Genomic DNA, 72,089 nt, shown 5'->3' on the forward strand with positions numbered 1-72,089 from the left:
CAGTTGTAAGGAGTCACACAGTCACAGCGCACTTCAGCAGCGCTGGCAAAGCACCAAAGGCGAAGCGGGACCCGCGGAGCGGGTACCGCGAGTAGTTAAGAAAGGAGATTACGGGAAGAGCAGCTCCAGCGTGCTCACAGTCCGAAGCTCCCACTGCTGCCAAACGAAACCAAGTCACAATACCATTCACAAGCAGTGGGGCACTCAGTGCAAGGGTGCACCCCCTAACCATGCACTGGACAATCCAATACCAACAATTTGACATTTTCATGATATGTACTTTACTCTTGCCCACTAGTCCTCAAAACTGATTTGAAAGCATTTAGCATTTGATCTTGTCCTTTTCTCCTGGAAAACGTTACCCCGGTAGATAGATACATGTTATCTTGCTACTTGGTCTGGCTCGAAATGTTCCAGTGAAACTCTAAAGGCAGGGTCTGATATGGAACAGAGAACCTCAACATATTATATATAGATATCATTTGAGAAAGGTAGATCAAAGTTCATATGTAAGGAAGTGTTTAGTCAGTGAAATGCACAATACAAGACCATACCCAAATAAATACCACTTACATATTCATTTTAGTTGTTCGCCTGTCTTTTTTTTAATATGTACCTTTATCTCAGCAAAAAATAGAAAATGTTGCATTAGTCAAATAATAGCGCAGAGCAGCAAATTGTGGCACACCAACATCCAGTCAGTCAGCTCATACACACAGTGGGTTTTGCGGTTTCCTTCACCGAGTGGAATATTTGTGTATACTGAGCGTTTTTTGCCCTCTGTGATTTGGGAATAATGAAGAAGTCATCACAAACCCAGCTGCTGTCCTCTGTAATCCCCCTGGCTTTGGAGATTTTGCTTACGCTTCCGTCTCGTTTCTTGTGCCTCCGGTGTTTGTCTGGAGACCTTGAGCTGTTACTGCACCGCTGGTGATTGCAAAAGATAGTACAGGGATTTGGCGGCTGCTAACGAATGTATTCCTTGAGCTGCCAAGCCGCTTAATGTCGCTGCCAGTGCAGGCGTCAGCACATCCTCGCGGGGCTGCTACCCAGGGCCGCCGCCTTAGCCAACGCGCCCGGGGCCCCACACAAACAAGGCGATTTCCGCTTTACTAATGTTTGTTTCAAAGCTCTTTTCAGCTTTGCGATTATATAACGCTGGATGTGAAAAGGGCTGGCGCCGCAAAGCACGCTCATTTTTTTCTGAAAAACATCATACTTGTTTCCCTACTCACATGTTGCCCGGACAAAAATGTGACGATATTATCTCCAGGTATTTATCAAATAATGGAGATACTTGCGGGCCTGCTACAGTTGTCTTCACAAATGTGAACAACACATACTTTTCATGTATTCAGAATAATGGATCGAGGCAATAAGTTTAATAATATGTATGTTTTTTAATTTGATTAATTATATTTAAATACTAAAGAGGGCGCATTGCACTTCTGAATATATTTCTTTTACTAAACTGTAATCTCCTAGTGGAAGCTGCAGAAAGTAAGCTGCTCATCAGAACACTGTCTACCTTCTGCTTTTGGCAGTGTGTTTGCAACCGCTAAGGCCAGGGGACAGTGCCACGGTTCACAAGGGACAAGACTGGGGTCGCAGTTGCGACCCCTGACAGCCCCTAAATGACATCCATGGACGCACATAAGACATTCTGCTCATCAGATTTGTAGGTTTTGAAATAAATGTAGCAGTGAGCAGACTATAGGCTCTTAGGTACTTTTTCTGGTCCTTCACTGGATCTGCAATGGTGCTAGTAATCACTTAACTCTTAGTGCTGGAGGCATTTCCTGAATTATGAGGTTGTTTACATGCTTGTGGATACTTGTGGGCATATTATCAAGAACGGCGTTAAAATTATCGCTGCTTTAGCGGCAGTTTCCTGCCGCTAAAGCGGCGACAATGGGCTTGATAATATGCCCTTGTGAATTCCCATAGAAGCCCAGGTTCTGGTGTGAACCTGGGCTTTTATGGAAATTCTACAGGGCATGTTATCGAGCCCATTATTGCCGCTTTAGCGGCAGTCTTGGCGGCAGTTTCCTGCCGCTAAAGAGGTGATAATTTGAACGCCGTTCTTCATAATATGCCCCCTAGATAGAGTGAAAAATGCAGCTGCATCTCGACTTGTGTGCAAAAATTAAGTTACTTCTATAATTTATTCCTTCAAACATTGGGTGCTATTCACAAAGATAACCTTACACTTTTCTCTAAGTTTACTACTTTTAGGGGTTCACAAACTATGTGAGGAGTTTAATGGCTCCACACTCGCTATACTTATGTGTGCGGGACAGAGAGCTTCACACACATAAGAATATGGAATGCAGACTTGCAAAACTCTGCACATAGAGCCCGATTCACAAATGTAAACTGAGATGAAAGTCTAACTTTAAGACTTTCAGTATTCACAAACGCATTTATGAGTAGTAAAGTTAGACTTTTGTCTCAGTTTAACTTAAGTTTTGTCTCGGACTTAAGACCAACACTTAAGTTAAACTGAGACAAAAGTCCAACTTTACTTCTCATAATTGCCCTTTCTGAATACAGAAAGTCGTAAAGTTAGACTTTCGTCTCAGTTTACCTTCTTGAATCGGGCCCATAGTTTGTGAATACCTAAAATAAGTAAACTTACAGAAAAGTGTACGTTTACCTTTGTAACTCATGCCCATTGTTTATAAAGCAAGGTTTTCTCCTGGTACTGGATCCACATCATTTCGAAGTCCAGACAACGGTGAGATGCACTATGATAGGTGACTTGGTCAGCGAACAGGGAATTAAAGATTTTGACCAAATTAAGAGAGAGCACAGGTTGCAGGAAAGCAAGAGATTTCATTACTAGTGAGCCAGGCACTGAGTCATAACCAGACATACAAACAAATTCAAGCCGCTGCCTGACTAGGTTAGAGAGGTGGCTGATTCTGAAACAAGATGGAGAGGAGATGATCTCAGTCTACAAATTCCAACTAGACTCCAAAGTTGTATGAAAAACCCTGATATAAATTGAATGAGAGGGGTAATTGGCCATAAGCCGTTTGCACGAAGAGTGGGTCTGATCCACTCTAGAATTCACCAAACCTTTAGGGATAACCCCAACAAGAGAATATGTGCCTAAAGTTGTCAGCTATTGGTACATAGACCAAGTTCAAGTTGGGATGCAAACAATAGTGACAGACACTGGAGCGATTGCAGGGAAGACGGGATGCTGCTACATTTGCTCTGGGGTTCACTGCGATTTAAGGGATACTAGCAACAGGTATCCTAGATGTGGTGGACTAGATCTAGCATACAAATATACCCAGATTCCTGGTGTGCACATTATTGTGGCATCCAATCATGTTAACATTCGCACTGTAATCAAGGAGAGGCAAACAGACGCCATTGGGTCTAAGTGGAAAAAAGCAGGCTATTCCAGTGAGGTAAGGTTAGCCAGAACCCCACCGTCCTCGAATTGCTTCACCACCTTGAGATGCACTTCGACAATTACATATGGGAAACAGGAATGTGATACAATTTGGACTCTTTTCCTAAAAAATCTTTCCATGGGGCTAAGAACCTCACATATTAGCGATAATAATAATAATCGTAATAATAATAATAATAATAATAATAATAATACCAATGCTCAAATCACAGCTAGAGAGACAGCGGGAGGCAGAAGTAATCAAAAGAGACAAACCAGGAATAACAGCTAAAATTATAGCAGTGGAGTATAATGAACATCCCTACACCTTCAAATGGCAAGGTGGGTGTGGGAAGGGTACTAAAAAATAGAGGAGGGGGATAAGTAGAAGAAGTCACAGGTTTGTTACACCTCATTAGGTTAGATTTAAATAATATCCTGAGAGAGCTACAAATGGAGACCCAAGAGCAAAATGGTAGATGTAAGATACAGGAGCATGTCACCAGCACATTGATGTACCTCATTGTCTCTACGTGAATGTTGAATTTGCCTGCACTCTTGCTAAAAAATACTCCATGACTATGGCAGTATGTGGACGTGGCCTGCGTTAATTATGCTGATGGACATTTTGCTGCATGCACTGCAGCAGTTACTTAAACCGCGCTGCAGCTGAAGGCGGCAAAATGCCTGTAGGCAGGGGGGAAATGCAGCGGGGGCATCTAACCCTATGGCAAAAAATAGAAAAAGGCAATAACTGAGGTGCAAACACCGGCGTCCAGAGTGTGTTGGTATTTCTTCACCTGTGAAATGTCCAGAAATCAACAGTGGAATAGGAAAGGTAAGATTAGGAGCAAAATTGCCTGGTGTCCTGTGCTCGAGGGAACCTTGATAGTCACAAGTTACTCACCAGACCTGTAGCCTCAAATGTGGATGAATGAGGCTTCATCCCACTGGATTAATTAAGGTCCTAAAAGAGGGCCTGTTAGATCTGGGGGTCTCTAGTTGGCAGAGGTAGGTACCACTGTCCAAATAGGGACCCTTGCTTCTAGTCAGGGCAAGGAGATAACCCTCTGAGATAACCCCTGCTCACCCTCTAGGTAGCTTGGCACGAGCAGTCTAGGCTAACCAGAGGCAATGCGTAAAGTATTTGTACCAACACTCACAGTAACACAGTGAAAACACCACAAACTGACTCCACAACAGTTTAGAAAAATAAAGGTATTTTTAATCTAAACTACACAAGACCAAAACGACAAAAATCCAACATACACAGTTCAAGAATATGGTTTCAAAAATAGTTCTTAAGGTTGCGTTAAAATTCTTCAAGTTGCGGTAAAATAAACCGCAGTTGCGTGAAAAGTTCACAGTTGCGTCACGTTTACTCACAGTACCTTTAGTTGCAACAAAGTTCCAAAAGCAGAAGCTGGTGCGGTGGAAAACAAGCGATGCGTTGCTCCTGAGACCCTGGGGAGGCGATGCGACAGCCCCGCTGCAGCAGCGGGCGTGTTGCGACGAATCCGGTCTGTATGGGGAGGAAGGCCACTTGTATGGATTCCGGTGCGAAGGTTCCGTAGGAAGTCTGTTCTCGCAAAGGCACGATGCGATGATCTCGTAGGTGCTGCGGGGCGACGATGCGCGGTCCAGCAGCGATCCTTTCTCTCGCAGCTCCTCGATGCGATGATTCTGCGACGACACTCGCAGCGACGTGATGCGGTCCGCAAGCAAGCGGTGCGGCGTTTTCACCCAGCGACGACAGGCTCTCCGACGATACTCGCAGCGATGTTCGATTCTCCCGCACCGGTCTGGTGCGTCCCGCAAACGAAGGATGCGACGTCTCTGGCAGCGGCGTGAGGCGCTGCGACGATCTCAACCTTCGTAGCGGCGGGAAACTTCTCGCACTGTCGGGGATGCGCTCCGCAAGCGAGCGATGCAACACTTTTCAGTTTCAAAAGTCACTCAAGCTTAGTTTCAAGCTTCCCAGCACAGGTACAACTTCCAGAGGCCCCACAACTGGATCAAGCACTCTAGGAAGGACAGAACTCTCTCAGCAGAGTTCAGGGAAGCTGGGGGTGAAGCCCTTTTGTTCCTGGGACTTCAAAACAGGGAGCCAGCTCTTCTCAGGCCCTTGGAGATTCCTTCAAGACAGGGGACACAGCACACAGCAAAGTCCTTCCCCTCTCCTTGGCAGCAAAGCAACAGCAGGTCAGTCCAGCAGAGCAACAGCAGGACAATCTTCCTTCTTCAAAGTCAGCTTTCTCCTTGGCAGAGGTTCCTTCTTGATTTCCAGGATGATCTAATTTTCTGTTGTCAGGGGTCCTGTACTTATACCCCTAAAGTCTTTGTTCTCTTGGTGCATGTGGGCCCTGAGCCCGGTCTGAACCAGTTCTGGGTGGATCCTGAGCACTTTGTTTTGCTGGCTGCATCTTTCCTTTCAGAGTGAGGGGCAGGGTCCTCAGCCGCCCAGCAGGGGGGTGGAGCCAGCATTGTGGAAGGCAGGCACAGCCCTATTCAGCCCAGGTGCTAACTCCTCCCACCACTCCAATTGCAACTGCAGTCATTCAGCCTAGTGCTGACTCATCCATCCTGCGGGGGAATTCCCCAGCCCCTGTCACTCACAAACCAGACAGTCAATACACAAACAGGCCCAGGCACACAGAAGGGTTAGACAAGAGAACAGCAACTTTCTAAAAGTGCTGTTCTCAAACCCAGGATTTAAAAACAACCTTTCCTAAAAGATGTGTTATTAAATTCTGAGTTCAGGGATACTAGATACTTATGTCCTATCTTGTTCCTATGGGAAGAAATGCTGTTAACCACTGTAGCCAGCATCCCCCATGTTAATCTATGGAGCAAGATAGCCTTACAATAGTGAAAAACGAAAATGGATGTAATTCACTACCAGAACATGTTACCTGCACCAGTACATGCTCTACCTGTCACATACACTGCACCCTGCCCAGGGGGGTACCTTGGGCCTTCCATAGGGGTGGCTGATGTGCACAAAAAGGGAAGGGTTAGGCCCGGTCAGTGGGGACACTGGCCAGGAGGACATGGCAGTTCTAAACTGCCCATAGGCACTGCAGTGGCAGACCTGAGACACCATTTTAGAGCTACTCCTGTGGGTGGCACAATCAGTGCTGCAGGCCCACTAGTAGCATTTGTCATCACCAGCCCTGGCACACCCAGTGCACTTTACTAGGGACTTCATGGCGATACAAACATGCCAAACATGTATATCCAATCAGAATAACAATTTACACAGGGAGCACTTACACTCCGGCACTGATCATCAGTGGCAGAGTGTCCAAAGCATCTAAACCAGCAAAACGAAATCCAGCACAGCATCAAAAATACAGGAGGTAGAGGCAAAAAGATAGGGGGAAACCACGCCAAAGATGCCAGGTCTAACACGTGTCCCCTCCAGCTGAAAGTGGGGAGAACTACCCACCCTCTTGGGAGTTCTCTCCACTAAGGCGGAAAAACCTTGACAGACCATCAGCGTTGGCGTGTACTGTACCAGGGCGGTGTTCCACCGTAAAGTCCATTCCCTGTAGGGAGATGGACCACCTCAACAGCTTTGGATTCTCACCCCTCATCTGCATTAACCATCTGAGGGGCCTGTGGTCGGTCTGAACACGGAAGTGAGTCCCAAACAGGTAGGGCCTCAACTTTTTCAGAGCCCAGACCACAGCAAATGCTTCTCTCTCAATCGCACTCCACCTCTGTTCCCTGGGGAGTAGTCTCCTGCTAATGAAGGCTACCGGCTGGTCTCCTCCCTCCTCAGTGATTTGTGAGAGTACTGCTCCCACACCATGCTCTGAAGCATCTGTCTGAACTATGAACTCACTGGAAAAGTCAGGTGCCTTGAGCATCGGCGCTGTGCACATAGCAGTTTTCAGGGTTTCAAAAGCAGTTTGGCAGGCGTCAGTCCAGTCAACTCTTTTGGGCAACTTCTTGGAAGTGAGTTCTGTCAAGGGGGCGACAATGGTGCCATATCCCTTGACAAACCGTCTGTAATACCCGGTGAGTCCTAAAAAGGCCCTCACCTCCGTCTGGGTCTTGGGGGCTCCCAAGCCAGAATGGTATCAATCTTTGCCTGTAGGGGCGCCACCTGGCCGCTCCCCACCTGGTGTCCCAAATACACCACAGATCCCTGCCCTATCTGGCACTTGCTGGCCTTGATAGTGAGGCCTGCCCTTTGCAGAGCCTTCCACACTTCGCAGAGGTGTTGCAGGTGTTCCTCCCACGTGGAGCTGAACACAGCAATGTCATCCAGGTATGCGGCGCTGAATTCCTCCAGCCCGGTCAGTACCTGTTTAACCAGTCTCTGGAATGTGACAGGGGCATTCTTCAACCCAAAGGGCATGACACGGAACTGGAAGTGCCCCTCTGGCGTTGAAAATGCAGACCTCTCTTTGGCCCCATCAGTTAAGGCAATCTGCCAGTACCCCGAAGTCAAATCAAATGTACTGAGGTACTGGGCAGCTCCCAACCGATCCACGAGCTCATCAGCTCTGGGGATGGGGTGTGCGTCAGTCTTCGTGACCGCATTGAGCCCACGGTAGTCCACGCAAAACCGGAGTTCTGGAGGGCCACCGGGGGTAGCAGCTTTCTTGGGTACCAAGACCACTGGGCTAGCCCAGGGGCTGCTGGAGGGCTCAATCACCCCTAGTGCCAACATCTTGGAAACCTCTTCCTTGATGCTGGCCCTGACCTTGTCAGCTACCCTGTAAAATTTCTGTTTCACAGGCAGACTGTCTCCAGTGTCCACATCATGGACGCACCAGTTGGTGACTCCTGGGGTCAGGGAGAACAGGGAGGAGAACTGACCCAACACTTGGCGACAGTCACTCTGCTGTTCTGGGGTCAGGGTGGGCGAGAGGACCACACCATCCACTGACCCATCTTGCTCCTTAACTGCCAGGAGGTCAGGGAGAGGATCGCTATCCTCTTCCATTCCTGCATCTGTAGCCAGGAGCATGGTTAAAGTGTGGTTTGAGGCGGTTCACATGCAAGACTCTCAGGGGCTGCCTGGGGGGCCTCATGTTAACCAGGTAGGTTACCTCACTCTTCCTTTCCACCACCTCAAATGGCCAGTCCACTTGTCTTGGAGCGCACAAGGCTCCACTGGCGCCATCACCCACACTTCCTGCCCAGGTTGAAATTCGACCAGAGTGGTATTCTGGTCGTACCATCAATTCATTTCTTCCTGGCTTGCATCCAGGTTCGCCTGAGCGAGCTTCCTGAAGTCTGGTTGCGGATGGACAGCACATAGCTGAACACATCCTGGGGGGTTTTCCCACGGGACTTTTCCCAACCCTCCTTCACCAGTGAGAGAGGTCCTCTGACAGGGTGGCCATACAGGAGTTCAAAGGGACTGAACCCTAAGGACTTCTGAGGCACCTCCCTGTAGGCAAACAACAGGCATGGTAACAAGACGTCCCACTTACGTCTCATGGGCTCCGCTAGGCCCATAATCATACCTTTCAGGGTCCGGTTGAACCTTTCAACCAACCCATTTCCTTGAGGGTGGTAAGGAGTGGTGAACTTATAAGTTACCCCACACTCCTCCCACAGAGACTTCATGTACTTAGAGATGAAGTTGGTACCCCGGTCGGAGACCACCTCTCGGGGGAACCCCACACGGGAAAAGATCCCCATCAATGCACGGCCCACCACGGGTGCTGTGATTGTCCTGAGAGGGACCGCTTCCAGGTACCGGGTGGCATGGTCCACCAAGACCAGGATGAACCTGTTGCCTAAGGCTGTCTTGGGGTCCAGGGGCCCTACAATGTCTATGCCCACCCGCTCGAAAGGGGTGCTCACTACTGGGAAGGGTTGAAGGGGTGCCTTCAACTTTGTTCCAGTCTTGCCACTGGCTTGACAAGTTTGGCAAGATCTGCAAAAGGAACCAACGTGCTTTCTCATCTGGGGCCAGTGGAAGTGGGTGACAAGCCGGTTTAGGGTCTTGTCTTGCCCCAGATGTCCTGCAAGAGGCACGTCATGAGCCAGACCCATTAGGAAGTTTCTGAAGCGCTCGGGTACCACCAGCACACGGGCTGCACCGGGCTCAGCAAACTTAGGCTCACTATATAACAAGTCATCTTCCCAGTAGATAAAGTGATCTCTGGCTGCTCCACCTGCTGCCTGATCTACAGCCTGTTGCCGCAGACCAATGAGGGAAGGGCATTCTTTCTGCGCTTGGCAGAATTCCTCCCTGGAGGGACCACCTTCCTGCTGCCAATGGGTCAGCTCAGGCAAGTCTCCCAGTTCGGCTACCTGTTCCCCTGTAGGTTCCAGGGCATCCCCCTCAGGTTCTGCTTCCTCCTGGACCGTGGGAACGGCTGGGGCTGGTTTCCCGCGTCCTCTGCCTCTTCCTCTCCTGGCAGGTCTCTGGGCCACTGTTTCAGGCTCCAGTTCTGCTGACTCCCCCCTACTGGCTGTCATAGCACGTGTGGACACACAGATCCACGCAGGCAAACCCAACATCTCCAAGTGAGTTCTGTGTTCTACATCCTTCCATGGAGAACTCTCCAGGTCGTTACCTAACAGACAGTCTACAGGCAAGGCATCACTGACAACTACCTCCAAAAGACCAGAGACTCCCCCCATGCAAAGGGAACCTTCGCCAGCTTGCAGAGGCGCACTGAGCTGTCAGCTGCCACCACAGGGCGGAGTACACCAGGGATGATTTGGTCTTCAGACACCCACTGACACCTCACGGATGTCACGCTGGCTCCTGTGTCTCTCAGAGCCTCAATCTCCCTCCCATTGATGGTCACCTTCTGCCCATATTTCTTAGTGTTAGAGGGCAGCAAGGTTTCCTGGACCATCTCTTGGTCTCCTAGAGAGACAAGGGTCATAACTGCTAGCTCCCCCCAATCACTAGAAACCAAATTCCCTCCCAAAGCTACACTAGCTAACGCTGGGGCGGGGGCACCAGTGGGTGCTTGCTTCTTCTTGGGACATTTTGGAGCTATGTGGCCCACCTCATTGCAGTGATAGCAGGTAGGGGGGCCCCTGTTGTCTTTATTGTCCCACCTGCCCTTAGAGGGCCATGGCTGTTTAGGTTTGGGGGGGTTGGGATTCCTTTCCCTGGGAACTATTTTGGGGCCCTTCTGAGAACTCATTTTGATTACCCTTGTCCCCCCCACTCTTCTGCTGGGGACCCTGCCCACCTTTGGCTGTGGTACCCACAATTCCTCTGTGGACCCTGGTACTGGTCCAGCGGTCCGCCTCCTTAGCAAGCTCAATGGGGTCTGTCAGCTTGCTGTCTAAAAGATGCTGGCGCAGCTCTGGTACACAAAGACTACTCAAGTGCTCCCAACTGATTAAATGCAACAACCCCTTAAAATCAGTTACTTTACTGCCCTTCATCCAACCTTCCAGTGCACGCGAGTACAAATTCACACACTCCATCCAAGTCTCAGACTCTCTCTTCTTGGAGTTCCTAAACTGCAGTCTGTACTGCTCTGGGGTAAGGCCATACCTGAGACATAAGGCCTCCTTCATATTGGGGTAGGTCATGGCACCTGCTAATTCTAAGGGCTCTAGAGCACTCCTCCCAGAAGCCTCAAAATGTTTCCACAGGCCCGCCCCCCAATGCTGATCAGGCACACCATTCATCTTCAATGCAATTTCATACGAAGTGAACCAGGCATAAATATCCTCACCCCTATGGTAATTCTGTACCAGGTCCTTGGGAATATATACTTTACCCCCATGCACTGGCTGCGCGCTGCCACCATTTGAACTGGCTTCCACCTCCTTGGCTTTAAGATCCAGTTCCCTCATGCTCATTTCAATGAGCCAAAAGCAATTTCTTTTCCTCCAAGGCGAGGGCACTTTTGCTCTCCTCCGCCGCCTTCTCTCTCTCTTTATCCATTTCAAATTGCTTCATTTGCATTCTCATTTTCATGACTTCCAACTCATACTCTCTTACTCTCTGATTTTCTTGTAACTCATCTGGGGTGAGGCCCCTACCGGAGTGGTTGCTGCCAGCTCCTGAGCCTACTCTGCCCACTGGCAGATCTTTGACTTGAAAACCATTTTCTACATCCACATCATCCTCTCCCTCTTGTGCCTCCCAATGGGCCTTCAAGATTTTCTGCAGCTCCTCCTTTCTGTAGGCGCTCTTTATGGGGCACTCAAACTCAAGGCAGAATTTCCTAAGTTGCTCAACTTTGTATGAATACAAATCTCCAATGGCAAACTCCATCTCTACTTCTGCCTCTTTACTGGGTGCCTTCCCATGCACAGACATGAAGTATTGAAGAGTTACTCAAAAATAGAAAAATCAAAACCAAAAAATCAGTAGTATGCGGTGGCGTAGTGGTCTGCACTCACTAGTGATGTACACCAATTACTGTGGGTCAAGTACAAATACAAGTTCAAATCCCACCGCCTGACCACCAATGTTAGATCTGGGGGTCTCTAGTTGGCAGAGGTAGGTACCACTGGCCATATAGGGACCCTTGCTTCTAGTCAGGGCAAGGAGATAACCCTCTGAGATAACCCCTGCTCACCCTCTAGGTAGCTTGGCACGAGCAGTCTAGGCTAACCAGAGGCAATGCGTAAAGTATTTGTACCAACACTCACAGTAACACAGTGAAAACACCACAAACTGACTCCACAACAGTTTAGAAAAATAAAGGTATTTTTAATCTAAACTACACAAGACCAAAACGACAAAAATCCAACATACACAGTTCAAGAATATGGTTTCAAAAAGAGTTCTTAAGGTTGCGTTAAAATTCTTCAAGTTGCGGTAAAATAAACCACAGTTGCGTGAAAAGTTCACAGTTGCGTCACGTTTACTCACAGTACCTTTAGTTGCAACAAAGTTCCAAAAGCAGAAGCTGGTGCGGTGGAAAACAAGCGATGCGTTGCTCCTGAGACCCTGGGGAGGCGATGCGACAGCCCCGCTGCAGCAGCGGACGTGTTGCGACGAATCCGGTCTGTATGGGGAGGAAGGCCACTTGTATGGATTCCGGTGCGAAGGTTCCGTAGGAAGTCTGTTCTCGCAAAGGCACGATGCGACGATCTCGTAGGTGCTGCGACGATCTCCAGGGCGACGATGCGCGGTCCAGCGGCGATCCTTTCTCTCGCAGCTCCTCGATGCGATGATTCTGCGACGACACTCGCAGCGACGTGATGAGGTCCGCAAGCAAGCGGGGCGGCGTTCTCACCCAGCGACGACAGGCTCTGCGACGATACTCGCAGCGATGTTCGATTCTCCCGCACCGGTCTGGTGCGTCCCGCAAACGAAGGATGCGACGTCTCTGGCAGCGGCGTGAGGCGCTGCGACGATCTCAACCTTCGTAGCGGCGGGAAACTTCTCGCACTGTCGGGGATGCGCTCCGCAAGCGAGCGATGCGACACTTTTCAGTTTCAAAAGTCACTCAAGCTTAGTTTCAAGCTTCCCAGCACAGGTACAACTTCCAGAGGCCCCACAACTGGATCAAGCACTCTAGGAAGGACAGAACTCTCTCAGCAGAGTTCAGGGAAGCTGGGGGTGAAGCCCTTTTGTTCCTGGGACTTCAAAACAGGGAGCCAGTTCTTCTCAGGCCCTTGGAGATTCCTTCAAGACAGGGGACACAGCACACAGCAAAGTCCTTCCCCTCTCCTTGGCAGCAAAGCAACAGCAGGTCAGTCCAGCAGAGCAACAGCAGGACAATCTTCCTTCTTCAGAGTCAGCTTTCTCCTTGGCAGAGGTTCCTTCTTGATTTCCAGGATGATCTAATTTTCTGTTGTCAGGGGTCCTGTACTTATACCCCTAAAGTCTTTGTTCTCTTGGTGCATGTGGGCCCTGAGCCCGGTCTGAACCAGTTCTGGGTGGATCCTGAGCACTTTGTTTTGCTGGCTGCATCTTTCCTTTCAGAGTGAGGGGCAGGGTCCTCAGCCGCCCAGCAGGGGGGTGGAGCCAGCATTGTGGAAGGCAGGCACAGCCCTATTCAGCCCAGGTGCTAACTCCTCCCACCACTCCAATTGCAACTGCAGTCATTCAGCCTAGTGCTGACTCATCCATCCTGCTGGGGAATTCCCCAGCCCCTGTCACTCACAAACCAGACAGTCAATACACAAACAGGCCCAGGCACACAGAAGGGTTAGACAAGAGAACAGCAACTTTCTAAAAGTGCTGTTCTCAAACCCAGGATTTAAAAACAACCTTTCCTAAAAGATGTGTTATTAAATTCTGAGTTCAGGGATACTAGATACTTATGTCCTATCTTGTTCCTATGGGAAGAAATGCTGTTAACCACTGTAGCCAGCATCCCCCATGTTAATCTATGGAGCAAGATAGCCTTACAATAGTGAAAAATGAAAATGGCTGTAATTCACTACCAGAACATGTTACCTGCACCAGTACATGCTCTACCTTTCACATACACTGCACCCTGCCCAGGGGGGTACCTTGGGCCTTCCATAGGGGTGGCTGATGTGCACAAAAAGGGAAGGGTTAGGCCTGGTCAGTGGGGACACTGGCCAGGAGGACATGGCAGTTCTAAACTGCCCATAGGCACTGCAGTGGCAGACCTGAGACACCATTTTAGAGCTACTCCTGTGGGTGGCACAATCAGTGCTGCAGGCCCACTAGTAGCATTTGTCATCACCAGCCCTGGCACACCCAGTGCACTTTACTAGGGACTTCATGGCGATACAAACATGCCAAACATGTATATCCAATCAGAATAACAATTTACACAGGGAGCACTTACACTCTGGCACTGATCAGCAGTGGCAGAGTGTCCAAAGCATCTAAACCAGCAAAACGAAATCCAGCACAGCATCAAAAATACAGGAGGTAGAGGCAAAAAGATAGGGGGAAACCACGCCAAAGATGCCAGGTCTAACAGGGCCATTACAAGCGTAAAGGCATTTTATAAATCAAGTGAAAGTAATGCCATCTCTAGGCCCTGTCCGGAAAAGATAAAGTCAACTAGGCTCTTGCAGATTGTCACAAATAGGCTTCAACTGTTAAATAGGATTTTCACAATGATCTTTAAACACATATTAAGAGAGCTGACCTATATATAGCCACCACTCAAATAATTTTATATTTCACTATACTAATTCACCACTAATCCTTTATGGGTTTCTGGAGTTGTGTGCTACTTGCCAAAAAAGCACTTCAACACCCTATTAGGGGTAACAAGCGCTATATAAATAAAAAACTTTTTTCCCTCTCCTATCCTTCCGCTATACTTCTGAATCTAAATAATTGACTAACCTATCCACCACTCAAATTACTTTCATATTTAACTATACTAATTCACCACTAATCCTTTATGGGTTCCGGAGTAGCGTGCTACTCGCCGAAAAGCGCTTTGATGCCTCGTCAGGGGTAGTAAGCGCTATATTAATGCAATTAAAATACAATACAATATTATGAGCACAATTCAGGATGCTCTAATTTCTCATGGATTACTGTGTCTGGCAATAAAAAGAGAAAGAACATTTTAGGATTAAGTTTAGGAAACAGTGCAGTAGGACTCTTAAGCATGCTAATTGCAGCTCATGGGCCGTCTCATCGGCAGTCCTTTGTCTCCTAACCTTTTCTGCCAGGGGTGTTGGGGTACCTAGGCAAGTAGATTCTGCATACTAGCTCCTGTAAAATAAATTGTAGGCCAGAGGAAACATTGTGAACAATTCCTGTAAAAAGTAGAACAATTGTCTGCTGTCACCAAAGTGTCCAACAAATGGAGGGATAACATCGAAGATTCATGTGGGGGGAATGATTTATGGGGGGGTGAATTGAGTATGACCTTGATGTCTTATAAGTGTCAAACTGCATGATCCAAGTTCCTCCACAGTTACCATGACCCGCCCGCGCTAGTCTGGGCTCTGGCATAATCTTCTGGCATAATCTTTTGGTGGTGAGCAAAGCTATCTTTTTCACCATGGTAATCTCATACTCTTTTGTTGAGTTGTATGCTTTGCGCAACTCCCCCAATACCAATTGTTCTTTATACCCTTTCCTCCCCACTAAGTTTCGTTGTCCTCACTGTTATTATTCATTGAAAAATCCTACCATGTGCAGATCTTTATGTCACCACGGCAGACGAAATAGACAGGCGACCCCCAGGATAATCTCGCCTAATCTTCCACTAAGCTTTTGGAGCATAAATTGTAGATCTTTACCTCAACACAGATACAATGTATTTGATTTTCTTGCTGAACATCAACCGGATGCGATATTTCTGACCGAGACGTGGCTCAGGGACTGTTCAGGGCCGGATATTGCAGATGCCATCCCCTCTAATTATGCTATTCTTCGCCAAGATAGAGTTTCTGGCAGAGGGGGTGGAATTGCAATTATCTACAAGAATATATATAATTGTAAACTGGTTGATGCAACCCAAAAAGATTGTGAGTCAGCTCTATTCCAACTGTCCATAACCCCTCAATTTACGCTGTCAGGCTTACTGGCATATCGTCCCCCTGGGACAGCGAGTCATTGGATAACTTCACTACCTGACCTACTAGCCCCAGTTCTGCTTAAAGCATCTAATTTTACTATTCTAGGAGATTTAAACATTCATTTGGATGATAACGAATGCTCTTATAGAAATCAGATCTTTTCCACCCTAGAAGCTTTTAATCTTCATTTACTCAACACTGGTCCCACACATTGTGCCGGCCACCTACTTGACCCTATTTTTTCGAATTTGCCTTTAGATTGTTCTCGTGAAGCTTTACAAATTACTTGGTCTGATCATTTAGCTGTCCCTTTCACCTTAGATATGGCTGATACAGTAACTAGATCTCTGACAGGAAAACTGGGGCCATCTCGGAATTGGGGGAAGGTCAGCATTCCAGAACTTAACAAACTACTGATCAAAACTCTTCCGTCTATTGAGGCATCGATTACTGTTCTTGATGACGTTACGAAACTTTGGCTTACTAATGCTGTAGAACGGGCGTTACCAATGACGTCTAAGTCTTCAGTTATACATCATCCTCCTGCTCCATGGTACTCGGAACAACTTAAGAGTCTTCGCTCACAATGTAAGATCCTGGAGCGAAAATGGAGAAAAGGCTACTCTCCTTCCCGTAAAATCACATATAAAGAAGCCTTAAAAAAGTACCACAACAGCTGCAAAACGGCTAAAGCAAATTACACCACGAGAACAGTGACTGATGCACAAAACTGCCCTAAGGTATTATTCTCTGTCGTGAAAAAATTGACCGGTGCAAATTCCACTCCCCCTCCCCCGGCTCTTGATGCCGCACAATGCCAATCCTTGGCAGATTATTTTGTAAAGAAAGTGGATCTTATCTATGACCACTTTTCTCCATGTTCTGAGACCACTTTCATCTCTCCTAACATGGCCAAGGAATTAGTGAATGCAACCTCTGATGCCACCATCACTATCTGGCAGCCGCTAGACACCATTTCTTTTGTGTCCTGTTTAAACAGCGTGCGTTCTGGCTCCCCACAGGATGTGCTCCCGGCCAAAATCTTAAAACAATTGGATCCCCTCACCCATCCCATTTTCATTAAGCTATTAAACACCTCTCTGAGCGAGGCCCAGGTCCCTCAACCTTGGAAACACGCCATGGTGGTACCTTTACTAAAAAAATCAGGTGCTGATTCTTCCAACCCTGCCAACTTTCGCCCGATATCCTTGCTGCCAATCTTTTCGAAGATATTGGAGAGACACATTAATTCACAGCTCTCTAAACTGGTCGAAAACACCGCCTTTCTCCACCCTTCTCAGTCGGGTTTCCGGCCTAGGCACTCAACTGAGACAGCACTCCTGGGGGTAACGGAGAGTCTGAGGCACGGTGTCGACCAAGGTAACACTATGGCGCTCATCCTGTTGGATTTGAGCGCAGCGTTCGACACCGTGTCACATTCCATCCTTATTGACTCTCTGAAATCTCTAGGAGTAGGTGGCCAGGCCTTGGCCTGGCTGGTGTCTTTCCTTAATGACCGAAGTTTCCAAGTGTTCTCTCCTAAAGCAGCATCCACCATCTGTCCTTCTACCCGCGGTGTCCCTCAAGGCTCAATCCTTAGTCCCTTATTATTTAATATTTATGTTAAACCCTTGGCATCCATTGTAGAACAGGCGGGACTTACCCTGTTTTCGTACGCGGATGATACCCAGATTGTCTTCTCCCTATCAGGGAGAGACGAGAACAACATCTCCGCACTCAAGTCTGGCCTCACTCTTGTGGCCGATTGGATGCGGAGAAACTGTCTCAAACTGAATGGGGAGAAGACCGAGGTGGTCATCCTGGGCCGGAATAAACATCTCTGGGGTCCCAGCCACTGGCCTGTTGAATTGGGTACCGCGCCAACTCCTTCCACCGCTGTCCGCAACCTGGGTGTTATCATAGATGATAGATTATCTATGCGACAACAGGCCACTAAGGTTGCGGCCATCTGTTTTTCAACGTTACGGTGGCTCCACAAGATCCTATGGATGCTCCCTCTTCCATCCCGCAGAACTGTAGTCCAGGCGCTTGTAACATCTCGCCTGGACTATGGCAATATCCTTTATCTGGGTGCAGACAAAGCCACCTTACAGGTGCTACAAGTAGTGCAAAATGCAGCTGCACGCCTTCTTAAGAATGTTCCCAGACGCTCCTCAGCCAAGGCCGCCTTACATGACCTTCACTGGTTGAGTATCCCTGAACGTATCAAATTCAAGGCACTCTGCTATATGTTCAAGGTTAAGCAGGGCAGTGCCCCAGCCTACCTCCAAAAGCTGATAACACCCTATAAACCCTTACGGCCATTAAGGTCATCAGACATGGGAAATTTTACCATGCCAAGATGGAAGCTGACAAAGATGGGAGGTCGCTCCTTTTCCACTCTAGGACCTAAATATTGGAACTCACTCCCTTTGGCTCTAAAATTAGAGACCAATTTGTTCCGCTTCCGTATGCCTTAAAGACACTGCTTTTCACTCAACGTGCCTTATAGTCTGCTGTAGCTCAAATCAGGTGAAGTTGCCTCCTTCTTCTTTAGTCTATCCCTTGCGCCGGGAAACCCACTGTGGGTAGCTGTGCGCGATATAAGCTTAAAAATAAATAAATAAATAAATAAATAGGACTGGGGACGGTGTGTTCAGTGCTCCAGTTCATCGATCTCCAAAGCTGCATGGCTTGACCCTTTGGACCATAACCATTCACTCAGAACATAAACATTCACACATCATGCTTCAGGCAAGGGGCATGTGAGGTTCCAATTATTTAATGCGTTTAGCTAGCTTTAGCCTCTTAGTTGTCACTTTTTGCTCTAATTTCCCTAGGCCTGACTTTTGGGAGCTAGAATGGTTCTGGGATGATGTCTCCCTTCTCAGCTTCTGCCTCTGGTCCAAAACAATATTCAAGTTTCATAGTAGCCAGTCAGTCAAAATACTTTATTTGGTTTAAAAGACCATAAAATTACACAAAGCAGCCACAACAGTACAGTTTACACACAAACAATAAAATGTTCCGTCAGATTAAAACTATTATTAAAAAATATCACAGTATATAAACTGTGATATATACTCTAAATAAAATCTGAATTTAAGAAATATAAAAACCACCTAGATAGCAGCAATACATGATACAAGGTCCCACGTATACTACAGGGAAAAGGTACAACTAACTGGCTTAAGTCTCCCATAGCCGAGCAAGGGTAACTTATATATAGGCTTTCCTGTTTTCAATTTCTATTTTTGGTAAATTTCGGTGTGGTTTTAACAGTGTTTTCAAGTGATTTCAATAAAACAGTGGTTATCAGTGAGTACACATTTTCGCGCCATTAAAAACAACAGAAACAGTGTTTTTCCGGTATTTATGGAATGTTTTGCTTTTATTATTGCTTGCGCTCCGCACTGATAGTGCATGGTAAATAGACTGTTGCACCCCCTGGAGTTAGAATAGTAATTTTAACCCCTACACTATCCAATACTTACCTGATATGCAATGTAATGTTATGCGTTGTAATGGTATGCGTTGTAAAGGTAGTATGCGATGTAATGGAATGCGTTGTAAAGGTAGTTTTAAAATTTTCGTTGTAAATGCATGCGTTGCAATGGAATGCGTTGTAATGGATGTTGCGTTGTAAAAAATGCGTTGTAAAGGTAGGCGTTGTAAAAGTATGCGTTGTAACGTCATACATCCCATACAGTGTATATGAGGTCCAAATACATTTTTACAAATCAAACTCATTATAGTACACCTACAATACTTCTTCAGTGAGTCTTTGGTCATGCATGCTCGCTCTTTCCTACCCATGTAAACTTTTATCTGTGAAAAGGCCCTCTCAACATTGGCACTTGAGACCGGCAACGCTTAAAAAGCCAGTACACAATTTGCTAACTCTGGCCACTGATATAGCTTTCCATGGCAATACTGGTGCACCTGAAGATTGCGATTCTCTGCGACATGTTCTTCAAATTATGCGTTGAACAGTGTGCATATGCCCTCAGAGTTAATGAAGTGGTCAAAAATGAAGCAGCACTTTTGATACTCCGGAGAAAACTTCCCTTTACGGAAGGGATCTATAACTTGTACAGAATACCACAGTGAGGCTTCATTGACTTCAAATGCCATTTTTGGTGAAAGGTTATTTCTCATACATGGTAAAATAAAAGTTCCTGAATTGCTCCCCAACATGTCTTTGCTTACCAAGTGACAAGCACTCTAACATGGAACATGTTGCAGTGCCAAAGTCACTAAAAGTGTATCCCAGCCTTCTCTCAAGGAGATGTTTCACATCTACACCAATTATGCTGAACATTTGATAGACAATGGTGTTTTCAGACTCTAGTTGTTTTATTATGTCCACTACAACAGTCATGTTTCCCTCTCAAAATCTAAGAATGCAGTGGAATGTAATTTATTTCAAATCCCTATCAATATGCAAACACAGATCCTCACATTTCTTGCATTTGGCATCATCACTCAGCAAACATTCTTTAAACGGTTGCCACATGGATAATATAGCATTCATGGCCTCTAGGACTGAGAACCACCAGCTAAGTGACACTGTTGGGATGTCTCTGCTGCCACACAAAGCACAACATGAGAAATATTTGCATTTTAGTTGCTGCGCATAACAAAACAGTGCACCAGAATGGACTAAAAAGTCAATATCATTCTTCATTAACTCTGAAGATTGTAAAGATGCTTTCAGCATACCAACTAACAAGTGCCAAGGATCTCTTACAGGCAAGCGCTTCAGTTCAGGTATCCATTTTGACAGGTCATTCCACAACTTTTTCATATACGTAGCTGAATCACTGCAAATACAAACAATATCACTCCAATCTTTGTTGAACTTGGTAAGAACTTTTTGCAGCAGCATTCTAAATGGCACGTTTCCTAAAAGTCTGGTGTCATTTTTTCCACCCTGATCCCAGATACTTGGCGACAGCACTCTTTTCATATATACCTGTCACTACACCTTGGATTGAAGGTTTAAAGCCTGGGGTGTTTGGCAATTCACCTACTATCAATACTGACTCACTAGAAAAGGGGGCTGATGTATCAAGAGTTTTTACCCATTCTCTGTGGGTAAATGTGGTGTTACATATTGGGAAAGATTCTTATGAAACCTGCCATTTTTCCTATCAGTGAAAGACTCAAAGTAGCCAAATAAATCAAATATGATTTTGATATTTCCTGATTTTCTACAGTTTATTAAATAATTAAACAAAACCTAAAACTTGCTTCTAACACTTGTATCATTATACCAAAGATGACAAAACTGAAAAAAGCAAAAGGAAGAAGAAACACTATTTTAGTGACATCCCTAAACAACCAAACGCAAGCAGAATAATGTTAGCCCAGTCTTTCTTACTGCTACCTTATATGACAAAGTTACATTGTATTGGCCCCTTCGGGAAGAAATAAAAATGACTCTGTCACTATCCTTTTCCTTTCTTTGAATGGCTTTTAGTTTGTGGTTGTGCAGGGGTTTCTTCAGTGTTTATATGTTTACACTGGTAAGGGCTATGTCCTTTCCGGTGGGATTTTGTCAGTTATTATAGGTGTAAACCTAAAACAGGACAGCCTATTTATATACAGGGACCGGTTGTATGATGAAACAACGCATGCCTGAACCATGCAGTCTTAACCAAGACCGCAACTTTATCACGCATGCCTTTACCATGCAATTCCTTGGTAAAGACATGATTGGTAAAGGAATATGTGTGCTGAAGATCATACACCTACCCACAGCCCTGAAAAATGTGCTGGTAGACAGCCTTGAGAGGACAGAGCCTGCTTGCTGTGGAAGAGGACTCTGGATTGTGTCTTCTGGAGGGGTATTGCCTGTCAGTTGTGTCAAACCTGTTAATCTTTGGGCTGCACTCTCCTTAGGGAAGGACCGGTGGTGAATGGGGCTTTGCGGGGGGTGGCCGACCGGAGGGAGGCTCGCCCCCCCCGGGGAGTTTGGGGCCCCGGGAGGAAGGGCAGGGGAGGAATTTAGTGGGACACAGGAAGGGACTTTGGGCTGGTTGGGCTGGTCGGCGGTTTTTGGGCTCCTTTTGGGCTGGGAGGGTTGAAAAGCGGCCATTTTGGGTCACTGTGCACCAGTTCATGGGACAGTGACCCAGCAGCCGGGGGCTCAGCTAGTTTTGTGCTTCGTTTAGTTCTGTGGTGAAGTTATAGGGGCGATTGCGTTCGAGGTTTTTAAGGATAGCGGCGGGAAGTGAAGGGCGATAGCGAGGGAGCGGGTGCCGGTTTGTGGTGCGGAGTTGCGAGGTGACGAGCTGTGGTGTTGGTGAGGCGGCCGGCTGACGGCGGAGGTACCTGGAAGATGGCGGCTGAAGCATTGTCGGATCCCCGGGTTCGGGAAGCTCTTCGCCTGCTCGGCGAGGCGGGCAGGACGGACCTCCTGCGAAGCGACCTTAGGGTAAGGCCACCGCGGCGCGCTGCAGATGGCGCCGCGGCGGCAGTGGCGGCTTGCGAGCCTCCCAGGTCACGTGCGCGGAAGGGGGAGGGGGCGGGTGCTCTGAGGGGGGCGGCGCGCGGTGGCGGCCAGCGAGCGGTTGGGGCGCCGAAGAAGAGAGGGGGCCCGGGCCAGAAACGCGGCGGACGGAGGAAGGCGCCGTTGACATTTGTAGAAGGTGCGGAGGGCCTGGGGGGGCGGGGGGAGGCGGGGGGGTGCAGGGTGGAGCGACGGGGAGTGCGGTGGGGGAACGGGACTGGAAGGGGGCACAGGCAGAGAAAAGGAGGCCCGTGTGGCGAGGCGCAGCGCCAGGAGGGGGGGGGTCACGCACTGCGAGGAGGCGGAGGGGGGGCGCATTGACGTGTGGAGGAGGCAGAGGGGGCTGGGGGAGGGACGGAGGGGGAGGAGGGAGGGGTGCTTGGGGGAGTGATCGGCGGAGAGCTGGAGGAGGGGGTGACAGGGGGGCAGGGAGCGACGGGGGGGGAATCGCCGCTGATGATAGAAGATTCGGAGGGGGGGAAGGGGAGGGAGAAGGGGGTGAGAACGAGATGGGGGGGAGGATTCAGCAGATGAGGACGTAGTTCCGCCCAGCAGGGGGGGTTCGCCGCGGGGCGGGGGGCGAGGTGTGAGGCAGGGAGGGGGTGCGAGGGGTGGCAGAGGGGGGCTATCCCGGGGTTCAGGTATGCCTCAAGGGTGGGGGGCGGACGGTGGATGGGGGAGGGTGCGGGGGGGTTTTGGTGGGGGTGGGGCCACGGGTTAGGTGGGACAGGAGGGGGTAGCGGGGGGGAGATGCGGGGATGGGGGGAGTGGGGGGGTGCGGGGGGGCGCGTGGAACAGTCAGGGCGAGGCGGGGAGCTGGGGGTGGGGGGAGAGTGGGTGGGGGGGCGTCCGGCGCGGCGAGGAGGGCATTCTGCATCGGGGGGAGAGGTGGATGGGGAGGCGAAGGTGATGGTTTTGCCCCGGCATGCTGGACTTCCCCGTTTTTCTCTTGGCAGGAGCAGTGGGGCAGGGGCTCGGGTGAGCAGCATGCGGCTCCACCCTGCCGAGTGGATGGGCCGGCTCTGCCTAGTACGGGCGGTCGCGCTCCAACGAGGGACCATGTGTATACAGATGACAGATGGCTGGGTCACGGGCCTCCAACGCCCCCCTCCCGATGGGTCGATCCGGCCGCCGGGGGACGGGGATGGAGCAACGAGGTGGCAGGTTACTCTGATTACCAACCAGAGGGTAGGAGGAGAGTGGGTGTGGATTTAGGTGGTCACGGGCCTCCAACGCCCCCCTCCCGATGGGTCGATCCGGCCGCCGGGGGACGGGGATGGAGCAACGAGGTGGCAGGTTACTCTGATTCACAACCAGAGGGTAGGAGGAGAGTGAGTGTGGATTTAGGTACTTTGATGACGGCATGCAGGGACAAGGCGGGTCTAAGCAGGGTGTCCACAGGCAGGGTATTGGCAGACAGAGAAGGGGGTAGGGAGATGGAGTCGGAAGAGGAGGGAGAACTGCGGGAGAGCGGGGGGGAGGCCAGTAATGTTGTTGGCAGTGTTTTACAGGTATGCCCCCGGCAAGTGGTGCCGCGAGTGACGGCCCCCCCAGCGGAACTGGTTAGGCGGCGGGATCCGGTGAGGACGCCAGCCTTGACGCCAGGTAAGACCAGTACGGGGTCGGGGAGTGGCTTGGGCGAGCCTCATGGAGGCAAGGAGGCTGGGGTTGTGGATGGCGGTTGCCAAGTGTCGGTGGGGACGGATGCTGGGGGAGGGGATGAGGTGAGACTGGTGAAGGGTAGGTATGTGCTAGATGCCGGGGTGTGTACGGAAGCGGAAGGCACGGCGTCGGTGAGTACGGGGACGGGTGTGGCGTCCGGCGGGTTGGCGGCGGCGGGCGCCGGGTCGAAAGAGAGCTGTGATGTGCCAGTCAAGAAGCTGCCGTATATGGGGGTAGCGAAGCCACTGGGGGCACATTTGTCGATGGCGACTAGGGAAAAGATCTGGAAGGGGGAGTATGTGGAGATTTTGAAGTTGCTCCACCAGGAGTTGATGGCCAAAGAAGGATCGAAGGAGGAGGAACAGGAATTGGCGAGGCGGCCGAAGGTGCCGGTCACCATTGAAAATTGGTCGGCGGCTTTCTTGATATATGCGAGCGTGTACTGTGAGAAATACCCCGACAGGGCGGTCGCGCTGTTCAAATACATGGATGTGGTGAGGCGGGCACAAGTGACCTACGGGGGCAATGCGTGGTCGCATTACGATGAGGAATTTCGGGCGCGCATGGCGTCGGACCCGGAGGCTAAGTGGGGGGAGTTAGATGCGGACCTGTACCAACAGACGATGAGTGGGGTGAAATTTGGCTGCACTATCTACACGGCCAGTGGTTTGCCACTGGCTCCGCCCCCCTTTTCGGCCCGCCCCACCCGTAGGGGGGTGGGGACGGGGGGAGCCGGGAGCAGTCACAGCATTGGGACCTGCTGGGATTTTAACAGGGGTTCCTGTCTCCGGCAGATGTGCCACTTTAGGCATGAGTGCTCCGCTTGTGGAAAACGCCACCCAGAGGCGCGATGCTGGGGGCTTTGGGGAGGCCCCACACAAGGTCAATACCCGGCTCCTGTGCCCGGCAGGGGGAGGGGAGGGGGAAGGGGGGGAGCGAGTACCCTGGGAAAAGGCTCGTACACCGGTTAGGCTAGATCGGCTGGAACCTTTCTTGGAGGCGTATCCGCGGGCGGACGATGCGACGGTGCTGCGTCGGGGTTTCAGGAGGGTTTCCGGTTGGGGTACGAGGGTCCGCGGATCGCTCGATGGGCTGAGAACCTGAAGTCCGGGAACGCACACAAGGGTATCGTCCGGGAGAAGCTCTTCAAAGAAGTGAAAGAAGGGAGGATGGTGGGACCTTTCAAGGAAGCGCCGTTGACAGATTTGATCATTTCACCCATTGGAGTGGTCCCAAAGAAAGAGCAAGGTCAATTCCGCCTGATTCAACATCTCTCTTGGCCGGAGGGCGCGTCGGTGAACGACTTTATCTCGGCGGATTTGGCGTCGGTGTCATACTCGTCCGTGGACGTCGCGAGGAAGTTGGTGACGACGGCAGGTCGGGGGGCGCTCATGGCAAAATGCGATGTAAAATCGGCATTTCGGTTGCTGCCGGTTCACCCAGCTGATCATCAGTTGCTGGGGATCCAGCTTGATGGGCTCAATTTTGTCGATAGAGCGCTTCCAATGGGGTGCTCTGTGTCATGTGCCTTGTTCAAGCGATTCAGCTCTTTTTTGCAGTGGGCTTTTTCCTGGCGCACAGGCTCTGAGGCGATAACGCATTACCTGGACGACTTCTTCCTGGTGGGTCGGCCCGGTTCGACGGACTGCCAGCAACATCTGAGCAGTTTTACGGACCTGATGGGTTACCTGGGGGTTCCTTCGGCGCCAGAGAAGACGCAGGGGCCCAGCACGGTGCTGTCGTTCCTTGGGATAGAGCTCGACTCAGCGGCCATGGAAGCACGCCTACCGGAGGACAAGCGGGCGGTGATGGTGGAGTTGGTGAGGGGCATGTTGGCAAAGCGGAAGGTGTTGGTGCGAGAGGTACAGGTGTTGCTGGGGCATTTGAACTTCGCGTGCCGCGTTGTGCGGGCGGGGCGGACCTTTTGTCGGGTAGGAGCATTGCTTTCTTGGAATTGTTCCCGTTGGTGGTGGCTGTGACAGTGTAGGCGCGTGAGTTGGCGCACAGGCGTGTGTTGTTCAAGGTGGACAATATGTCGATGGTGCAGGTGGTGAACCGGCAGTCTGCGAGGGAGCCCCAAGTGCTAAAGCTGATGCGCGTTTTCATTTGAGGTGTTTGGAACACAATATCTTGTTCCGGGCTCAACATGTGCCGGGAGTGGACAATGACATTGCGGATGCTTTGTCTCGTTCACAGTGGCAGAGGTTCCATGGGCTAGCCACGGAGGCGGCGGCAGTCAAGACGGAGGTGCCGGAGGAGATGTGGTTGGTGGGAGAGTGCTGGTCGTTCAGTTGGTGAGGTCGTCCTTGGCAGCGTCCACGTGGAGGAGCTACGAGCAGGCCTGGCTGGAGTTTCTGCATTTTGGAGCGGTAAGGCAGCGGGGAAAGTGGCGTCGGGAGGAGCAGGTGGTGCGCTTCATGCTGGGGTTAATGGACAAGGGTCTGGCGAGAGTGACGATTGCGGGAAAATTGGCAGGTTTGACGTTAATGGGTAAGCTTTGGTGGGGGTATGCCCCCTCGGCGGGTGAGTTGGGAGGGCGTCTTCTGGAGGGTTGGGAGAGAGAGAGAGGGGCTCGGGCGCAGAGGAGACGGACGATTACGGAGGCAATTTTGGAAGGATTGGTGGGCTGTTTGCCGGTAGTGTGCAGGGATCGGGAAGAGACGGTGCGGTTTTCCACATTGATGTCGTGGATGTTTTTCGGAGCGTTTCGGGTGTCGGAGCTGGTGGGTTTGAAGTGGCGGTTGGGTCTGACGTGGGAGGACGTGGAGTTCCGAGGCCGGGAGGTGGCAGTGCGGCTGCAACGGTCCAAGACTGATCAGCGAGGGAGGGATACTTGGGTGTTGCTGGGTCCTGGGACGGAGGCGGTGTGTCCGGTGGCGTGGGGGAGACGGCTGGCGGACAGAGGGGTGCAGGATGGGGCGGAGGTTTTCGGCAGGGGAAAGGCGGGACGGGTGACGGCTGCGCAGTTGTTGTGGGTCCTGCGGCACGCCCTGCGGTCTATGGGTGAGGATCCAAAGGAATTCGGGACGCATTCATTTCACATCGGGGCGGCGACGGAGGCGGCGCGAAAAGGTTGGGGGAAGGAGGAAATTAAACGGTTGGGGCGCTGGAAATCGGACTGTTATAAGACGTATGTCAGGTTGCGAGGGGTCGTGGTGGACTAGGCTGGAGTTTGGACTTGCTGCTTACATATGTCTCTTTGCAGGTGCGGTGGCGGGGCCTACAGCGGCAGCAGTGTCTATATACGTGGTGGGCCATTCTTTTGTAAAGAGAGCGGAGAAGGCTGAGTGGGAAAAATACAGGAACCTTAACCTTGAATTGGATGAGCAGTTGTTTAGGTGTCATTGGAGGGGCAAAGGGGGCATGCGTTGGCATGAGTTAGTGCCGGTTTTGAATAAAGTTGTGCGGGGAGGGGTGTGCCCGGATGTTTTGGTGGTTCATCTGGGGGAAAACAACCTGGTTCAGTGTAAGGGACTGGCACTGGTGAAACAGATGAGGAGGGATTTACTGGAGATCACCTTTTGTGAGAAGGAAGGGGTGGGTAGAATGTAGCACCCGGAACTGAAGTATGGGGCGGTCTACTTTTTCATGGAGGATGGGGTACATTTGTCAAGATATGGGATGGAGCTCTATATTGTACAGCTGAAGGAAGCGTTGGACCGGGCAATAGGGGTGCAAAGGTATCCGAAGGTGCAAGGGTCCTAGGGGGGGGGTCGAAAGCGGTAAGGGGCTTTCGAGTGGCGCTTTTCCCTAGTTAAAATGGGGGGGGGTAGGATAGGAGGAAGGAGCTTTACTGGTTGAAGGGGAGGGAGTGTACATATGGCAGATGTTAAAACAGTTGAGGCAGGCGTTTGGGTAACTGATAAGGATGTTTATGATGTTGTCGGGGAACTGTTTAGGGGTGGGGGTGGGGGGATTGGTCAGGTATATGTATAATTAGTTAGGCCTAGTTTTGTACGGCAAAGGCCAAGGTTGGGGTATGTTTCGGGATGCACCTGTTTTCCAATAAAAGCGGCCTTTATCACACCTTACACCTGTGTCCGGTCGGTTCTTCCCCTCCCCGTCTCCCGATGGGCCCCAATGGGGCTTTGCGGGGGGTGGCCGACCGGAGGGAGGCTCGCCCCCCCGGGGAGTTTGGGGCCCCGGGAGGAAGGGCAGGGGAGGAATTTAGTGGGACACAGGAAGGGACTTTGGGCTGGTTGGGCTGGTCGGCGGTTTTTGGGCTCCTTTTGGGCTGGGAGGGTTGAAAAGCGGCCATTTTGGGTCACTGTGCACCAGTTCATGGGACAGTGACCCAGCAGCCGGGGGCTCAGCTAGTTTTGTCCCACCCGCCCTCCCTTAAGATGGGGGGGGGGGGGTTTCTTCTCTTCAGGACTGGGGAAATAAGGGGGTTTTGTTGGTCGCAGGTGCTTTCTGTGTTAGGGTTGAGAAGTTTTGTCGCTGGGAGCAGGTGCTGGAGAGTTTTATGTAGGATGGCGCTTTTCCCTAGTTAAAATGGGGGGGGTAGGATAGGAGGAAGGAGCTTTACTGGTTGAAGGGGAGGGAGTGTACATATGGCAGATGTTAAAACTGTTGAGGCAGGCGTTTGGGTAACTGATAAGGATGTTTATGATGTTGTCGGGGAACTGTTTAGGGGTGGGGGTGGGGGGATTGGTCAGGTATATGTATAATTAGTTAGGCCTAGTTTTGTACGGCAAAGGCCAAGGTTGGGGTATGTTTCAGGATGCACCTGTTTTCCAATAAAAGCGGCCTTTATCACACCTTACACCTGTGTCCGGTCGGTTCTTCCCCTCCCCGTCTCCCGATGGGCCCCAATTAAAAATTCCGAAATCACAAGCATCCTTCAACATTGTTCCTATTGAAATAAGTGGTCATTGGTCTGTGAGCTTGAGTTCAGCGGTTTAAAAGCCAGACTGGTGATCTCAAACACGCTAATAAGGTAACATTGATCATAGACTCCCACGTTATCAGAACGTATAGCACTTACTTAGCTTGTAAGTGCTATTGTAGCATTTGGGATTGCATCTCTGCATAAGACTGGGCTAAAGCGTTCTAGTTTTCTCTGTTAGCATTATGGGAGCTTCAACCGTATGTATAAGATTGGGATTTTTCCCACCTTATGGAAAGATGTTTCCATCCTTCCATTATTAAAAAAAACTTATTTTGACATTTCCAATCCTAAACTATTGCCCCATCTCCCGTCTGCCTTTGACCGCTAAACTAGTTGAGAAACTGATGAACCAACAGCTGGCCCAATTTATTCATGACAACGACTTACTTGATCCCACTCAATTTCGGTTTCGTCCTGAACACAGCACTGAGACTGCATTAATCAAAGCCACCGAGAAGATTAGGGTAGTGATGGATAAAGGTGGGGCTGCTGATCTAATTCTCCTTGATTTATCGGCAGCTTTTGACACAGTCGATCAGTCGGTTGCACTGGACCATTCTAAATCAGTACCTTATGTGCTGCCTTATGGGGTTCCACAGGGTTCTTCCCTCAGTCCGATATTATTTCACATCATATTTCACGATTCAGTATTTCCACATCTGGAAATACCTACATCTCCCCCCTTAATATTTACCGATTCATAAATACGGAATCGGTAAAATTCGGTATTTATGAATCGGTAAATATCATTTACCTACATCTAGCCCTAAGAACCTCAAATCTGTTATTATAACTCAATAAGGGCGTTTCCCTATTAGGGCGATCATGGAGGGTCAGGGGGGCTACTGGCTTATAAAAATAGCAAAGGGGTAGTAATACAATCTGTAAATTAGTGTGTAAAAATGAATCTCCATATTTTAAAAGATTATATACATGCATTGGTACTCTAACGTTTGCCACAATAAAATCCCCTGGGATATCCTTACACCCCTGTCCTACCCACCCTACTCTCCTTAGCATAATGATTTCCCTCTGCATTCTCAATATCAAAATGCCTATATTTGTTTAGTCAATGTATAGTTTTGTTCTTTAGCTGTGGCCAAGTCTCAACTGAACCTGTTTTCAGTGGGGGCATACCAGACAATTTCAATACATACAGATAGGCAGCTGGAAGAAGGTTCAATGAGTCTTTCAGGGGAACAGTCACTTCCTTAACTTTTCCAGAAAGGTCAGTACAATTTGGTCTCAAAGGTGCTGTTTCTCAAGTAGGGACACCTTTTTGTGAAGCCAAGTTCCTTCTAGATAGCGTTTCGTTAATATAGGTATAGGTGGGCTCCCTTTGTGGCTTGTTTGTTAGTTCAGTACGACTGGTCGACCTTGTTTGCAGTTGGACAAGGTGAGTTAATGTCGGATTAGGGCATACATTGGGCCTATTCTTGGTTGCTTTGTTCAAATCATAGCAATTGGCCAAGGATTTTTCAATTGATTCTAGCCGCCTGATAATTGGATAGAGCTTTGGTTAAAACATTGAGTTAAGTAAAGAAATCATAGCGCCTCGTTCTTCATCTTGAGGGAATTCCTCTGTTTGAGTTGCTTGAGACACACAGTGAGATTTAAGCCGGTGAGGAATCGAGCTCAGTTTGTGGCTTCTCAGTGGGTGCTTTTTAGATGTAGCCGCAGCACTGGCCCCTCTGGTAACCCCAGCTGGTGTCCTCCTTTTTTACAGGTTGATTTGTATCTGAGGTGTTGGAGGAGTTTAGGCAAGTGGGGGCAGTATGAGATACAGAGTCAAGACATCCACTAGCTGTTGGTGGTGTGTTATGTAAGTATGGTGTAGATAGAGTGGGACAGGTTATACTAGGGGGCGTAAAAACTGCATCAGTTGTAGAGTAGTTATGACTATGTACCGTGTCCATATAGGGTCTACGTTTAACCAATACATTTTCATCTGAAATCGCCCCTACTGCTTTAGCCAGCATAGTGTCAATTGCTGTAGTAATGTGAGTTGATATACCAGCCTTTTGTTTAACCATTTTCAAAAATATACAATACGAAATTTAAAAAGAAGTACCTTCAGTCTAATGGGGAATTTCCACGGACGGCTATTAACCAACTTGCACCGGACTTCAAAAAAGGTGGGCCCAGCCTCCTCCAGGTGCTGATGGGCACAGACAGGTGGGCCCGCTGTTGGTCCGGTCTTCGCCCGGGCAAGACCCGAGCGCCTCCCGCGCAGGAACAACTTCAGCGGCTTCCTGCCGCAGTCTCTACTGGGGCTTGTGGTCTGCCCCCTCCTCTCACTGGATCGGCTTCCGTCCTGCGGGAGCCCTACAGGGTTAAGTACAGCACCTCCTGACACTGGAACAACTTGAGCGGCTTCCTGCCGTAGGTTCTGCTGGGGCTTCTGGTCAGCTCCCTCCTCTCGCTGGATAGGCTCAATTCAGTTATTAAGAGATACTAATGTGTGATGCTTTGCTCAGTGCATCTAACCTATGCCACCTCCTTGAATAAGGTTTGGACTGCTCTACTTCGTTAAGTAATAGAGTCAAGTGTTAAACAGGGGTACTTGTCTAACTAGTTTGGGTTCAAATAGTACTGTGGCCACAGCACACTAGTGATAATTGGCTCGAATTTGTATATTACATTCTGTCTGCCCTAGTTCCACAGGAACCAGATTTTCGCAAGTATACTGTGACTCTTTCTAGCATAGACGGAGCACAGCAAGATCAAATTTTATTTGAAAAACTGCTAATACAGTTTATTTATTTATTTATTTGGGGGTTTGTATCGTGCTTGAATCCACACCCGAAGGAGTATCTCTGCGCCCAAAAAGCAACAATAGCATATAGAGGGAGAAAAAAAGCCAGTCATGAAAAGGGAGAGTGTGATGGAAGAATAAAAAGACCCTGTCACATTTTAAACAAGAAGGTTTTCAACTTTTTCCTGAACGTCAGATGATCCGAACATTGCCTCAACAAGAGTTGGAGCGTGTTCCATAGCACAGGCCCGACCACAGAAAGAGCTTAGCCACCCTGCCTTACCCTTCTTATCCTAGGGACTTGTAGGAGAAGCTGATCGCTCGATCTAAGGGTACGGGCAGGAACATATGAGACAAATTTCTCTGCTAGATAGGAGGGGCCAAGTCCATGCAGACTCTTGTGGACTATACAACAGGTTTTGAATTTTACTCTCCGAAGAACTGTCAACCAGTGTAGCTTTTCAAAAAGAGGTTTAGAAGGGGACCTGGAGGGCATTAAGGACCAATCTCGCAGCAGTATTTTGGACCACTTGAAGTTTGTCCAATATTTCTTCATTTGCAGCTGCCAGCAGTCCATTGCAATGGTCTAATCGACTAAGCACCAGGGCCTGTACCAGAGTCTTTCGAGTGGAGTCGGGAAGTAGTGGAAATACCTTGCGGAGAAGACCTATCACGTGGAAACATGATCCCACTAAGCTATTTCCATGTAGTTTCAGGGATAGCTCCTGATCCAAACGGACCCCCAGATTCTTTACCACCTGTTTTGGCTCAGGAACTGGGCCAAGATCAGATGGCCACCAATCTGGGGCCCATTGTAGCTTAGCCTCTCCAAACAACATGACTTCCGTCTTTCCCACATTACTCTCCTTGATCTTACTTGGGAAAGGGAGCAGAGGTATGGGTCTAAGATTAGATAGGTCTATCCATGGGATCGAGGTGTTCTTCCGGATTGGTCTCACCAATGCCCTTTTCCACTCATGTGGAACGCAACCTTCCGCCAGCGAGCGGTTGATAAGGCCCTGGATCTCAAGACCGAGCACCTTACCGACCACCGGCATGATTCTGGCTGGAATCTGATCTGATGGACATCCACTTTTTATTTGGCTCACCATGTCCACCACCTCCTTCAGAGAGATATCCGGGAACTTAGTGTGTGTATCAATTCTGGCTTCTTCTATAACATAAGATGGCATTCTAAACTGACAAATAGGATACATTAGAGTATTTGATTTTTTCATAGATCTTATTTATTTTCTCTGTGAAAAAGCATGAGATGTCATCACATAACTGCTGGGAAGCCATATCCACGCTTTCACAGGCAGTCGGTTTAACAAAAGTCTCCAGAATCTGATATAGTGCTTTTGGAGCACCCCCAGCAGCCGAAAGTTGAAATGCAATAGGATTTTTTCGGGCTACTCTAATGGCTTTATGATAGGTGCTTAACGCTGTTTGGTAACAAGTTTTATCTGTTTCCTGGTGTGTAGATCTCCAGGACTTTTCCAGTTTCCTAGCTACTCTTTTAAGGGTTTAACAGACAAGTAGTAGCTCCTCCTTGTACAATGGTAGGATAACATTTAGATCACTATTTTTCCTTTTAGTTCTTCTGTGCAAAATTGTTTAGACTAACCCCTCTGGATCACTAGGGGTAGGAAGGGCTAGCTACCACCACACCGGCGTTGCTGCTTGTATCTTTTGAGGACGGATTTGTAAAACTCTTCTGGGCCTTATTACGATGGCAGTGAGACCACCATCACCACAGTCCCACCGCCATCCATAGAAGCATTCAGACCGCCAGATTGTGAACCGGCGGTCGGGGCATCGGTCATAGGGACAGACCGATGATTTTCCAACAAGCTCAAGGAGCCTGTTGGGACAGCGTCGGACCGTAATCCCTACAATAGGGGTGGTGTCTGCTCAGGCCCTGCCACAGGGATTATGATGTCCGTTTCCATCCGCCTTTACATGGCAGCTGATGGAAGCAACTTTGGGGCGCTTGGCAGGGCCCTCGTCGGAGCACATGTGGTGCCTCCCAAACATCCATAAACCCTGTGCCTGACACCGCCTGGTGCCTGGCACACAGTGCGTGGATGTTTGTAACATGCCTAGTTCTATTGTGGCTTGTGTTGCGGCCCTTTTCCGGGCCGTAGCACAAGTATGAATAACAAACAGCATGTTTCCGACTGCCTGCACGGCAGTCGGATTGTAATTTGGCGGGTGGAACTGCCGACTACTGTCTGCCGGCATCCATCCTGTAATGATTGCGGTCGGATTCTCGTCCAACTGCCATCATAATATGACGCTCATCAGTGATTTAACTAATAAAACTACTAGTCTTTTCAAACTAAATAAGCTGAAAATATAACCTGTTAATGTACTTGTTTGCATGTCTCTTTTATCAACCACTGCTCTCAAAGCACAAACCATTACGTTTTCAATATTTTGACAAAAAGTGTTTTGGTGTGCTTGATGACACTCCCTCGGCCTCTAGTTGTTCTTATACAATGCACCAGAAAAATAGGAGAAAGTAGACAGCAAGACAGACAGACATTCATTATATAACACACCGAATACGATTTGATACGTTGAACATCTTTAGCTTTTGGAAATAAAAGCTAGATAGTTAAATATAAATATTTAAAGAACGCAATTAGCCCAAAGAGATTGACTAATTTGTGGTGATAAATATTCATACAAGCGAATTAGAAATTGGGGTGGGCGATTAGGAAAAACATTTGCGCGCGACAGCATAGCACTTGATTGCTGGAATACATTCTCAAGGGAAGTGGCAGTAAACTCATCATGAGGAAACATTGAACAAGATGCGCACTCCGCGCCACGGCATAAGCGGGCTTGCTTCTACGCAGCGTGCTGAATAGTGTATTTCAACCGATCCCGAACTATTTTATTTTTGCTATTTCACAATTACTTCCGCAACCCGCCTAACCTGGAGTTCGTCTGTGGACAAAATTATAGGGTGACCATAAGTTTAAAGCCAAAAACCGGGACATTTCACAGACATAGAAAAAGGACTACAATTTGTAAAGCGAGTAGCATGCTTGTTAATTTAATGGCTTTCTTATAACAGCTGCGAACTATCCCTGCTTTGGAAAACATAAAAAGGCACTCCGCCATTTTCAGTCGACCCTCTCTAAAAACTAGAACATGTGCTAAATGTCCCCGTTCTGCCGGGCCGGCGATCCATCCTGGCAAATCCAGGACACCTGGTCACCCTAAGACAGAGAGGTGGTCTCTAGGAATGCCACTTCAGAGGTATCTGAGCCTCCAGTCCCGCTCTTCTCCTCTAGCCGCCGTCCGGCTGAACAGCCACCCCACTCTCACTGGGGTTTTTCAAAGATGGCTATAGTGGCAGGAAGGGTAAGATATGTTCCCCTCACCCTCTGGGTAAAGGGTGAAGCCCCGCGTACCAGAAGCCATCCTTTCCATGAGTCCTGTCCTTCTATAGATGGAGGGAATGCCGTTCCATTCAGCTGTGTCAGTGATCTGACTCTAAACTTCTTCACATTAGATGGTATAGAATGAGTGTTATGCTTTGGGGTTTCAGTTTGGACTGGGGTCTGTCTGTGAGAATGCAGTGCGTGTTTCCAGCTACCTCAGGGTAGCCTGATGGTCAGAAATACTCTGGATCAAACAATGTAAGAACAAAATAACATGACAAGCTACATGCCAGGACAATTTCCATGCTGTATGTTGTCTACCTAGAACCTATGATGCAAGGACAGCAGTACCTCCTCGTTAGCTTTCCTCGCCACATGACTAACTAAGTGAGCTTCAGCTCCACACCAGAACCCTCCAAAGCAAAAAAAGTCAGCCTGCCATACCTCCCATCCCTTCCCAACATGGCTGACCCATTTCACCCTTGACCTCTATAAGAGGAGGGCCGGTCCAACCCTCAGACTGTTTTTTTGGTTCTGCACTGCAGTTCTCTCCTGAGCTTCTTTCAGGTAAGTTGTTCCTGCTGTAGCTGGAATTGGGGTCCCTGGTTGGTGGCCCTGCTCTAGGACTCTGGTACCTTCCTCCTTCCTTCCCCCGGTGTCTGGTGGGGCCGGTTAGGCTCTGCTTTAGCGAGCCCAGGGTGTACAGGAGGACAGACAGGGAGTTATGGGGCTCTTCCTAGCAGCCTTATTGTTCATCTCCCCTTGTCCGTGTGGGCGCGGTGTTTTGGCGGATGTTGCTTTTCATTGTCCGGGGCTGCTGGGTTGTCCCGGTCTCTTGCCCCGGGTGGAGCCCTACACTTCCTGTGTGGATTTTTTTTTCTCTCTGTCCCTGGTTTTGGGGTGCCGGGGCCTGTTGGCTCGGGTTTGCTCCCTGGGGTTTGCTCCCTGGGGAGTTGAGGTTTCTCGGGCTTGTTTCGCCCAGCTCTTCTGTCCTTCCCACCTTTGCTGTGTTTGTACCTGTGGCTTTTCCTCCCTGTGCGCTCCTGTTCCTGTTGGTTCTTCATTGTTTGGCTGGGCCAGGCCTGGTTGTTGGCTGGCTGTGTGGCCACCTGGGTGCTAGCTTCGGCGGCTCGTTTCCTTCTTGTGGAGCGTTTCTGGGATGGTTTGCTTGGTCCCTGTGCGGGACTGTCTCGCTCCTGCGTGCAGCATTCCACTCCCTGCCGGGCTTTGGGTGCTTTCTTCTGCATAGTGGCCTCTGGTAGACATTCGCTTCTTTTCTGGGGCTTGGCCTTGGGCCTGGCCCCTTCCGCTCTTCGGAACTTCGTGGGCGGACTTGTGGGTTTTCCGCTTTTCGCTGTTGGCCGGGTCTCTTAGGAGTCGTTTCCTGCGCCTTCTAGGTTCTTTTGTCCTGGGCCTACCTGGGCTCTCTCCTTGGTGTTGCGCTCCCTTCCGGGGGGTCCTTTGTGCAATTGGGGTCCGTGTCCCACCTGTTTATTTCCTAGCAGGTGGGGTTGTGGTGCCCTTCGTGGTTTTGGTTGTTCGGTTGGCGTGCTGGGTTCCTTTCGCGCCTCTGTCCGTTCTTGTGGCTCCTGACAGTCTTTTTGGTGCGTCTGGTTCCGCTGCCCCATTCCTCTGTTTCGGCTCTCTCGCGGTTGGTGGTCCACCGTGCGGTGTTGCTGTGCTTCGGGCGGACTGTGTCTCTTTTCTTCTTTGGCTTTTTGTTGGGTTGCTGTGGTGGGGTTGCCCTCTTTTCGGTCCCACTGTCGGGGCTTTGCTCCCCTCTAGTTTTTGGCTGTCTGTTGGGCATTCTTGGTGAGTTTGGAACGGCTTGCTGCTTGCTGATCTGGGGCCTGTTTGCTGTTGCTTTTGGCTCCGTGCGGTCTGGTTCCCTGCCTTCTCGGTCCTCCTTCGACCTTTGGTTGGGGCTGATTTTTCTGGCGGCACTGCGTGTCTCGGGGGTCCAGGTTTTCGGCCCTTCCGGTGTCTTTCTGTCCCGGGCTGGTTCTTCCTGCTCGTGGTTACCTCTCTCTTGGGTGGTCCTTCCACTCGTCTGGTCTGTTGGGTTTTCCTTCTTTCATTGGCATCCCATTCTGGTCCATTGGTTTCTTGTGAGTTTCCATGAAGCTGCTCGGCTTTGGAATGTGCTCACTTTGTAAATCATGTGGTGAGGAAGACTAACGAGGAGGTAATGCCCCTGTTACTTACCGGTAATCTTCATTACTCCGAGTATAGTCTTCATCGCCACATGAGTTCCCATCCCTCCCTCCCTGTGTGGCTAACGGCTTCATGTTTATGCTTGGTAGTTCTCAGGCTGAGGGTTGGGCCGGCCCTCCTCTTATAGAGGTCAAGGGTGATATGGGTCGGCCATGTTGGGAAGGGATGGGAGGCATGGGAGGCTTACTTTTTTGCTTTGGAGGGTTCTGGTGTGGAGCTGAAGCTCACTATGTTTGTCATGTGTCGAGGAAGACTATACTCGGAGTTATGAAGATTACTGGTAAGTAACCGGGGCATTAAAATGCCTTTAAAGCACAAATACTGCAAAAAAAGCAAAAAGGGTCCTGACCATTGCTATTGTAAATAATCCAGGTGGATGGTAAGGATGAGTGGTAAATTCTGCTCTGCCAGCGGAGTTTGTGGAGTTTTCCAAACTCTGTATTCTGCTTGGAGAGCGGAGTTTAGCAAAACCTTTGCTGAACGATGCTTAGCGAAGTGTGCTGTTGCCCCTGCCCACCACGTCATCTTTCTTTTTTATTCATGGACAGGCCGTGGAAAAGAGTCGTAACTATCCACTCAGACATGGCTGCCGTGCTCAAGAGTCTTTCCTTCTCTGTCTTTGACCACTGCAACCCATCTTTCACTGTGGTGACATCACTCAACAGCCTCGCTCTCAGCCATCTGCCCCTCCAGCAAGTGAATTCGGACGAGTCCTCCTCCACCACCATGAGATGACCCTGCGGGCCCATTCTTCACTAATTGCCAGGTGGGTTCTCCCGGACTCCTAAACCCTCCTATAGCAGCCCGTTATCACCTCCCAGCCACAAGGCATCACTGAGTGACTGCCACGGAGCCCACTGCCCCTAGAGTAGTCCCCTAACCCAAGAAGATGGTGGTGCGCTGCAGTGCTGGGAAGAGGTGAGAGGTAAAAGACTTGCGGGGTGTTGCTGGGGCCGCCTTCTAGTGGGGTGGGTGAATAGTTTGCTCATTTGTTGTCCAACAGGTAAGGGAATGCTCCCCCATTTCACCACGAATTGTGCCTTTTTCTGCATAGCTCCACTACCTCCAGATCTCCCGGTACGCTGACTTGCGCTGCAGGCTTGTATTCCTCTCTGGCGGTTTGAGGAGGTCTGTAGCAGCCCCCTCATTTTGCTTATGTTTCTTGTGTCCGGCTGTAGGCTCAGCCCTGGTCACCTGCCGAGTACCAGCACATCTGGGCCCGGCTCCAGGGTGCTGCTGCATGCCCCTGGGTCAGAACCCACATTCCAGCTGTGTCGATTCCCACCTCTGGGTCAGCAGCCCATGCCAGCTGTGTTGCAGCCGCCTGGGAGTGTTGAAGGCCCGAAAACCAGGGTGCAGCACCCGGACTTCGTGATGAGTGATGAGCACAAAAGGACGACTGGATATATAGACTGTTTTGTCAACAAACATCGTAATCATATGTCTTTTTATATGTGGTTTTTGAGGTAAAAAGTAAATCACACCATCAAAATGGCAACCTCAATAAGAAAGAACAACAGTGCATTTCTCACCAGCAAATATATGCACCAGTAGGCCATATCCGACCGAAACAATGCACAGCTGGGCTTCTCAGCTCTAGGATTCGTGAGTAACTTGAAAAAGATATAAATGTTCATGGGAGCTTGCAATCTAAGCACATAAGGCTTTATGCCTCACCATGAGATGAGCGTTCACATGTACATTTTTATTGATTTATTTATAAAGTTTTATATAGTGCGAACTAGACCCATTGAGGGTATCAGAGCGCTTTACAAATGTTACATAAAAATAAATAAAGTGAGAACTAGGCACATAGATATGAGTAGCTTGTCCACATATCATATAATTTTTATATTGGCTCGGAAGAATCACCTGTAAAAACAGTTGCAATCGGGTCGGGGACAATCGATATTTGCCCGGCGGTATTGCCTTTGTGACCCTCTAGTTTTTTAAATCAATGAAGAGGCAGGCGCTGGAGACTGGAAAGCAGGAAACAAGGTTTTTTTATTCTCTCCGGAGGAGAACACAACGAAACGGACAGAAGGTATCGTTCTGAGGTGCTCTAACTGTATTTCTGAGGCCTGGCCTCTTATATCCACATTTATGACTTTATTGCAGATTACACATACATGTTTAAAGCTTTGATGTGCGGAAAAGACATTCTCGGAACTCCCCTTTGGGCCCGTTCCCATACACATTTACAGTTAAAGTCCCCACCCTAGTCACAACAGGTGATGAGCATCGCGCAGCTGGATAATCCGCCGATTCACGGAATGAGGGGAGTCTGATCGGATCTCATGGGGTGGGGGGGCTTTGATCAACCCGGGGATTCTTTGATGGGGGAAGCTTTCTATTGTACGGGGAGGGGCAAGGATGGTATCGGCAGAGCTGGGTGTCGGCTTGGGAACGGGGAGGACAAAACGGGCTCACGGGGAAAAAGGGGTTTGCATCTAAGGGCCGGAGATCATGAAAGGAAAGCAGGGAGGTGTCGCGCTGGGAACAGGATGAGGGCCGGGGGCAGAGCAGCGCCGAAGAGGGGTTTATGACTCAAGGCAGGTGCAAGCAGGGGGGGGGGGGTGGTCAGCGTGCAGGCTTGGTGAAGGCAAAGGGCTATGTCAGAGGCCAGCGGCATGCAAAAGGGTTTGTTCTGATCGGGACATCTTAAAATGGCGGGCGCGCACGACAAAAGTGTGGCATCAGGGGAAGAGGCAAGATGGCGCAGATAATGTTCACCAAAACGCACTAATTTTCCACAGTCCTCCCTTTAACATATTCAAGACATCTTGCTGGTCCATTTTCTACTCGGGTCTATTGTGGTGGGCATGAGAAAGAAACCGGTAGGAACCCTCGAAAAAGAGTTGTAAACAATACATTTTGAGGTTCCTAGTTTTTAGGAGGTGCACCTATTTGATAAACTTTGATAAATTTGTTCAGCAGGAAAGTCATAGGAATGAAATACAAAAAACGGCGAGCAGCAAGTACATATCATAACGTGAACTGGCAGGTTAATACATATTTCAGATTCGGTTTGGAGCAGGATCAATACAATGGCGGCTGGGAGAGAAATGAGGCAAAAAAAACGGTGATTGAGGATGTCAAATGTTCGAAGTTTACGAGTTCTCATTGTTCTTTGTGGTCTTTCGTTGGCGCTGTTGAGCACCGGCGGTGGAGCTACAAGTCCGGCTCTGTTCTAAGTTCTGCGTTGCAGGGCACGACCCTTTCCTCGCGTTTCTGGTCGGAAAGGTCCTTTTCGCCCCGTGTCCTTTGAGGTGATTGTCAGAAAGTTCCGATGGAAGAAGAGCGTTCAAAACAGTCCATAGGGTAGGTCAGAGGAAAAAAAGGGGGATGGAGCAAGGCCAAATTAGGAACAAACTAGGGGAACGAGAGACTTCAAATAGGCGGGCGTGTGACGGAATTCAGAGAGCGGGGACTTGTCGACAGGCACTGGACGTCGAGCAGGGGCACCAGGTCGACCCTTTCTTTTCATGCTGTCGAAAACAGTGCCTCGTCCTGCAGCTCTTTTCAGTCGTGGTCTCGCCTTGGCCAATGTCGCAGGTGTCCCTTAGTCTGCAGTCGGGCCTCGTGCTCCCACATCCGGTCCTTCTCTCCTCCAACAGCAGTACCCTTAAACAAGTTTGAAAAGACAGTCTTTTAGAAAATTTTCGGATGAAGATAATCAAAAAGTCTATTTCTCTCCCAGCTCCAGGCAAAGAATGAAAATGTCCGTCATTTTTAACGTTCACAACTGGCATATGAATGACCGGTGGCGGACCTGCTGGATTTACTATGACTTTCCTTCATAATCATTTATTACAGGCATGACAGTTCATCTGATGGTAACCCACCTTCGGGAGATAAATCTGGCAAAGATATGCCGTTCTCTAGAGTTTCACATTTACAAAAGGGTACAGTGAGTCGTCAACATGGTACTACACAGGTATTTTGCTGAGAGACGAACATGGCTAAACATTTCCTTTCTATCGGTGCATCCTGTTTTTCAACTACTGCGGGGTTCATTTTGATGATTTCTTTACCTTGGTCTAGTCTGTTAACCTTGTAAAACATCATTCTGGGTCCTACGTAACCTTTTACAGCCCGGTTACTTAACTAGGAAGGACAGGGGTTTTATGGGAGACAACCAGGGACATAGACAGGGGAGGTAGCGGGGGTGATCGTTTTTCTGGTTTGGGTATTGCGACGATTCGGGGAGGGTAGGGTCGCGTATTCTGAGGTCCTTGTTTTATACTATAGGAGCCGTTGACATGTAGTTCCCTTATTTCGGGCCAGATTAGGGAACCTCTGTCGTCTTACCTGTCCTTTCCCTTATGGCCCAACCTGGGTTCATTGACTTCTAGCGGAAAAGGAGAGGTAATGACGCGGCCTCAGGGTGATTGTTTTAAAGACAAATGTTTGTGCAAATACTGACGGTATTTGAAGCCAATTAGGTGGTGTGCTAGGGGCGGCAATCTGCCAATTTCGGGGCCAACCACTCGGAAGAGTGGTAGTGCAAAAAAGGGGGGGAGAGAGTGAGAGAGTGAGAGAGAGAGAGAGAGAGAGAGAGAGAGAGAGAGAGAGAGAGAGAGAGAGAGGGAGAGAGAGAGAGAGAGAGAGAGAGAGAGAGAGAGAGAGAGAGAGAGTGCAACGGCAGGCTAAATAGTACACGTGCAACAGAGAGGGCGGCAGTGCATTCAAGAAAGGCTATTTAGTGCATTACACAGTAAAGGGTATTCACGAGTCCGCGTTAGAATCTTGTAATCACGCAGTTTGAGCATTAGACAGGGTAGAGGGGACGTACTTTGAGGAAAGGAAAGAAGAAAAAGGAGGTACCATTTTGTCGCACTTTCTCGCATTCTCGGTCCTTTGACCAGTTGGGTCAACGCCTCAGTCACACACACACACATTCCCTCACAGTTTCGCATCATACGTAACGTGGGTTCATTCGCCCGGTCTGGTTTAAGGGTGATCACTTTTTATCAGGTTGTGCTAATTTTTCGGGTTTGTTCGATACGTGAGTAGTTTGCAGGCGTGCTTAGACACCACCCCGCGGCGCTAGTCCGTTTCGCGTATTTAGACGTGGCAAGGTCTCAGATCTTCGCCACACCTTGGCTGTAATCTCTGATGTAACCTGCAGAGGGAGGAAAAAAGGGGGGGGTGGGGGAGACAGCATTCGCGCGCATTCAAATACATGGATTCATAAGTCCTTTACTTACCTTTTACTCGTCTTTCCTCCTTGGGGCAGGGTCCCCGGGGATATGGTTTTCGGAGTCGGGGGGGGGTAGTGTGTTCATGTAGGGCGTGTGCGGGGAAACATAAAAAGGAAACCAGAGGGGCCTAGTGCGAGGTATCTAGTCAAAGGGTATATCTCACTATCGGGATCCTTAAACCTCTTTCAACGCCGTGGCGTTCTAAAGTTCTTCGGTTCTTGGGTCCCTGCTACTTTGGAACGTTGTACTTTACAATATTTACATTATTTCATTTCACCCTCCTTTTACATTCCCTCATTTACACCATTCGTTTTACCCATCCTTGGAAGTCACGGTCTTCCTCTACGCGAGAGTTCATGAGTCAGTCGCGTACTTTTAAGACGGAGTGTCGTGTTGTCGATCCGATCCGTCCTCCAGGGCTGGGCAACCATCTTCCTTTAACCTTAAAGAGAGAGCAGAGTAGGGTGCACAGAAAAAGAACTTTCCTACCCATCCCATATTGTTTTAAAATAAAGCATGCAATACCCGTCCATAGTTTCAAAGACTTTATTTTGCAAATTCATTTCAGCATATGGATTAGGAGGGTGTGGTCGTATTTGGTCGGTCGTGGCAATGGCTAAAGTGCGTACAGTGGGGGGTGTCGTTTGCAACAGTAAAAACATCGGAAAGTTTTACTCATTCATTTGTGAGAGACTAAAACGTCTATTAATTGGCTGGGGGTTCGGGGGCATATATTTTCATAATTTAGAAACATAATCATAACAGTTGTAATCAGATTTCCTATATGCATACCGTACGTATGCATCGTAAATGAGGTTTACATCAGTTATAAAAATATAATACATTGTATATTCGTAGTCAACATTTGTAACGGGGATCTTTTCATACTGTTCGTCGAGTGAGCTCTCCTTGTCTTTTCTAGCCAAGTGTACAAAGGATCACAAAAATCTCAGAACATCAAGTTTATATTAGTGCGAAGGAACACCACGAGGTGTTCGTAAGTTCCGATTGATACCAGCGCCATTTTGGGCGGGGCCGGCACAGTCCGGAAGCAGCATCAGGGGGAAATGTTTCCATTACTGGCAGTTTGGACCAGAGTCCTTTTCGGCAGTTCTAGAATTCACGCTAACAGAAGGTGTGGCAATGTCATGTTTGTTTCGTTGGCGATCGAAGCAGCCGTCCCTTACCGGAAACCTGCAAAGGCCGAAGGCTCCGCCGGGGACCTTTGTATGATCTTCAAGGCTGCGGAGATGCTGCCGGAGATGGGGGCTCGTGCTCCATGGGACAAATGTTCGAGTTGTATGGCTGGCCAAAGTTACTCTAGTGGCCGGGGCCCGCCTTCCAGCGGATCCAGACGCCATTTTGAGGCCCTACAGGGGCCACTCTCGTCGAGTTTGCAAGAATGGAAGAGACCCTTCGGAGTGAAAGGAAGAGGTCCCTGTTTTGTGAGAGCGGGACGTTCAGCTGGGGTGCAGCTGTGATGCCCCCACCTGGGGGGCGAGGGAGACTCGTTCACATCGTCTCCTTCTCCCGGTGCACTCCATGCCGCTCCTTTTCATCGCCCTGCATGAAGGCCTCTCCACATCCGGTGTTCCCCAAGTGTCACCATTGTACGTTCGGTGCTGCGCAAATACTGGGGTGCCACCATTGTGTGTTCGGTGCTGCGCAAGTACTGGGGTGTCACCATGGTGTGTCCGGTGCTGTGGAAGTATGGGCACCATCGCCTGGCTGGGGGTGTTCGGCGCCGGGCTGGGGGCTGGGAAACCTCCTACCGGTGGAGGTGGGAGAGGCTCGTCCGCGTCGCCTCTCCCTCCCAGCCCAACTTGGACAAATTGTTGTGGAGGTACGTGCAGGGCATCCCGCCGTCCAGGACTGCTGCGGCTGTGACGGAAGAGAAAAGGAAGAGGTGCCTCGCTCTCCTCTTGACATGTGGCGGGACTACCTTAGTCTTTCCAGGCCCGTTGCGGCCGGCCAAGGAGACATGTGGCGGGACTACCTGCAAATGCCCAGGCTGCGGGCTCCTGCCTCTCCTCCGGCTCCCCCATACGTTAAGATTTCCTGACCAAGAGTTGGCGGCGGGGCTCGCCTTATATGGGTTGCCGTTGGTTGGGCGTAGCCGTAACCCTGCCCTACTTTGGAAGGTTCCAGAATGGGGGGGGGGGGGCGAATGTTCTGTTTGACTTCTACTTTCTACAGTTTATCGTTATTATTCCTTGTTTGTTGTGTTAAATTAAAAGTTCAAGTTTATTAATGGTCTACGGATTTTGTTTTACCATTTCTTTCTTTCCAGGTTGCTTTTATGCTAAGTTTCTGCTAACAGGGGTCGAGTAACACGGAAACACGTGTAGAGGGGTGACGCAGATTTGTACATTACATACACACGAACTCAGACGGGGGACAGTACAAGTACGACATACAAAGACCCAAGACAAATATAAAAACAGTTATCGGTCATAATTATCTCTTTCCGTCTGTGAGTTTTTAAACGAGGCTGGGTTCCCGTCTTGACATTGCCCGACCTAGGAGAACTTGATCATGCCGCTGAGATTTTCCTGGCGAAACCTGTGCCATCGGGCATAATCAAACGTGGTGGTTCTGTCTGGTCTGTCTATGTAAGTCGGGTTCTTCTCTGTCTCGCGCCTTTTCTCGTACTGTCGGTCTGTCGTTCTTGTCGGCCCTTTGCTTTTACTCACGCTCAGTAGAGTCGGGCATTGGGCTTTCCAGTGTCCGACATACCTACAAAAAGCGCATTGGTCTGACCCTAAGTCTGGTCGTCCTTTGTATAGTGTCGGGGGATAAGTTGTGGGTAGCGGTGTCCTGGGGTTGTCCTGTCGGTATATTTCCCTACTTGGTTTATCCTCATCTTTTCTCTGTCGTTTCGTAGCCTCTCTGCGCCACATACCGAGACTGTCGAGCATAATTGGCGTCGTCTTATTATTTCGAAGGGCTATTTCTAACGTTTCTATTTTATCAAGGTCAAAGGATCCTGCCAGTGGCCACTGTTTGTCTTGGCTGTCTTCGGTATACCTGTGCCATAATTTATTATAAGCTATGGTGACTAACCCATAGTTTATGAACATGTCCTTATTAGGGGTGCCTTCTAGTGGAGCCATATGGTCCACCTCTAACACCCGGTCCGGGCTAAACAGGCTATTTATCAATGGGGAGAAGACAGACATGACGGCTCGTAACGAGGGACTAAAAAGTCAGCACTGCCTATCTTATCACTAGGTGCAAAGACTAGACAGAATATTTCTATTCTACGTTGTTTGCAGGCAGTGAATACCTCATGGATCCAAAAAAAACCAATAGACCAACAAAATAACAATGGGGAGAATGAGTAGGACCGCAAAGATCTGCGTTACCTACCCTTTTCACTATCTGCAAAAAGGATGGTCTCTTCCCTGCTTGCAGACAGAGAATCTCCAGGAAACAATAGTTTGTGAACAACAGTTCAGTTTCAAGCAATTATTGAGTGGGGGAGAAAAAGAATAAGCACGGCTGCTACCCTACTTATCCTCCACTGCTTGCAAAGGGAGAGAGAGCCTGTTGCTTCTCCGTTTGCAGACAGTGAATCTCTAAATAAAAATAAACAAGGCAATACTAGTATTTTTGAACAATCAAGCAATCAAAACAAATTCTTTCGCAACTTGTCGTGGCAACACGACCTTACCCGGACCATGTGGACAGTTTCTTGTCTTCCGAATCCAGCGCCCGATCGTCCTCTTTTTCTCGTATTTCTCACGGCACTCCTGATGGTTCCCAGTCAGGACCGTAGATCACTCGAGAGAGGTCTGTTCGGAACTAGTGAAGTTCGGATGATCGGCTGCCAGACGAGGGTCTATTGGGCAAGAGCTCTCCCGATCGTTGCAGTCGTTCACTCTGTCGTCGGGACCTCTCCCACTGGATCCACGAGTCGCTGATGGGCCCCACGCTTGGGACGCCAATTGTAAAAACAGTTGCAATCGGGTCGGGGACAATCGATATTTGCCCGGCGGTATTGCCTTTGTGACCCTCTAGTTTTTTAAATCAATGAAGAGGCAGGCGCTGGAGACTGGAAAGCAGGAAACAAGGTTTTTTTATTCTCTCCGGAGGAGAACACAACGAAACGGACAGAAGGTATCGTTCTGAGGTGCTCTAACTGTATTTCTGAGGCCTGGCCTCTTATATCCACATTTATGACTTTATTGCAGATTACACATACATGTTTAAAGCTTTGATGTGCGGAAAAGACATTCTCGGAACTCCCCTTTGGGCCCGTTCCCATACACATTTACAGTTAAAGTCCCCACCCTAGTCACAACAGGTGATGAGCATCGCGCAGCTGGATAATCCGCCGATTCACGGAATGAGGGGAGTCTGATCGGATCTCATGGGGTGGGGGGGCTTTGATCAACCCGGGGATTCTTTGATGGGGGAAGCTTTCTATTGTACGGGGAGGGGCAAGGATGGTATCGGCAGAGCTGGGTGTCGGCTTGGGAACGGGGAGGACAAAACGGGCTCACGGGGAAAAAGGGGTTTGCATCTAAGGGCCGGAGATCATGAAAGGAAAGCAGGGAGGTGTCGCGCTGGGAACAGGATGAGGGCCGGGGGCAGAGCAGCGCCGAAGAGGGGTTTATGACTCAAGGCAGGTGCAAGCAGGGGGGGGGGGGGTCAGCGTGCAGGCTTGGTGAAGGCAAAGGGCTATGTCAGAGGCCAGCGGCATGCAAAAGGGTTTGTTCTGATCGGGACATCTTAAAATGGCGGGCGCGCACGACAAAAGTGTGGCATCAGGGGAAGAGGCAAGATGGCGCAGATAATGTTCACCAAAACGCACTAATTTTCCACACACCTCGCCTCTCAGTTGGCGGAAGCTGGTAATTCCTCCAAGGCACTATATCGTATTTTACAAGCCTTCATTAAACCTATGGCTTGTGAAAGTCCTGATGCTTCCTCACAATCACTGCGTGATGACATCTCTCTCTTTTTTTAAAATAAAATAGAGCTCATATATGATGAAATCATCAAGGCTACAAACCCTAAGGGTAGTTCCCCTATAACCCCCCACCACTCCCTGACTCGTGATACTGTCACGCTCACTGCCTTCCCTGTGGTCAGTCAGAGCGATATCCATACATTGATGGGTCAAATTAAAACAGGATCTCCTCTAGATCTTTTGCCTGCCAAAGTTGTTACTTCTCTAGGCAACTTACTTTGTCCTATGATCCAGACTCTGATGAATCTCTCTCTCGATGAGGGTCAGGTACCACAGGAATGGAAGAAAGCTCTTGTAAATCCCATTCGTAAGAACTCTGCTCTCCCATGGACAGATTTATCCAACCTCCGCCCCATATCCCTTTTACCTTACCTGAGCAAGATGACAGAGAAGCATATCAACACCCATTTGTCAAATTTCATCGAGCTGGCGGGAGGCTTAGATCACTCTCAATCCGGATTCAGGCCCAACCATAGCACAGAATCGGCGCTCCTTTCTGTGACTGATACCATCAGAATGTCACAGGATAAAAGGAGCTCTATGATTTTGGTGCTGTTGGACCTGTCCGCAGCTTTCAACACGATATTGCATGAAATCTTGCTCAGTCATTTGCAGGAGGTTGGGGTCGGGGGTCTGGCTCTGTCTTGGCCGAAGAGTTTTTTATCAGGCCGCTCACAAAGTGTCAGCCTGGGTTCCTTTCGTTCGACACCTATGGAGCTCACCAAGGGGGTGCCACAGGGCTTGTGCCTGAGCCCCACACTTTTAAATGTGTATGTGGCCCCTCTAGCTGATCTTATGAGTGCGTATGGATTTATCCCGGTGTCGTACGCCGACGACACTCAGCTTCTATTTCCATTTCAGACTCTAACTCCTGCAGTCAAGCACTCTTTTGCTGAGGGTATGAGGGCGGTGTCCTGTTGGATGGCCTCGAATTTCCTGCAATGTAATGTAGGGAAGACCGAGGTCATGTTATTTGGGGAGGCTCCACTATTGTGGTTGCCTGATTGGTGGCCATTAGACTTGGGCCCCGTCCCCAGTCCTAAGCAGACAGTGAAAAACCTAGGTGTTCGGCTGGACCAAGGACTGTCTCTAAAGGAACACGTCAACCAAACAACTGGGTCCTGCTTTCGGGTAATCGGACTCCTAAGACGCGTGTTTCCTTTTTTGCCAGACACTTCCAGAAAGACCCTTGTCCAGGCTCTAGTACTTAGCCGCCTGGACTATTGTAATGGGCTCCTTATATCAGCGAACGACAACTTGCTGAGCAGGCTACAGGTGGCTCAGAACACCGCGGTGAGGCTAGTTCTCAATGCCCCACCCAGAACTCCCTCCCGTCCTCTTTTGGAAAAACTTCATTGGTTACCAATCCGACAACGGGTTAAATTCAAAACCTGTTGTATCATTCACAAAAGCATTTTTGGCTCAGGTCCCTTGTATCTGGCTGAAAAGTTTATCCATACTAATATTATAAAGAGAGAGCCCAAACCTTTGAGGCGGGTAATCTCAGTAACCACAGCACCAATCACAACACCCAATACAGCGTTGGAAAGGGCAGTTGCAGCAGAAGGACATTGACTATGCAGACGGCCACCATATATATATATTTTTTTTTGCAGAGTTTTATATAGTGCGAACTTGACCCGAACTGAATTAGGTATCAGAGTGCTTTACATAGCACCAGTTACGTTACATGAGGACACACATTCATTTTTGTTAGGCACGGGGAGATTAAGTGATTTGCCCAGAATCACAGGATGTTTGGCGTCGTTACCAAGACTCGAACCAGATCCCCAGGTCCGAGGTCGAGCGCCTTAGCCGTTAGGCCAACTCCTCTATACATTTAAAAGGTAAAAGAACCGTGCCAGCAAAGTAGTCCCTTGTGGGCGTGTCTGCGTTGTGCTGTGGGCATGGGCTGGGGGCGTGACCAACACTGGGGGCATGTGGTACGGCCATCACATCGTGGGCTGTGGGCGTGTGCTGGGGTCGTGACAAATGCTGGGGGCGTGACAAACGCTGGGGGCGTGTGTCCGCCCTTCATGCCATGTGAGTCGTACATACAAGCGCCAATTATGTTGCTGTGCAGCATCAAGGGGCACGCTGGGGGCGTGAGAAACGCTGGGGGCGTGTGTCCGGGCTTCATGCCATGTGAACGCAATTGCGCCGCATCAAGGGGCACACTGGGGGCGTTAGAAACGCTCGGGCATGTGCTACGTTCCGCCCTTCATGCCATGTGGGTTGTACATTAATCAGAAGATCGTCTGCTGTGGCCGTGTGCTGGGGCGTGACAAACGCGTTCACCTGGAGGCCTGGTAAGTAACGTTACTGCAGCCGCTCCTGCGCACTGTTACTGAACTCTCTCATTCAACGAAATTACACGCGCCTGCGACCATCAACCAGGGCTCTAGCCGGGCTCAGGCGGCGCATCAGTACACTAATTACACACGCCTGATAACATCAACCAGGGCTGCAGCTGGGCCTCACGCGGGGGAACACGTGCCTGCTAACATCAAACAGGCCTGCATCTGGGCCTCAAGCGCGGGAACACGCAAATGAGCGTGTCTGCGGGGACAATTCCTGCAGCCTCTCCTACTCGCTGTCACTCAACTCTCTCATTAAACGGATTTAACCGCGGCTGATAACTCTCTCATTCAACGACATTACACTCGCCTGCTAACATCAACCTGGGCTGTAGCCAGGCTCAGGCGGCGGATCACTACACTAATTACACGCGCCTGCTAACATCAACCAGGGCTGCAGCTGGGCCTTATCCGTCCCTATTCTAATGAAACAAAAACTTTTGTCTACCGCGAGATTTCAAAATAAATTGCCCTTGCCAAATACACACATTACACACATTCTATTTCATACCGGACAACGTCGGGACGGGCTGCTAGTCCCTTATAAACCTGTACGTACCCTCCGCTCTAGCAACCAATTTCTGTTACAGGTTCCGCCCATTAGAAAGGCGAGACTGGGAGGCAGAGCTCTCTCGTTTTTGGGCCCCAGTCTCTGGAACAAACTACCTTCTAACCTGAGACAATGCACTAATTATCTAATTTGTAGGAAACTATTGAAGACTTTCCTGTTTTAAATATTGTACCCCCTCTCCTGCGTATTCATTTGAGCACTGTCCTTTCAGCCCGATGGGTGAACCAAGCGCAGAGATACTACTTCGGGAGTCGAGTCTAGCGCTATATAAGCCTTTAAATAAATAAATAAATAACAGGAGAGCGTAAATGTTGTCCGTACTCGTTGTAGGTCCGGAGGTATTCAGGAGTGGGTTAGTTATTCGCGCTTAGAATTCATCATGGATCCTGGTAGGTGAGCTGTATCTGGTTGGTAACCAACTCGCACCAGAAGTGGGATCAGGGGAGAGATTTATTCACTAGAAGTGGTTTGACTTTTTTTTTAAGGAGGTGGTAGAGGGGTTCATTCTGATTGCCAGGGGCAGGGCATTGCAGTTCCTAGGTGCTAGGCCGGAAAAGGTCTAAATTCAGAGGCATGCTTATTAAATGTATTTAATAAGCATGCATTTGCATTTATTTTCCTATCTTACTAAGGTCACGCTTACAAATCAGGTTTTTGTTCGTGCTGTGACAACAAGGCAGATAACACTCAGGTGCTGGCATTTCCATGGCTGTGCTGGTCCTGGGTCGTTTGCCTGCTGGCACTCCTGGCTCTCTCAGCAGCTCTTGACACAGGCAGACATGATGGCCTCTTATGCACTGTCGTGCTGTGCAGGGGCACCTTCTGTACTCCAATGGTGCTATTCTTTCCTTCCCGGTTGAAACCAAGCTTGAAGATGGAGCCCACCCCTTCACAGGCTCTGCAGTCTGGCCACTTCTATTTTGAAGCTTTCACTAACTTGCCAAAATCAGTTTTTGCCTTGCCAGAGAATGCCTCTTATTTCGCTCTTTGCCTTATGTAAAACCTCTAAAATATTGTTATTTTCAGACTGGAATAAACTTTTTGTGCGGCTTCGTGCTTTTACTCTGCAAAACCGAGATCGGGTTTCACTGCTTTTGGTGGTCGGTGCTCGTACATTTGATTACATTAGCCCTATCCTGTTTTCTTTCTGAAGTGCCTTTGAGGTGGATAATTTAAGTGCCTCCACAGGAATGGCTGTTTAGCACGGTGCTGCTAGTGCCCTGCATTGTGCTTTAGCAGCACTCAGTCTGAGCAGTATTCAAAGCAGCATGCGTCTTATTCACAGAATAGGTGCACAGGTCACTAGGGGTTTCCACAATTTTCTAAACCTATGCCTGTGTTTAGGAAGTTCTAGTGCCAGTCAGAACATCCTTGAAAATGGCGCGAGATGGTGGCGGGGTGAAGGAGCACGTACACGAGTTGAAGGCCAGCCTGACAGGAGCTAGGAGCTGGGGGCAGAGACATGGTGATGAAATCTGGATGCCACTGACCTGGTAGATGCCTTTTTTTACAGCTCGCCCGTGGGTAGCTCTCTTTTTTTTTAGAACATGTGCCCTGTCGTTGGGCCTCGCTTGGGTTATTTTAGGAAAAAAACACCGGATTTCTGAGACCATCAAACGTGTTCCAGTGAAGCACCCTTCCCTGCTCAGTTTGAGCGCTGCCTGTTGAGCAGTGCAACCTGAGCTGGTTAGCGCCCCTGTGGACCCTCCGAATTCAATGGTGTGCATCACTGAAGTATCGCGGGATTGCCCTTTTCTGATGCAACCCATGAGGCCTGAAGTAGTGTAAGGGATGAGTTTACTGTGAGAAGGTGCCAAGAAAAGAGTATTCCCAGTGGCGTAACGAAACTTGAGGGGGGCCCCCTGCAAAGCACATGGAGCCCCCCCCCCCCTGCGGCGCGGCCCACCATGCCTCCCCGGCGGCGCAGCCCACCATGTTCCACTTTGCCCTGCATATGCAGTGACAGAGATCTGCTGTCCCTTTCAGGCATTCATCCCTGCATTTGCCGCCAGTCACAAGGGTCACTACTGCAACCTGCTTAATTAATCTTCATGACATGATGCAGGTCATTTTGAGACCCCCTATGACCGTACAACCTGCCTGGATGCGACTTATTAGTACATAGGTCACATTGCAAATTGCACGCTTGTTTGCAAACTAATCAGTATGAAAATTGTACTTCTTCGTTTAAAAAAAGGTTCCATCCACATCAAGTCCTAGAAAAGTGTTTCTCAAGCTGTGGGTTATGACCCACTAGTGCGTTGCAGACCGATTTTTAGTGGGTCATAAAAGTCCAAGCAATAAATAAAGAACCCTTTAAATTCTGAATTCACCTGGTCACATTTGCTGCGCTTCAAAGATAGAGGTCAAATGTCAGGCCTGGTCTTCTAACAAACTGTTGTTTATATTTTTTTAGCATTTCAATCTGAATTTATAAAGCACATAAAACCAATAAGCATCAACGCACTGTCACAGAAAAAGGCACCAGAGGGAAAGGGGATCAGCAGTATAGTTGCAGGAATAACATGGGGATTGGTGTTTACAAACTACTCTCACTTTGTAGTAAGAGAAAGAAAAGTTAAGTGATTTATGGGACAGTTTTCAGGAGTACGAGTGTGAAACGAAAAGGCAGGAATTAATTTTGTGCAACACGCAGCAAAATGTAAATTGCCTGTAACAGGGCTTTAAGTGGGATGAAAAAACTGGGGGGGGGGGGGGGGGGTGCCTCGAAGGTGCGTGGCTAATGTATTTAATGGCGTGGCTTAAAAACACCCAAGCTAAAAACCTTGCTTAGCATAGTGTGCCAAGAAAAAACATACCCTATGCACACACTTGACAGGTACAAAATGGAACAATGTCCAAACGCAAATGTTCAATATAATGCAGAGAAACAACAATAATAAGCAAATTGTTATAAATAAATGAATAGGTGTCAATAAAGAAGTCTTGATCTCTTTTGTCTTGATCTCCTTGCTTATTATTGTTGTTTCTCTGCATTATATTGAACATTTGCGTTTGGACATTGTTCCATTTTGTACCTGTCAAGTGTGTGCATAGGGTATGTTTTTTCTTGTTACGTTGGATTAGTCCAGCTTGCTGGCTTCTCCTTTGAGTGGTTATATGGTTATCCACTCACCCAGTTGCACCACACTCCACTTGGTCCTACAGTGCTTCCATACTGGCAGTGCGCCCTTCCTCTGACATCTAAAAAACCATCCTTCCTTAGCATAGTGTGCCGCCCGACTGGTATTTTGCTGTTTCTATCATTGCATCCGGATATATAATACAATACAAGAAGTAACATTTCACATACAACAGACCAGGACTATTGGCTTTGCAAATGGTTGTTAGTTGCATAATATAAAAGTAGCATCAACTATGGGTTTGCCGTATACAGAATCGAAAACGCTTCCATTTTGAAATGATTAGACTGTGAAAGAACTAAAGGAGTCTCTTTGAAGGGTGGTGCCGCTGCCCGCTGCACAGATAATATTTTTTTCACCATGAGAGTGGACAAAAATAAAGAGCCCATTAGGGACAGTCTCAGCATCAGCTTTTTAGAACTACCGCCGGAGCTGAGCACAGGCAGGACTCGGCGACGGCCCACTTAAAGCCCTGGCTATCTCCGAGTTCGCACTAAAGGCAGCTTACGCAGAAATGATCTTTCCTCGCCTCATCTCGTTGGAGTGTTAGTACGCGCTGCGCTGCGCAGCTCTGCTGCCATGCATGATGTGCTTGCTATGTACTGTGAATGAGCAGCGGCCTCTGCCTTGCATCTAGGACAGGGGCACTGGATTTAAGCGGCAGTGGAGCTCCCAATTATTCGGCATGGATGACTAAATTGTGTTGCGAGAAAAGCCAAATTATGCGGCATGATACGGCAGATATTTTGGTAGTATTGCATCATTGTTTTGTAATTTGTAAACATAGTTATACTGTCTGCACCAAGATTTCACTCAATTTGTAACATTTTAACAACCAAATGCAGAAATAAATGAAAGAAGACCAGTTAAGCTTTGTGAATGGCCTTCCTCTGCGCACGAATACGTCGCCAAAGCGCTGTTCATGTAATTAATACAGATAGATTAGAAGACTGAAGATTCTTTCTTTTAAGTCTAAATCATGGAATTCAATTCATCCTCAGTTCCAGACCACGTAGCCCGTGGTATGTACCGTAGCCTGCCCAGTGCCCACAACATTCAGTAAACACCAATTGCATTTTGCCTGGGGTTTCTTTCCTATGGACTCTCCCATACTGCATACACGCACGCACCCTAGTTTCCGGAGCCTCGGGGAAAACGGTTCCGTCCAGTCCCTGCCTACAATACATTTGGCTAAAACATGTTTTCCAGTCAAGTTACAGTACAAACATCTTATATTGCCTGCCCTCATCATATTTTATTTTATTTATTTATAGTCTTGTATCGCGCATGAATCAGCCCCGAAGGGGTATCTCCGCGCGTGGCTTCTGAGAGAGATAAAGCAAAACTATAGGTCGGGAAAGGGCAGAGGGGGAGCTAAGTTAGTCCTGTGTAAATAGGTAGGTTTTCAGTTTATTCCTAAAATTAAGAAGATGAGGAATTTGTCTTAGCTGGGGGGGGAGGGAGTTCCACAGCATTGGGCCTTTAAGGGAGGGGGCACGGCCACCCTGTCTTGCTCTGTTTACTTTAGGGACGTATAGCAACATAGTGTTGCTGGAGCGCAGGGTACGTCCAGGAGAGTAAGGGCGAAAGATATCTTTCAGATATTTGGGACCAGAGCCGTAGAGGCATTTATGCATAATGCAGCAAAGTTTAAAATGGATCCGCTGTTGCACCGGGAGCCAGTGAAGATGGGAGAGGAGGGGACGGGAAGGGGTGCGGGGGGGAGCATTCAGGATAAGCCTTGCCGCGGTGTTCTGTACTACCTGCAGTCTGCAAAGTTGTTCCTGGTTGGCAGATATGAGTAGACTATTACAGTAGTCCACTCGTCCAAGGACTAGTGCCTGAACCAGCGTCTTCCTATGGATGTTTGGTAGGAAGGGAAAGATACGCCGTAAAAGACCAATTGTGCGAAAACACGTTCCCGCAACCTGACTGACATGATCTTTCATAATCAGGGATTGGTCCAGGCGTACCCCCAGATTCTTAATGGTTAGCTTGGGCGCTGGGACAGGTCCGAGCTCAGGTGGCCACCATTCCGGGGACCAGAGCAGGGAGGCCCCTCCAAACAACATGACCTCAGTTTTGGTCACGTTGCATTGGAGAAAGTTCTGGGCCATCCAACCTGCCACCGCTCTCATACCGTCTTGGAAAGATTGCATGACTGCAGGTGTAACGGTTTGAAAGGGGAAAAGCAGCTGAGTATCGTCAGCATAAGAGATGGGTGAAAACCCATGAGATCTAATGATCTCTGCTAGGGGGGCCACATATACGTTAAATAACGTAGGGCTTAGACATGAGCCCTGTGGCACCCCCTTGGTAAGCTTCCTGCAGACAGATTTATAGGAGCCTAATTTGACACCTTGTTGTCTGTCTCCAAGGAAGCTTTCCAGCCACGCAAGAGCGGTCCCTTCTACTCCAACTCCCTTCAGACGGCCGAGAAGAACTTCATGCGACACCGTGTCGAAGGCAGCGGACAAGTCCAATAGCACCAGAATCACTGAGCTCCCTCTGTCAAGTAACATTCTGATGTTATCTGTCACTGACAGAAGGGCTGATTCGGTGCTATGGTTGGGCCTAAAACCAGATTGTGAGTGGTCTAGGCCGCCCGCTGCCTCGATGTAGTTGGACAGGTGTGCATTAACATGTTTCTCGGCCATCTTGCTGTAATAGGGTAGGAGCGAGATAGGACGGAGGTTGGATAGCTCCGTCCAAGGAAGGGCCGCATTCTTGCGGATTGGGTTCACCACTGCTCTCTTCCATTCAGTTGGTACTTTTCCCTCTTTGAGAGACTGGTTGATGATATCCTGAATGTAGGGAGCTAACAGGGTACGAAGTGGGGTTAAAATTTTGGCGGGAATAAGGTCATCCGGAGATCCAGATTTGATTTGAGTCATTATTGTGTCAAGCTCTTCGATGTTTATAGGGGGGAATGTAGTTAAGGTAAGGTTAGTGTTCTCATTGAGGGAGGAGGCCTTTTGGGAATCGCTATTAGGTTGGGATCCTAGGATTTTATCATAAATGGATTCTATTTTATTTTCAAAGTAAGATGACACTTCTTCGCATAGACTTAGTGAAAAGTCATCTGGGCAAATACATGCTGTAGGTTTAACAAAAGTGTCAAGAATCCTATACAATTCTCTAGGAGAGTTATCAGCTTCCATGAGCTGTTGAGCGATGTTGTTTTTGCGGGCAGCCTTGATGTGTTTATAATAATTAGCTTGGGCTGCGCGATGTGCTTTTTTATTTTCCTCAGAGTGTAATTTCCTCCATCTCTTCTCTATCCTTCTGCATTCTTGTTTCTCTTTTCTTAGGGCCTCGGTGTACCATTTTTCCTGTTTGGCCACCGGAAACTGTCTGAATGTTTTCAAAGGGGCAATTTTATCGATAGCTACCGTCATATCAAAAGTATTAATCATTTTCTTGACTTGTACAGTCAGTGCAATTCGGAGGTGATGGCAAGAGGACCCCTGGAGCCTGGAGGCTGCGGCAGCAGCAGCCCCGGTGACGGACTTACTTCGGAGTTCGCCGGTTCGGAGACTGGAGGGTAGTCAGTCACATCACACACACTCGAGTGAGTCCCGAGGCTGAGCGTGGGCGGGCGGGCGGGCCTGGCTTTCCGCTTTTTGTCTTCGAAGTTCGACTTCGTTGTTCAGTTCTCTCTGTCTTCACTTTCACTTATTCACATCACACTATGGCTATGCGACGTGCGTGCGCGCCCCCTGCCCCCTGGCCCTGGCCACACCTCAGTCACACCTGACCTTAGTGCTTATTGGGCCGCCCGACAGTGTTGTACCCCTGGGCCCGGGGCCGAATGCCTGGCATTGGGTCACCACACACCAGCAGCCCGCCCCCCACACGGCACGCGCATACGCGGCGGCCGAACCAGGAATGGAAAGTGAAACTGAAGGAAAGTCTACTCTGTCCCTGTCCGCCAGCCGCCATTTCATAGATTCGAGACCAGGCAGTGGAGTGGCGGGTCAACGGTCAAGACTGTGGACAAGTAATAAATGCATTGCATTGGTGCATTGCCACACTCACTCACTCAGACACACTCAGACCCCGGCCGCCGGATCGGAATCGACACCTTAGTGTATATTCTATGACGTGAGTGAGGAGGGGGGCCCAGCCGGCCCCCCCCCGCACTGCGGGTGTTGTGGGGGCCTGTGTTACGCCACTGAGTATTCCTTAGATTAGACTAACATGTAACTCAAGTAAAACAGGCTTCCACAAGCAGGGGGTACATTCACAACAAAGGGTGCAGATTTACAAGCCCCTTGCACCACTTTTGCGTTACTATTACCATGGGAAAAGTGACGCAAAAGTGGCGCAAGGGGCTTGTAAATCTTCCCCAAAGTGTTCACCAATTCAAATGGGGAAGCAAAAGAATACATGGGAGTGAGACATAATAAGAGTGACTTCATTAGCTAAATGGTGGTGTTACTTGTACTGCATTAGCCATGCACCACAAACAATTCTTATTTACAGTTGGACTGTATAACTACACACCAGCTTAGGCAGAGTTGCTCATGAACAGTCAAAATATGTATTTGATTAGAACATAAGTCTCTACCAGGCTTAGGATAACTCACATGGAAATGTAGGGCATACGTTTTCTGCTCAATTAAGACTTTGACTGTTTTACTATAAGGTTTGATTGTTTTAATGTTTTCAGTAAACATCAGAATTATTTTTTCCTATATGGAGCATGGACAATGATTTTGTTACTTCATATCAGTGCAATATATATGTGATGCAAGAATGTCTTGGAGGGACGGCTGGTGACATTTGAAAGTGGTAGGGCGTAAAAGTTCAGGATCATTGACCTGTAGCGAGCAAGCTCGACTGTCATAACGGGGGTCTGAGGGGATTATCCCCTGCAAAAAAATTAAAAAAGCTTGGGCAAATGGTGCATTTTAAAGCATATTTGAGCAAGCAAGAAGGTTAATAAGGCAATTGTGAAAGTGTAATTCTGACCTCACGAAAGAGATTTCATATGATGACGTACATAGCTGCTTATTCAGCATAGCCCGTGCCTACTTTTGATCACAATACAATTCTGTAGTGACCGGTTATAGAAAAATGGGTGTGGAAGCATTAGGAATACTTGTTTGTGCAGTGCACACTGTCTGTTATGTTTGTGAGATGGTGGGTCTTCGTATAAGGTTGCTGCGTGACCCATTTCTAGCACCTTGAAGCCAGTGGAGTGCTATGAAAATCATGCTGTAACTGATAGTGTTCTCAGCCCGGTTTAATCACCTCGTTAGCAAAACATAAGGGCCCAAGTTATTCTCTAAATACCACGTGGAGAAAGTGCGTTTCAGATATACTGCAGATCTCCATCTGCACAGGTGCTTGGCTGCTTCATCACTGCGGAACAGCAATCCTTCAGGGCAGCTTGTGAACAATGTGCCAACAGACTAGTGCCAACCTTATTTAACAAGGCACAGCCTCTCTCTGGCTGCCTCTCTTGCCCTCTGCACCCTCTATCTGCATCCCCATCTCTTTACTCTTTCCCTCTCGTGCCCTCTACAATCTCTGCCCTTTAGTCTCTCCCCCACCTCTCTCTCTTTCTCTCAATCAACATTCACCCTCCTCACTCTGCCGCCTCACACACACAAGCATGCTCTCCCTTCCATTTTATCGCAGTCCATCCCTACATTCACTGGGGTAGGCTTCTCTGTATAGAAATTCCCACTGCTGGGTTGCAGCAGTGGGGTGCACACACAGTTACTCACGCACACATCTTGTGCCCCTCTGAACCCTCGTGCTGCTGCGGCTTGAGACGGGCCCATGTTTCCCTGATGGTGTTCTGATCCCAAAAGCCCTTGGTGCACCCATATACAGTGTATACCCACGCACGGCGCACTGCCCAGTTACAGGTCACACATCAGATGGCTCGCACGTTTATACAAACATGAACATGATTCAATTAACTTTCATTTAGTGAAGTTGTGCGCACACTACTTTATTAAAAAAAAATATGTAGCACAATAAATTGAATAAACGCAATTGTTATAAAATCTACTTTTAATTTGCAGGATGATTTGGAGGGGTTGGCTAGAGGTGCATTTCAGCTGCTCTGGCTCCTATTATTAGAATTCAGAAGTTCCGAACCGTTACTCTCCAATCTATGGTAGCTCCTGTGGCAGAGCAGCTCAGGCCGGCATTTCAGTTCGAGGCTGGCAAGACATAGAGCGCTTGGAAGGCACAGGCAGTATTAAAACAAGCATTGGCATTGCCAATAGGTCTCGCTTGGGGACCTTATAAGTATTTAGTTTTGCAGCACAATATCCTTGTTGCATAATCGGATATTGTGCTGCAAAACAAAATACTTATAAGGTCCCACAAGCGAGACCTATTGGCTATGCCAATGCTTGTCTTTTACTGAAGCTAATGTGTAAATAAATGCTTGCCCGTTTTACTACCCCCTGCCCTCTAGGTCCTCTTTTGACTATCACTGCTGCATGATTCACATGTTGGCGTGTAAGAACCGATCGAATGTTGGCAGTGTATGCAGAACTACCGGTGTCCTGTGGAATACAGAATGAATCACAATGTCCGTAACTGATCACATGCTGTTTCGTGAAAAACTGATCACGTTGCAGAGAGATAAGTGGAATTTAATTACATTCTGGAATATGCTAAATGAATCACAATATGGATAATCCGTTACGCAGCAGCAGAATACGTAACAGAGCAGCATTAATGAACGCTTCCTGGTATGACGGCACGACGCTGGCGTGTGGAGACGTGGCCATGTTAACACATGGTTGATTGTTCACTACTATATGAAGAGCTGGTCACATGCTGTGGTAAACAGAATTAATCTGAAGCTCCAGCATGCAGAATGGATATAAAGCGGCAGGGAGAAATGATCGAATGTGCCACATGGTGAACTGATAACATGCAGCCCTATGTATTCAGAATTGATCACGTGCTGGTGGGGAAGCAAAGCTAATCACACGCTGGGGCCCACAGAATTAATTAAAAGCTGAAGTGTGGAAACGGATCACGTGCCCCTAAGTGCAAGAGAGAACATGTCACAATGTAAATAACCGATCATGATTTGCAGTATGAAGCACGATCGATCACACGCTAGGTATGAAGCAATGGATCACTGTGGTAAACTGAAAGAATCCGCTGATTCTGGTAGAGAAGGTGCTGAGGCAGAAAACAGACATGCGATGTTTGCAAACAGCAAGGACAATACCGTCAAAGGCTCTCTGTGAGGTCTTTGCAAGCTATGGAAGCAAATGGTGGGGGCCTGAAGGAGGAGGGGGTGCGAGGGATGGGGGAAGCTGGCTGGGGAGAGAATGCAGAGCGCACGCTACGCGAAGCCCTTTGATGTGTTGTGAGCGGCCGGGAATGAATGATTAGGGGAGGAGAAGCGGGAAAGTGAAAGTACGGCCGGCCTGCGGCCGGCCATGAATAATTATGGGAGGAGAAGCCCTGGCCGTGAATGCGCGTGCATGTTGCTCACGTGGTTCACATGAACTGCAAGAAAACGCCATGAAAACGCCAGCAAAAAGCTGGTGGTTTCATGATGTTTTCGCCGCTTGAATTCTCGCTCCGCTCGATGCGCATGCGCGCATCGATAGGTCGCGAGACCTAAAAATGCTCAGGTCAGCGTGAGCCAACTAGCGTGCTGTTCTGGGCCATTTGTTTAGTAAAATCTGCTGCTTGGTTCTTTTTTCGATTCCTAATACACGTAAAAGAAAAGTGCACGCTGCTGCGACGTGGTTCATTCAGTAGGCCCCAGCCAATCAAAGTGTGCAAAAGCAGTTTCAGAGGCCAGTGACATGCCCAGCCTTTCGTTCTCTCCATAGACTTACCCCGCCCCTTGCCATTTACTTTAATGGGACTGCTTCAGACACTCCCTGGGCCATTGCGAAGTACGCCCTGCTGAGTTTATGCATCTCGCAATGAACAATCACCACTCCCATCACTATTGACGTCACATTTCAAGCTTATGCTTGCAGGTCGAGCAAGATGTCGCCCTGGCTCCTGACAAAGTGCAGGATCGTCCGGTCACAGGCCATTCGTTCGGACCCTCACCCCACCCTCAGAAAAACACATAGTCACATCATGGCAACAGGACCCCCCGCCCCACAACATAAGCATGCATCCCGCAAATAACACACAAGACACCAGTGTTAGGTTGGGAAAAGTTGCTGCAGGTTTATTACATACAACGTTATGTAATCATGGTGGGTTATCTTATGGGCGATCCAAGGGCAGGCCTCATTCTCGCTACCTGCCCGCCTGATGAACCCAGCAGCACCATGGCGAACCACCTCTGTGCTGCCCCTTATGGTAATGAATATACTTACGCCCCTTGCGGGGCGGAGTGTAGCTAGGCAAGCCCCCGGTTGCACAGGCCCTCAACCGCCCGAAGGACTACTGGGGCACCGACACAGGTTCCCGGACCTCCCCTGAGGCTCCAGGTCTTAGACTCTGGCACCCCTATGTGCCCGCTGAGGTACAGTGCTGCACCTCTCTGCTTCCGGATCGCCTTGTAACTCCGCCACAGACCGGCCGGCGGCCACCATCGCCGCCCGGGCCCCCCCACCTAGCTTCCTACCTTACCTGCAACCCTTTAACTGCAGTGCTTCCTGTAAGTCTAGGAGGAAAAGGTCCATACCTACCGGTGAGAAGTGAACCCCGTCGACCTCAAAGTAGCCCTTGATCCTGTCCTGAATCATTTCATGCCTAATGAATCCAAGTCCCCTCTGATCTGTAAATTTTCGCATGGCGCTATTGACCCTCCTCCTTGACCTCTCTATTGCCTCCCAGGATTTAGCGCCCTGCCACACCCTACGTGGCACAATTTCGGACCACCATACCTCACATTGCCCCATGCGTCTACAGTCTTCACCCGGGTCATTTTTCATCTTCTGCAATAACGCAGTCCTTCCTAAATTCGTGAGGTCTTTTCCCCCTAGGTGGATGACCAGGTGATGGGGAGGGGCTCCTACAGAAGCTAGAGATTGCTCGAGTTTGTTCATGAGGCTGTTCCAGCGCATGTCAGGGAAACCCAACCACACCCATTCTGTGTTCGTAAATCCACGTGTCCATTTCCTGATCGATGCCTACCGTTCTAACCTGGCGACGGTCGAGCCCCCCCAAGACCCACACTCTTGACCCTGCTTAAACAAAGGACACGGTTCAACTTTTATGTTCGTTTATTGACTTATTAGTATGATAATACAACACGCTAAAACACTACACACATCTTTAAAAGTAAATGCAAACACTGAACACTGCGTCCACCACCGAACCCTCACGGGCGGATGTACTGCTTGTAACAAAGGGACTCCCAGCGCCCCACTTTTTGCACGCTTGCTGGCTGCATGCCAGCTTTGAAGGCCGCGGTGGCCGCACCTATTCTAAAAGAGTGGCTGGAGAACTTCTTTCCCTGGCTCAGCAAACCTGCTCTAGAAAGACATGCCACCATCATTTTGTCCATCTGATACTTGGTGAGCGGGCAGAGGTCTGCGTATATGAGAAAGTATCCGGGCACAGCTGGGCGCAGTGCGAGATAGAACCTAACTACTGAAACCGGGCAGTACTTGGGATCCCCCAGAGGAGCTAGTACAATAACCACCCCTTTATCTGCCTGGTCCGTCTTAGACTTCCTGAGGTTAATGGTCAGATTCCTATCCAAGCTAATGTCCTCGATACCCAAGGCGTCTCCTGAATTGTTGCTCTTGGAGCGTGCCACTATCTCGCTGCTGAGGAAAGCTCCAAAGAAAGATAGGCAAAATACAGACGAAAACAGGGAAGCCTCAAAGGGTGAGTGTGCTACCGAATCTAGAACGTCGAGCATGGCATGGAGGATGGGGAAATCAATGGGAGATTGCTGTCTGGGACCCTCGGCTCCTCCCTCGCCTAGCCTTTCAGTGCTGCCCTGATGACAAAAGACTTCGCAGGATCCTGACCACCTCTCAATCTGGCATAATGACTGACTGCAGCCAGGTGACCGCAGGCCCAGGAATGTGATTTGCCCTGCCTTTTTGCCCAAACTACGAAGGCCTGCACTCTATCCTCCAATGGCAGCCCAGACAGGCCCAAGTCCCCAACTACTTTGTTGAATGTCGACAGGTGGCTCCCGTAGCGTCTCCTTGTACCTGGAGCCAGTGATCTCTCCCCCAGTGCTCTCAACTCCTGCTCCACTCCAAGATGCGCCAGAGGGCTGGCGGGAAGGGGGTCATCTCTGCTCTCGCCCGCGGACAGGCCGCCCGGAAACGGTCCCACTGGAAACGAGAGAGAGCATCAGCCGCCACATTTTTGACTCCTTCCATATGTCTGGCCCTAAACTCAATGTTGCAGCGCAGGCTCCTTCTGGCAAGCTCCCTCAGCAAACATAAGACCAATGGGCATTTAGCTGTTTGACCATTTATTGCCTGAACTACCGCCATGTTGTCCAGAGGTGTAGGGCGATGACGATAGGAAAGAACTCTAGCACCGTGATGTTGGATGTAATGCCGCGCTTGCGCCAGGCATTGGGTCATTCCTGGGCACACCAGTGTTCGCCCAGAATTGCACCAAAGCCCTCCCTGCCTGAGGCGTCCGTGAACATGCTAATTTCAGGACTGTCCACCCAAGGGGCCCTTCAGATCACCGTCCCATTGAAGACAGACAGGAACTCCACCCACATGGCCATGTCTTTCTTCAAGCCTGCGGACAAATTCACAAAGTGGTGGCGCTTGACCACCTTCGCTGTGGCTCTAGCCAGTCTCCTGGCAAAAACCCTGCCCACAGGAATGACTCTCGCTGCAAAATTGAGCTTACCTAGGAGGCTCTGGATGACCCCTAGAGGGGCTTTGTCTCTCCCAAGCAGGTCCTGAATGTCCTGTTGCAAGGCCTGGACCTTCCCAGCAGGGAGTCTCGACACACCCTTAACTGTGTTCAACTCGATGCCCAGAAATGTGAGAACCCGTGCAGGGCCTTCAGTCTTGCCGGGTGCCAAAGGCACTCCCAGGTGTCTAGCCAGATCCATGAAGCGTTGGAGCCCCTCGCTACACTCCTGCGTACCATCCTTCCCAATGAATAAGAAGTCGTCTAGGTAGTGTGTAACTGCCTTGACGTCATACTTCACCGAGAGTGCCCACTGCAGGAAAGAGCTGAAGGCCTCAAAAAAAGGCGCAGGATACTGCGCAGCCCATGGGCATGCATTTGTCAAAAAAGTAACCGCCTCGCCACTTGAAGCCTAAGAGGTGCTGGCTCTCCGGGTGAACCGGCAGCAGTCTAAATGCTGACTCTATGTCGGCCTTAGCCAACCACGCACCCCTCCCGGCTCTCCTGACAATGTCAATGGCCATGTCTAAAGAAGAATAGGAAACTGAGCATGAGCCCTCAGCCAGCCATGAATTCACAGAGTCACCCTCAGGGAAGGAGAGGTGTTGGATCAACCTGAAGGACCCCGGTTCTTTTTTGGGGACCACACCTAAGGGGGATACCACAAAATCAGGGAGTGGAGGAAGCTGGAACGGGCCCGCCACCCTCCCCAGGGCTACTTCTTTCCTTATTTTTTCTCCGACCACCTCAGGTAGGTCCCTTGCTGACTTAAGGTTCTCCGAGTCCCTGTTGACCAAGGGGCCCTGGTATGGAATTCTGAAACCTTCCAGGAAGCCATCCGCTAAAATGGCCCTATCTTTTGCATTAGGGTAGGCCCGCAGGGGAGGCAAGGGATTTGGGATGGCGATGTGCCTTTGAACCTGAGGAAACCAGAAGGTGCTGGGTCCGCAGGCTTGTAGTGTGCTTGTTTACGAGGAGGAGGATGGTATGGCAGAAAAACGGGAGTTGGGAGGAAGGACCTGTCTGACGTTGAGCTGTCGGGGCTGCTACTTGTCCTGTCTAGCAGGCCCAGCTGAGGAGTCCCGCTTGTCACATGAGGTTGCGGGATGGGCGGCACTACACTTGCCATAGGTGTGAGAGAATCTGCATGCCTTCCCCCACGTACAGTTTCCACCGTTGTACAGCCTGCATGTCCCTGGAAAGCTCCTTCTGTTACCTTGCTTATGAAAGCCACCTCCACCTCGCCCCCCCCGAAATGACTGCCTGAACTGCCCCTTCTTCTCTTGGTTCTGGCCCTTCCCTGCCTCAACCTTCTTATCGTTGGAACTCGTTTTTTCTGCAGCATCCGCCTTTCCCTTGCCCATATGCTGCATCCATAGCCTCACTTCCATTTGGTCCCATCCCAACTCTGGACATACAGCCATCTTCTTCCTAAACTCACAATCGTATTTGTACCAGCCCATGCCCCCATTAGTGTCTGCCTCGTTTATTATGATACTCGCATATTGGAAAAGGCCCTGCCCATGTTCTGGAAAACGCTCGGTGATGACTGCCGCCAAGATGGCAAAGGCCTGCCTCCATGTCTTAATGGATTTCTCTGGCCACGCCTGGAAGCGAACTTTCTTATCCTCCTCCTTGCCCCCCATATTCCTTGTGTCCACCCCTTCAGCCCCGTGCATGAGCAAAGAAAATATGTCTATGAACTCCCTGCGCCATATCCCCTCCTTCACTGCCAGAGGCACCTGCCAAGCTAGAGAGCACTTGCGCGACAGCATAGGGGCCATGGTCATTTGTGGAGCTGGTACGGGTGACACCCCCTGTGTTGCAGTGCTAGGGAGAGGAGTGGTCGCTGCAGGCTGCGTGGGTAAAACAGGCGCAGTCGGGGGGATGGGGGGCAAGGCTGGGGCGGGTGTCGCAACTGGTGCTTTCTTCTGCTGGCCGCCTAGGTCCCTTGGGTCAACCAGAGCTGCTACTGCACTAACCGCAACACTGCTTGTGCTTGTACCTCCCTGTAGGCCCCCAACCGTGGCAGACTGTCCGCCCCACATTTGGGTAACCGATACCTCCGCTGTGGCCTGTGGTGCTGGAACTGGTGCAACCTCCCCAGCCCCTGGAATCCCTGCTGCGGCCCCCACTCGGTGACTAGCTGCCTTTAAGCCCGCTCTAACTTCTGTCATGAAGTCCGCAAGGGTATTCGTGAGCTTACCAAGGTCCTCGCGTGTAGCAAAGCTCGTAGTGAGGGCTGCCGGTGTTGGTGACGCCCTGACCGCGGGGGGAGGGAGTGCGGTCGCGTGCACCGGTACATTTCTGGCTAACTCGGTAGCGCGGACTTTAGCAGGCGTTGGTTCCGAGGAAAGTCTTTGACCGTGGGCCTAGGGACCCTCTTGGACCTAGTAGGCCCAGCCTCTTCTACTATCTCCTGGTCCACCGCTGGGGCCGACATGCCAACACCCGAATCCCCGGGATTGTTGGCTTTCAATAGTTCGCTGGCCCATGCCACACCTTTGACCCTTATCATGTCCATAACTGCGTCCAATTGCGCATCTTGGGAGGTTCCTGGCAGGGAATCCTCAACTTGGGACGTCTCGGAGAAAAGCAGGGGGATCCCTGGCTTCAGGCTCGTTCAACCTCTGTAACTCCAGTCCTGGTGCAGGTGGTGATGTGCTAGTTTGCGATTTGCGATAATTACTCGGGCACGAAGACAGGCTGAAAGGCAAACGGATACATGAGTGCGACTGTAGGCACAGGTCATGGTGTGCTCCTTGTGGGGCTGTAATCAGGCCTACCAACTGACCCTCTGCTATGTTTGTGGAGGGACATACCTCGCCCCGGGCCATGAGAGCCCACCTTACAATCTAGCATGTGTCCCTGGTGCCCCCGAAATGACCTGAAACCCTGCCAGTTAAGGCTGTTCCTAGCACACCACAAGTCGTCGCCTTCTTTCAACCTGTAAGGGATGATAAGGTGAGTGCACACAAAACACCGCCCTAAGATCCTTCCTCTCTTAACTGACACTGGTGCCGGAGCAACTACCGATCAGCCCCCAGGCCGAATGGGTGTATCCCGGCCTGCCCCCGACCGGGAGGCTGAGCTGCCGGAGGCCAACCTTGTCCCTTAATGCCCTCATGATCTTGGTCTGTGCTACATTACACTCTGTAGAACCTACTACCCTCTTGACCCGACTCAAGGCAGCGCCGGGCGGACCCCCACGATGGCTGACCCCTTGCTCGGCCGGAAGGAGGCTCAGCATGCGCCAGCATCTGGCATGGACTCCATTCTGGCTGTGCGCTTTCTAAATCGTTTGTTTATGTTTAATAATGGACTTTAAAAGAATGACCTAGACGTGCTAGCTATAGCCTGCTGTAGCCCCCAAGCGGCATCTCCTCCAGGTGGCGCTGAGGCACGGGTCGTGCGTGATAGGTTCCTGCGCAAGGCACATTTAATCGCCTAACATTGCGACATCTGCCGACGGTGGCGCAGCGTAGCTAGACACAGCATGTGTCTGTAAAACTCATGTGGGAAGAGCTAGTGTACTGCCCCGAGGCCCCCTCCCCCGTCGCCTAAACGCTGGGTGCCCCGAGGGAGTACGTATTACATTCACTGAAATATGGATGCCCGTTCATAGCTCGCTGTCCCTACTATTGGAAATGCGGACGTTCACACATGATGGCCCAACTTCGTACATAACCTTACGCTGCTGGCGCCGTACCCGCCCTACCCATGGCACTGCCCCATAAAGACTCGTACCAAGTTATCGCTTGCGGCGCATCCCCACTTTAGACCTCCTGCTCCAGCGCTCATAGCGGCGAATATAAACGCTAATTAAATGGGTGCATGCGCGTCTTTTGATGTACCACACAGCAGGAGGGGTGCGGGGGGCGGGGGTGTGGTTGGCAGGGTGTGCGTTTGCGGTGGCTACAAGTGGTGTTCCGGGTGCACTAGCACATAACGGTTCCAGCCCGCAAATGAGACAGTTGGCCCCCGCTGGGAGCGCTCTGCGGCGTCCTGTAGGCCGCTGTGACCAACCACCCCTGCCTGAGACCGGCCCCCGAGCGAGCACGCTGCTCGGCTGCCCCTGGTCCTGCCTGTGCCCTTCCCGACCTAAAGATGGCCGCCTGCTATGACAGATTTCCGGCGCTGGGCCGCGCCGAAACATCCCCCCAAAATGGCGACCATGGGAAGGAGAGTGGTATATGCATTCATGATCGACATGCTCTATTCCCGGTGACTCCTTGCCACGTGTGTTAGCCAGGAACCGGTATGCCTTCAATACACCGCCTGTCTATGCCGACCTCGGCCTACGAGCACTACAGGTCAAGTGCTGCTACCACCAACGGGGAAAGGGTGAGGTCGCGGGTTTTTACTTAAACCGCCCCCCCCCCGTGTCCTATGCAACCCGTGGCTCGCACCCTGCGAACAATGCTGTGAGCAGGCGGGAGCATCTAAAACCTGGCCCATCGTGGCGGCTGGTGATGGGTGAGCGGGCAACGCCGGGTCCGGGACGCCAAGCCTGGTCTAAGACAGGGCCCGCCCCACCGGCCCCCGCCAGTACGACCCGCTGCGGGCCCGCCGGCAGAACATGGCTGTTTGCCCATGACCCCAGCCTCCACAGCGGCCCGCTTCTAAGCAGGCTGCCTAGCCCGGTTCTACATCCGTAACGGAGGGAGTAGGTGGAGGGGGGTAAACGGCCCGTAGGCCCAGACTCACCGCAATATAGAAATGACGAAAAAGTGTGTCTCCTCTGGCTAGCAGTCACGCGGCGTCCGGTGCGGCAAAGAGGCATGAAAGATGGCGAGGGGGACTTAAGTACCCCTCGCCCTGCCTGCCGCACCGGACTTGACCTCACAGGCCCTCCCACACTCCCTCCAGGACTCCTCCTGCCCAGGGGAGGAGTGGGTGGCCAAGAAGAGGGGCGGGGGGAGGCCCTCTGCGACTAGAGGGCCGCCCTCCTGAGTGGCCACCGGGTGGCCTCGGGCAGCCGCAGAATCTAATAAAATTAAATGCTTTTATTTTAAGATGCTCAGTGTTATTTATTTTTCATCCTCTTCTTCTTTCTCCTAAAAGTTGGGAGGCCAGCGCCCATTTCGACCAATAATACCAGCCACCCCAGATGTCTTGCATTAAAATGTACTGAAATACATTGTAGTCTATACAGGCAACATGAAGGCACTTGTTGGGATGGAAAATCTACTGCATGGTAATGGACATGTACCCCTGACTTGAGTGCCCAACTGTACTGTTGTCTGGATCCCTAATGCTGATTTGTGTTCTCACAGGCAAACACAAATCATGTGTTTGCATCATGACATAGGCCGGTCTCACAGATTGCAGTATTGTTGGACCAGGAAGGGCACCCAAAGCGCTATCCTCATAGTGATGGAAGGATGCTGCCTTCACCAGGAGTTAAGCAGCACAAGCATGGTGGTGGCAGTATACCGTGTAGTGATCGGCAGGAGTGAACGGGTCCTTTATAAGCTATGTCACAGGAGAGAGGTCTGCAGTCTCACTCACCTTTTAAAGTTCTGCTGCTGTGTGCTTAACTCACCCTTGGCCAAGTAAAGTTTATGGGACCCCCTCTAGAGCAATCACTTTTAGGTCAGGGAGAAGAGGGGAAAAGAAAGCAGACACAATGAAACAACTCCCTCATGACCTCCTAATTTTTCGGGTTACCTCTAATTACATGGGTATAACCATACTACAATGACACATTTGTTTTACTTTCTCATTTTTTAATTAAAATTATATTTTCTTTTTTAGGACACCTTTTTTCATATCATTATTTTCTGTTTAAAAAAAAATTGTCACCACAAAATACATTGTTGTCATCAATAGATCATAATACACAATTCATTATTCCTATACTAATACACATATACATACACATATCACCAGGTAGAGAACTAAACCAAACACAACACTCTCTCTCACTCATACACAATCACAAACCCGTACATCTGGACACATTAACAGTTTTGTTGATGTTTTGTCTATTGCCCAATATATAACCACTATAGTCAGTGGGGTTTTAAAAGGACTTCGTCAACGCGTTTCGGTGGAAGGTAACAGCGATAGAAACCACCTTCATCAGGACCCAATGGATCTCGGCAGCAACAGATTAAGGGCACCAGCATGGGGGCTTCCGGTGCTCCCAGTGTCGCTAATATTTACATGGGAGAATGGGAGAGGAGAAATGTTTTCAATGAGGCGGCTCCATTCTTTGACAATGTCATTACATGGAGACGCTTCATTGACGACATTTTCTTCATTTGGAGAGGGGACAATGACTTCCTTGATGAGTATGTGTTATGGTTAAATGCAAGCGACCGGAATTTGAAATTTACCGCTAAGAGCAGTGCTCAGTGTGTGGAATTTCTAGATATCTTGATCTCAGGATCCAATTTGGTCTTGGAGGTCAGTCTATTTTGTAGACCAACTGTAAAAAATACAATCCTACAGTACCAAAAGTACCACCCGACCATTCAGAAAGACTCTATCCCTTTTGGGGAGTTTCTTCGCATTAGAAGGAATTGTACCAGTATGACTGAATTCCACAAACATGGTGATGCCTTAGAACTAAGACTGCTGGCTAAAGGCTACCCTAGGAAGCTAGTTCGCCACGTGTACAAGAGGGCAAAATATTATAATCGTGATGCCCTCTTGGAGGGAACACTTCGAACCCCGAAGGATCAGGTTGTTTGCGTTGTCAATCATTCCCCTTTTAATTTCAACATAAAGAACATCATTCAGAAAAACTGGAAAATTCTCAATTCAGGTGAAGAAGAAACTAAGTTAGAGCAACCTTTGGTTGGGCCTTCCGTAGAAATCGAAATCTAAGTGATATATTGGTACATACAAGACCAAATGTGTTCAATAAGATGCGTCAGACAACTATAACAGGCTTACCTATGGTGATTGGCAATCACAGATGCGGATCATGCCATGCCTGTGATTCAGCCATCGTTACGGATTCCATCGAGTATCAAGGGAAAAGATTTCAGCTGAGAGATTTAACAAATTGTAGGAGTCAAAATATTGTCTATAGCATAACTTGCCCATGTAATCTGTCCTATGTTGGAGAAACATCGTGTGAGTTTAGAATACGATATAGTGAACATAAATCAGCGATACGCAAGGGTAGAGTGGAAGCCCCACTTGTTCATCATTTTCTAGCGAAACAGCATTCTGAAAAGGACGCCAAATGGTGTATCCTAGAAAAGGTGAAAGGACAGATAGGGACCCCTATGGATGTTATCCGTAAGAGAAGAGACTGTTTTGCAGACTAGTTTAACTACACAGCAGATCTGATAACAAAGATTTAACTTTCTTTATTATTATGGTTTGGCCCTTGTAAGTTCCTTGATATAATATCTTGTATTGCTTTATGTTTGTTGGCAATTCCTCTAGATATGGAGGTGGCATTAAGGTGACAGTAATGGAAAGTATGTGTGCTGTGCATTTACACTGAGTGCAAGTGCACCTGCAATTACATGGAGCACCCTAGTTTCCATTTTAGATGGCCCAGACCTGCCTGGGGAAGACATGAGTAGAGAAATCCCAGCAAAGAATTTTGTATGCATTCCCGTGGGCTAGGTGAAACACAGTGGAGGAAGGGAGAGAGAGAGACTAACCCTGTACACTTTACTTTGCCTCAGGAAAAAGATGTTACTGATAAGGTAATCATAAAGAGTAGGGCCAGGAGCTCGGGATAAACCTTTTGATGCACAATTCACTGTAGTTCACATCCAGGTGTCAACTCTAGTCACTCCCATGGCATGTGGTGTCGGA

This window comes from Lissotriton helveticus, chromosome 1_1 (assembly GCF_964261635.1).
Source record: "Lissotriton helveticus chromosome 1_1, aLisHel1.1, whole genome shotgun sequence".
In the NCBI taxonomy this organism is placed as follows: domain Eukaryota; kingdom Metazoa; phylum Chordata; class Amphibia; order Caudata; family Salamandridae; genus Lissotriton; species Lissotriton helveticus.